Raw genomic sequence first — 72,089 nt, forward strand, 5'->3', positions numbered from 1 at the left:
GAAATGTGTGTCTATCCATTGAGGGAGGCAGGGGAAGGAGACAGGCTGGGCTGAGTGGTCTCTCTGCAGAAGAGGGACCACACCCTAAAACCCTTAGTCCCACCTCGAGCCTGTGGCTGATTGGATGACGTGTTCCTAGTCGTGTGGGTGGGGCGAGCAATAAAAGGGCTGGGGAGAGGGCCACAGCTATCATTCTGAGACAGGTCTCCTGAGAGAAGCATCGCTCTGCAACGTGAGGCTCCACATGGGAGATCCTATGAAAGCTCTTTCTGGAGACATGAGGGCTGTTTTGTCCTACTGCCAAGAAGAGTTTCAGTTCAATGTCTTTCCCAAACTCAAATCTTGCTGGTCAAATAGAGGTGGTGCTGAAGTCCACAGGGGACCCACTCTACCTCAGAAGCCATCACCATCATCGCAGACACTCTGCAACCTGCCTAACGGTTGGGCTCCCATGTCAATAGGTCTGCCCCCCCGCAAAGAAACCTGTGAGTTGGAGGAGACCGTCTGTGGTTGGGGCTGGACTGCAGAACCTGGGGAACACGTGCTATGCGAATGCGGCGCTGCAGTGTCTGACGTACACACCACCCCTCGCCAGCTACATGCTGTCCCAGGAGCACTCCCGAAGCTGTGGGAGGCAGCCATTCTGCGTGCTGTGTGCTCTGCAGGCTCACGTGACCCGGGCCCTCTGCCGCCCTGGGCATGTGATCCGGCCCCGCCAGAACTGCTGGCTGCCTTCCACACACACACACACACACACACACACACACACACACACAAGCAGGAAGATACCCATGGGTTTCTGATATTCACTCTGGATCCAACGCAGCAAGCGCGTTTGCGTGAGGACAAGACTTCAAGACCCCCTCTGTCTGAGGACCTCACCCTCATCTGGCAAATCTTTGGAGGGCACTGGAGGTCTCAAATCCAGTGTCTCCACTGCCCTGGCGTTTCCAGCACTTTGGACCCTGACCTGGATGGCAGGGCAGCTCACAGTGCGAGCCAAGCTTTGCTCCAGTTGGTGAAGCCTGAAAAGCTGGATGGTGAAAATGCCTATCATTGTAGTACTTGCCTAGACAAGGTACCTGCTTCCAAGACGTTAACTTTGTACACTTGCCCCAAGGACCTAATGCTGGTATTGAAATAATTCTCAGATTCCACAGGCAGCAAACTGGCTAAGGAAGTGCAATATCCTGAGCGCCTTGACCTGCGACAGTGCGTGTCTGAGCAGAAGGCGGGATTGATAATTTACCTGCTCCATGCCACGCCGGTGCATCCGGGGAGGAAGTGTCACAGCGGACATCACTTCTGTTACATCAAAGCTGGGAATGGCCAGTGGTACAAAATGGATGACACCAGTGATGTGACTTCTGCCCTGAGCCAACATGCCTATGTCTTCTTTGACACCCAGACGAGTGAATTGGAAAGAGACCAGGGAGTGAACCAGGCAGTGGGGAGACCACATCACTCCAGGCTGACCATGCAGACATGGCTGTGGCCCAAGGGGGGGGTGAGGGGGGGCTCACGTGGACCCCAGCATCAAAGTTCCAGACTTGGAGGACCACGTGGAAGAGACACCAGTGCAACCAATCACGTTAGACCAGTGGAGAGTCTTCCAAGAAAGCCACCATCCCAAGTCTGAATTCAACCTCAGGAAAACAGAATTTGTTCTTCCCGCCCACGCAGTCCTAATTCACCAGTCCAAATACAGAGAGGAGATGGAAAAGGATCATCCTGAACAAAACATCTACCGGCTCAACAACTTAGCCAGGGACATCCCACCTCGGAGGGCAACAAACATCGGCAAAGTCCCTTGTCTCACAGGCAGAGCCAGAGCTACCAAGAGGAAGAACAAGAAGGGACAGAGGTCTTGGGAAGCAGTCCAGGGATCTGAGTGCAGGCTTTAATGCACACACCTGCACACATACACACTCAGCCACAAACATTCACTCACGGCCCCTTGTAGGACATTATGTGTGATCTGGACATGTGGAGGGGCCATCTATCTGGCTGTGTTCATGACATATGGCATTCAACTTGACCTGGAGAATACTGAGCTATAAGGCTGGCTGTCTACGATGATGTTATTGGAGAGTTTTAGGTCTGTTACTGGATACTTGGAGGATTTCTCTCCCCCGTCAGCACCAAGGAGCACTGGGGGGCTATCGGAGCCTGAAAGGGCCAGAGGAAGTGGCCAGTCGGGCATGAAGGGTGGAAACAAGGCTGAGCACCTGGAGTCCCTGTGAAAATGCCTGATACTCACGGTCCTATCATCCCATCCCTTACTCTCTGTTTATTTCTAAAGTACATTTGCCCAAAGATATTCACGTGTGGACGCTAGGTAAAGATGTGTTTGGAAATATCCAAACATGCACCAACAGAAGAAGGAGTTTGAAACAAACTCAGTGCTTCCACACAGAGAAATGGCAAACGACCAAGAAACTGGATGAACTACAGTTCCAACTGAAGGCAGACAGACTTTTCAGCAAGTTTTTGTGTCAAAGGGGAGGAACAGAAGTAAACAGCAATTGGTTAATTGTGCAAAGTTTTTACTTGCATAAATAATATATATTCTGTAAAGTCTACACATGTCAACGTGAACATTGGCTGATTGCTTGGAAATGGTAAACAGCAAATAAATGCTTATTTTTCAGGAGATAAGTGGGTGAAGCCTTATTGGCTCGTGTTGATTAAATTAGGCCCCCTTAACAATCACCCTCCCATGAGCCTGCAGAGAAGATGGTGGAAAGGAACCTTCTCCCACCTGTAATCGCTCAGCCACCAAGCAGCTGTATCTTGTCCCGCAGAGTTTGCTACCATCCCCCATCTGACAATCTCCTACACATGGGAGGAGGCACGGGGATTTCCGGTCGGTTCCATTACAATCTCGGTCCTCAGTTGTACACCTCAGAAAAACAGTCCCAAATGGACACCTAGGCAGCGATGTGGTATTTAAGGTCAGGGTATGGATGGATGTTCTAAGTCATGATTATATTTCTTGGGAGAGAGAATGACTAAATACGTTGTTGAATGGGAAATTAGTGCATGATCCTTAAATTCCTCCTATGTGAGTGGGGCCACATAGGAGCAATCTGGTCATTTGACAAGGGCATTGAAAGGTAAACACTTGCTTTTTTCAGTCCGTGTTAAACATAGAGATGTCACATTATTAGAAACTAATGTCAGCAGTTGAACTTTGTACAGGAAATCATATTTAATTCTAGATTCTCAAATATCATAGCTGACAAAGGTAAAAAGATACCCTTTTTTCTTTTTTATAATATATTTTAAAATTTTAAGTCCAAGTTAGTTAATAATTAGTGTAGTCTTGGTTTCGGGAGTAGAATTTAGTGATTCACTGGTTACATGTAACACCTAGTACTAATCCCCACAAATGCCCTCCAGAAAGCTCATCATCCCCATCCCCATCCCCATCCCCACACCCATTTCCCCTCTAGCAACCCTCAGTTTGTTCTCTATAGTTAAGAGTCTCCAGGGGCGCCTGGGTGGCTCAATCAGTTCAGCGTCTGACTTTGACTCAGGTCATGATCTTGGGGTTCATGAGTTCGAGCCCCGCATAGGGCTCTGTGCTGGCAGCTCAGAGCCTGGAGCCTGCTCAGATTCTGTGTCTCCCCTCCTCTGCTCACGCTCTCTCTCTCTCTCTCTCTCAAAAATAAACATTAAAAATTAAAAAGAAAACACAAAAAGAGTCTCCGATGGCTTGCCTCCCTCTCTGATTTTATCTTACTTTATTTTTCTTTCCTTTCCCCTATATTCTTCTGTTTTGTTTTTTATTTCACATGTGAGTGATGCCACTTCACTCTTTAATTAAAAGAGTTCAACTGGGCTAAATAGATGTTAGAGCCTGAATGACTTTAACCAATGAAATCCATTTTTACTTTTCATTTGATTCTTAATTAGGCAGAATCTTAGGTAAAATGCAAATAGTAGTGTATGTGCACCAGAGCCATAAAGGGAAAAGCCTCAGAAAAATAACCACTCTAGGTCAACCTGTGATTTTGGTATCCAACCTTCTCTTCCTGGATTGACATCTGCATCACACACACACACACACACACACACACACACACACACACACACACACACACTTTGAGCTGGATCTCATGATGGCATCCATAAGCATCCTTTGAGCTCCCAGGACGACTATGGCCAGCTCCTCCTGGCTGACCTTCTGCCATGTGTTCCACCCACACCTGAGGAAGTCCACACACCTGGCTTTGCAATTCACAGGGGAGGTCACAAGACAGAGTGTTGCACGGTGCTCTCTGACCAGAAGGGGGCGTCACTGGCCAGCACAGGCATTACATAGGCTTCCAGGAGGACCTGACATTGGGCAGTTGCTCAGCCTGGCAGGTCTGAGTCTCCATGCCTTGCACTGCAGCCTGGGCATTCTCTGGGGCATAAAGGGTACCACGAACATTTACAGAAGGTCCAGTGGGCCCAGGATTTCCTCCTTGTGACTCTTAATTTTGGCCATGCTGGACCCTGGGCTTTGAGCTAACGTAGAGAACACTGAGCTGCTGAGTGCTCTGGGGAACGGAACCCCAGAGTCTGATTTGTGTGGAGTCATGAAGGAGCAGTGACAGCATCCAGCTCAGTTTCACTGTGGGGACTGAAAGCCTCAAGTATTAGCTTGTTTACTGGAAGTTAAGATCCTTGTGGGTTCAGAGTGGGGCCCTGAAAAGAAAACATTAAGTAAAAAGAGTTCAGACGCTCAGTTGGGAAGCTTCCAATTGAGTAGAGGAGAACCTAGGTTTTTGGAAGTAAATTTGTACTTGAAAATGGCTTCCTCTTGTGTCAAATGGGAAATTCTGATGTTGTTTTTAATTTTCTTTCCCATTTATTTATTTTTGAGAGACAGAGAGAGACAGAGCACGAACAGGGGAGGGGCAGAGAAGAGAGAGACACGCAGAATCCGAAGCAGGCTCCAGGCTCTGAGCTGCCCGCACACAGCCCTACACGGGGCTCAAACTCACAAACCTCGAGATCATGACCTGAGCCGAAGTCGGACGCTTAACTGACTGAGCCACTCAGGCGCCCCAGAAATTCATATTTTTGAGAGACAAGCATACTTCCTTTTCCACATGCAACTCTGTGTGCCACAGAGGGTGTTGCCATAGCATCGATTCTGGTGTCCGTCGGGGTTAGGACTTTGTGTGACTTTGCTTCCGGAGTACATTGTGACAGGCTTCATGGAAGTCTCCCCAATGAGTCGATCAAGACCACCTTACTTGCCTTGCCTGAGGGTGCCCTCCTGGGGTTGGGTCCTCGGGAGAGAGAGTGTGCAGGACAGGCAGGAAGGAGAGGTCACACAGGGTGAGGACTCTGTTTGACCTGGTGGTTATGACTCCCCCTCACGCCTCCTGGGAGAAGAAGGCACATGAAGGAGTCCTGTGTCTGTGTGAATGACTGTCCTTTTTCATCAGACTCAGGAAATCCAGAAATCCGTATCCGAGGGAAGGCTGACGTGAACCTCCAAGGAGGTGGGGCAGATGGCGGGTGGTCACTGTGGACCAATTCTCTGAAAGTTCTTTGTGTGATCCCATTTCTCCATTCATAACTAAATGATGGTGCCACTCAGGAATCTGGTGCTTGGCAAGTGCTTGGATTTCAGCATAAGAAACCTCAGGGAAGGACAACATCTCCTACAACACACATGCTTCTCTTCACCTGCGTCTGGGGATGAGCTCCTCTCCAGTTGATTCTGCTGAGATCCCCTCCCAGGGGGAGAAGACGGGAAAACCCTGAAAACGCTTGTCCAACTCTGACACAGTGCCCAGTGCTTTCCTGCCCCTAGCACTTGTCACTCTCCCTCCAGCCCAAGGGTCTGTGAAAATGCCACACCTTTTGTTTGGGGTTTCCTCAACAGTGAGACCAAGCCCACATTTGTGTTCACCTGATCCGTGATCTGTACAACATCCCAGGTGATGAGGAATAGAACGGGGTGGGGGGTGGGGGAGTCAGAACTGCGGCTAAGGCTCTTGCTTGTGCCACCACAATAAGTCATCATAGGCTTAACTCTTTCATTTTTGACTTGATGCTTTGTCTGCTACTCTGACACCTGGCAACTCAGACGTCTCTCCCCAAGGTCAGCTCAGCTCCTGCCAGGAGAAACACATGAACTGTCCTGGGCCGTGGGGATGAAGAGACGGTGAAATGAGTTCCATGATGGGACTGTGAAAAGGGATGAAGCATCACGTGGGCTGGCAGAGGGTGCAGGCACAGGGAACGCAGACTTTTGAGACTGTCAAGAACTGCTGGCAGAGGGATTAGAAAAACACGATGACAGACATGGGTCACCGGCACAGGGGTTGTAAATACACAGGGGAGGACATGGCGTGGCGATCCTGGAGAACAGATTTGGTCTGCGGGCACATGGGGTGGAGGCCCCGGAGGGCACACACGGCCGGCAGGCACAGGATTTGAGGAGACAAGAGGGAAGACATAGGACTCAACTAAATCAGTGCTTAGGCATCCATTTAGAGACTGACATGGACACGGCTGAATACAGGCAAGACTCAGAACCGTCATGTCGGTTTCCTTCTGAGGAAGTAAGAAAAAAAAAAAATACAAACGCTGGAATAATACAGAAGGAAGAAAATAATAAAGAGGATAAAATAATGACACAGAAAGAGACAATATAAAAATAAACAAGGGGGAAGTTGGTATGGTTAATAATAATATTCATAAACCGGTAGCAAACGTGCTAAGGAACAGAAATGGAGAGTAAACCAGACTACTGATACTAGGTAGTCCAGATATTCTCTACAGAACCTACAGACATGGACAAGACCAGGACACATTCTGCCCATAACCAGCCCACTTCCCTGCAGGATCCCTCTCATGGAGCACCGCTTCTTCCCAGGCCACAAGCCCAGGATCCCCATGTAAATGCGCAGTGAAAGGGCACACCCTGGCCAAGTTCCCCCATATCATGTTAAAATCTATCTACAACATGATTCTTTGATATACATACATATATACTGTGATGGATTCCCACAGTCAAGCTAATTAACACATAGACCACCAGTTGGAAATCCGAGTAGAACTTCTGACTTCCCCAAAACTGAGCTACTAATAGCCTAGTGTTGCCTGGAAGCCTTCCCGATAACATAATCGGTCAGTTATCACGTATTTGTAGGGTATGTGTGTTACACACTGTATTTTTACAACGAAGTAAGCTAGAGAAAAGAAATTGATATTGAGAAAACATAAGGAAAATACATTTATAACGTTTTACTGTATTGAAAAAAAGCCACGGATAAGTGGTCCCATGCAATTCAAACCTGTGTTGTTCAAGGGTCGAATGTGTGTGTGTGTACACACATACGTACACACATACATAGATACATACACGTTTGTGTGTACGTGTGGGGTCTTCTCCCACAGCATCCAAACAGGCCTGTGCTTGTCTACGCAACCAAGAAGACATCTACCCTGGGCCCTATTCTCACAAGTCAGCTGCCGGGAAAGAAACCTGGTATGAGACCCATGCGCCCTACAGGGTCTCCCATCAAAAAACCTGAACTGAGCTTCACCTCACTTCAGGGACAAAAAAATAAGACAGGAAGTGGCTGTCACTGATGCCCTTCTGCCAGCATCCAAGCACTTTGGCCAGGATCCTGCCCTCATCGTCATGCTGACACACAACAGGCCTCAAGTTTGCTCCCGTGACGTTCCCCTGGCTGCCTCTAAACCACATAGCCTGAGCCAGTCCTAACCCAACAGACACAAATCAAGTGTCATAATATGCCCTCAACACTGACCTCACATCCTGCTGCATGTATACGGGGCCAGGACTCTAAGCTCAGCCTCGAGGCATCCGGCAAGAGATTTGACCAGATGCCCGTCCAGACGCGCCTTAAGCCCCCAAATAAACTAAGACACATTCCGTGCCAGATCACCCAGGAGAGCACTCAGAGACCTGATCTGGAGGCTGTCCAGACTCTCCAGTTTCTGTCCACTACAAATGGACTTGGACCAAAAGCAACACCCCACATGACCAGGAAAACACCAGCCCAGGTCCTGACCACTGACCTCTGGGCTCCAGGCAACAAGGCCTCCCCTTGAATGCTGTCTATACCTGTACCGTGCCTCCTCCTCCTTCACCACCCAGCCATGTTCTTGGCCGTCCCTCAGGATGGTCTTCACTGGATAAGACAATGGTTAATGGAGCTCCAGATTCAATGGCGGCTCTCATTCCATCCTCCTCAGAAGCAGGAGCCCTCAGTTTCTTGTTTGCAGACACTGTCCCTCTGTCCCCTCGAGGGTCCTCTGTGAAGACCTCTGGTCTCCTCTCTGAGAAGGACTGGGAGCGAGTGACTGGAGGGGACTGTGAGCGAGTTGACAGGAGGAAGATATACGAACAGCTGTTTCTGGTTGTTCAGTGCTTCCTCAGCTGCGGTATGTGTGCAAATGGCGGAATACTGCAGATAATGCTTGGGGGACACACACACAGACACTGCATATTTAGTCACGTAAACTTAAATTGTATGTATGTAAATGGAACTTATTAAACTGGCATATAAATTATTTTTAAATTAATGAATTTTATTAAAAATGAGTCAAGTTGTGTGTGTAGGTTTTAAACTGTAATGTAAAGAGAATACTATGAAATTCACCTGCATGTGGTCTGCAAATGATTAAATTTTGATACAATCTGGGAAAAGGACCCATCTATATGGTGTGCATCTTTTCAGCAGTGTCCTCTCCAGAGACAAGAGTTTTTGACTCTGCTGAAGTGTTTCAGTGGAAACCATGGTGGGGAATACTCTACTGTCTGGTACATTTTGATTATTAACCACCACTGAAACTGTGTCTTTTAAAAGTTATTTCACTATCAATAAAATTCTTACAAATATGATACACTGTACAAGTATTTTAACTTTGAAGCATTGGAGATCATTTTGTAAATCATTTTCATTCATCAAAGTTTATTTATCTGAGAATAAAAAGGAGCTTGGTAGGACCTGTGTCTTATTAAAAACACTAAACCTTAGGCACAATTCAGCCCCAATGCATCAAGATACGCATATAAACAATATCCCTAAGTGGATCTTACGTATATTAAATTGTGAAAAGCACTGTGTGCAAACCGACTGGCAGTTTTTCTCAAATTGCAAACAGTTGTTGGGTTTTAAAACTTTTTGTTCCGTAGGCACTGCCCTAAAGATACCAATCATTTGTTGTTGGTTTGTTTGTTGGTTTGTTTTGAGGCCTGGGCCTTGAGGTTTGAAGTCTCCACATGATGGTTACGGGCAGCAAAATGTGAGAGCCACTGGAGTTGGTGGTGAAAATACTGCAGCACACGCATGCTGTCTATATTTTCTAACTTTGGAAAATCCCTAACGAGCATCAAGAAAAGTTGTATGGCTCTGGATGACAAGGATTTCCTTCTGAAGAGCAAGTAACTTCTCCTTCCTCCCTGTCTAGCACTTACCTCAAAGGTGCTTTGGTCTTTGGACGGGAATTTTGTCCATCAAGTGCAGGCTGCCTCCTGTAGAGCAAGAAAACGTCCGTGAAAAACACGGGCAAAGGAAAGAAACCCAAGGCTGGACCAGCCCCCAATCCACTGTAACCCATGCAATGGTCCAGTCCCCACGTTGCTTGGGTCACGGGCTGTTTATTTTTCGTGCCAGACCGTGCTCTCGTCGTCTAAATCCTGCCTCATTACTGTTTCGCAGCTTTTCGCAAAAGCAAAGTAGCGTGGCTCTTCATTTCGGGCAATAATGAAAGGGCCTGGAAAAGCACAGGAAATTCCTCTCCCTTCTGGAATCTTTTAACGACCACTGGAGTTAAAGCATTTTAGGGTCTGGTTGGCTCAGTCGGTTAAGCGTCTGACTTCAGCTCAGGTCATGATCTCACGACTCATAGGTTCGAGCCCCGCATCCGGCTCTGTGCTGACAGCTCAGAGCCTGGAGCCTGCTTTGGATTCTGTGTCTCCCTCTCTCTCTCTGCCCCTCCCCCACTCACACTCTGCCTCTCTCTTTCTCAAAAATAAATAAACATTAAAAAAAAAACTTGAAGGGGCGCCTGGGTGGCTCAGTCGGTTAAGCGTCCGGCTTCGGCTCAGGTCATGATCTCATGGTTTGTGACTTCCAGCCGGGTGTCGGACTCTGTGCTGACAGCTCGGAGCCTGGAGCCTGCTTCCGATTCCGCGTCTCCCTCTCTCTCTCTCTGCCCCTCCCCCACTCATGCTCTGTCTCTCTCTGTCTCAGAAATGAATAAACATTGAAAAAAATTTAAAAACAAAAAACAAAAAAACCTTGAAATGTTCATGTAAAAGAATAGACATCCATAACAACTATGCCTGGAACTACTGAAAAGCTAATGTTTCCTTAGTTAACAACAGAGTGACTTATTTCCTGAAAAGTACATACTTTAAATGTCTCCATACGAGACACACAATATTCAGAAATAGAGAAAAGAAATCATAAATATCTCATATATTTCAAATTATAATAATGGGAGCAAAGATATGAAAAGATTAAAATACTTTAGAACGGTTCAAGCAAATTGTGGAATGCCATCATCATTCCTCATTTAGAATTCATAAGTCATCTGGACAAGTTCTTTTTCAATACATTTTTTCTTTTTTTTAAGTGTATTTTTGAGAGCGATAGAGCGAGCTATGTGTGTGCACACACAAGTGGGGCAGGGGGAGAGGGAGAAGGAGAGGAGGATGGGGAGAGAGGGGGGGGAGAGAGAGAGAGAGAGAGAGAGAGAGAGAGAGAGAGAGAGAGAGAGAATCTCAACCAGACTCCGCACTATCAGCACAGAGCTCCATGAGGGTATCCAACCCACAATCTGAGAGATCATGATTATCAGCTGAAATCAAGAGGCTGAAGCTTAACCAACTGAGCCACCCAAGCACCCCATCACCTGTACAAATTCTAAACAGGATAAAGCAAATGCAAAGAAGAAAGTTCCAGGGCATGTAGGAGCCCCGGGCAGTGCCTCTGCCTCCTGCGTGGACATGGAGTCTGGTTCCACAGTCTCTCAGCCTGGGCTGCCGGGAGGGTTGTTGGGGGGGGGGAGGGGCGGGTGTGCTCACAGGCTGGCTTCCCCACCCCCACCCCCGCTCTACCTGCTCCATCCCCTCGCCCACTGGCTGTGGCCACCAATGTCCCCGTTCTACCCCTGGTGCCCCCGTGGCCCAGGCCACAACCGACAGCCCTTTACGCTCTTCCTGCTGGATGCCCCTGTCCACCGGGGTCTGGAGCCACCACAGAACCCCTGCTTCTCCTGCTCCACGTCCCCACCCACCAGGGTCCCCGGCCCCCACAGCCCCCCTTCTCTCATCCGCTGGACGCCCCCACCCACCAGGGTCCCCGGTCCCCACAGCCCCCCCTTCTCTCATCCGCTGGACGCCCCCGCCCTCCAGGGTCCCCGGGCCCCACAGCCCCCCTTCTCTCATCCGCTCGACGCCCCCTCCCACCCGGGTCCCCGGTCCCCACAGTCCCCCTTCTCTCATCCGCTCGACGCCCCCGCCCTCCAGGGTCCCCGGGCCCCACAGCCCCCCTTCTCTCATCCGCTCGACGCCCCCTCCCACCCGGGTCCCCGGTCCCCACAGTCCCCCTTCTCTCATCCGCTCGACGCCCCCTCCCACCCGGGTCCCCGGTCCCCACAGTCCCCCTTCTCTCATCCGCTCGACGCCCCCGCCCTCCAGGGTCCCCGGGCCCCACAGCCCCCCTTCTCTCATCCGCTCGACGCCCCCTCCCACCCGGGTCCCACGCCCCCACAGCCCCCCTTCTCTCATCCGCTCGACGCCCCCGCCCATCAGGGTCCCCGGCTACCAAACCCAGCTGCTCTCAACCCACTCGCAGCAAACACTTAGAAAAAGCAGTTTGTGACATAAGCCCTTTCCAAGCGGTTGAGAAAGAAACATCTCAGCCCTTATCACGTGTCCTCCCAACTGCATGCTTTGACTTGAAAGTAGCTGAAGTACTTAACTTGCAGAACAGAAGCGGCCCGGCACACCTGCGTGGACGCCCTGAGACTCCCCGCGCCGGACGGGACGGACCGGAAACGCCGCGCCCGGAGCGGAAGGAAGTGCCGAGACCGCACACACTGGCCCCGCCCCCTCAGCTCACCAAGCCCCGCGACCCCGCGACCCCGCGACCCCGCGACCCCCGCGACCCCGCGACCCCGCGACCCCGCGACCCCGCGACCCCGCGACCCCGCGACCCCGCGACCCCGCGACCCCGCGACCCCGCGACCCGGAGGCGCTCTCTGGCAAGACCGCACCTGCTCGCGAGTGTGAGCTTGTAGCCTCTGGCTGAGCTCCGCGCTTCGCGGCCCCATCCCGCCTGAGTCCTGGGCTGGGAGAGGCGAGGGTCCCGGATGCCTTGCCGCTGCTTATGCCTGCTAGGGTGTGTTTACGTTCCGGCCGGGAACACTCCCCTCGGGGGACTGTCTTGATCGTGTCCCTATGAACGCGGGGGTGGGAGCGGGACTGAGGGGAACGGGCGGGGGAGGGGGTATAGAGGGGTGACCGTCCCTGTGAGTGTGGTGGCGCGCGCTGGAAAGGGAGGGTGGATGGGGGAGGGGGTGAGGAGGGGTGATGGGCCCCTGTGAACCTGAGGGCGGGGAACCGGGCGGGGGCGGGGGTGATGAGGGGTGACGGGTCCCTGTGAATGTGGGTGTCGGTGGGTGGGGGAGACCCGGTGGGAGAAGGGGTGAAGAGGGGGGACAGGTCCCTGTGCACATAGGTGTGGGCGCGCGCGGGGTCTGGGCCGGGGACGGGGCGAAGAGGTGTGAAGGGTCCCTGTCAACGCGGTGGTGTGCACGGGGAAGGGAGGATGGACGGCGTGGGGGTAATGAGGGGTGACAGGTTGCAGAGCATGCTGGTCCCCTGGTCTTGACAGCACACTTGGATAGCAGAGGACAGGTGAAGTGAGCAAGAAGCAGTGGGTTCAGTGAGAACAGAAGGAAAGGGCATTAGTGTAGTCACGGAGTGGGGAGACTAGGAGAAGGGGAGACGGAAGGAAAGGAAGATAGGTACCAACATCTTTACAGTTTTTTACCTTCCACATTGACTGTGTCATACTCAGGTATGAGGCGTCAACAGTTACCTGCTCTTTATGGTGAAAATATTCTTTGGAACTTAATTTTACACTGTTTCAATGTGCATGTGTTAAGGATAGTGGCTTTTATATTTTTAGCTTTATTTATTTTTGTGTGAGAGAGAGCGCTTTCGTGAACAAGGGACAGGCAGAGAGAGAGAGGGAGAGAGAGAATCTCAAGCAGGTTCCAGGCTCAGTGCAGAGCCCGAATTGAGGCTTCATCCCACGATGGGGAGATTGTGACCTGAGCTGAAATCAAGAGTTGGAAGCATAACTGACGCGGCCAGCCAGGTGCCCCTAGTTTTTATTTTTGTATAAACAGTCAAAATTCTGTTTAACCAGCTCTCGTATAATAAATTTCCTTCACGTGGCCTAAGTAAGTTAAGGGGGGCTCCTGGGTGGCACAGTCATTTAAACATCCAAGTTTGGCTCAGGTCATGATCTTACTGTTCCTGGGTTCCAGCCCTGTTTCATGCTCTGTGCTGAAAGTTCAGAGACTGGAACCTGCTTCAGATCTTGTGTCACTCTCTCTCTTTCTGCCCCACTCCTGCTCGCCTTGTGTCTATTATCTCTCAAAAATAAAAACATTTAAAAATTTGAATTCAAATTTGTTGACATACAATGTAGTCTTGGCTTCAGGACTATAATCCAATGACTAATCTCTTACATATAACACCCACTGCTCATCCCAAGAAGTGCCCTCTTTAATGCCCATCAACCATTTAGGTCATCCCTCCACCCACCTTCACTCCAGCAACCCTCTGTGTTTTAGAGTCTATGATGTTTTGCCTGCCTCTCTTTGTATCTTATTTTTCCTGCCCTTCCCCTATGTTCATCTGTTTTGTTTTTAAAGTCCACATATGAGTGAAATCTTATGATATTTATCTTTTCTGAATGACTTATTTTCCTTAGCATAATACATTCTGCCTCCATCCACATTGTTCCACATGGCAAGATTTTATTCTTTTAGATTGCTGAGCAGTATTCCATTGTGTATATCTACCACGTCTTCTTTATCCATTCTCCAATGCAGGAAAGAGCCTAAATGTCCATAGGAGCCTATAACTGGTGCAGGATTATTCAGCATGGAACATGGAAAGTCGTCATACCATTTCCAAAGGAGGAATGAAGCTGCACAATGGGGATGATGAGGCCAAACATAAGCTTGGCCCACTCCATAGGCTGGCACTTGAACCTAAAGGCTAAGCCTGACCTGCACCCTAACATGCACCCTCAACTCAGCTCTCTGAGACCTCTGAGCTGCTGCAATTTCAGCGCCTGGCACCTCTTGGGACCTAACTGTAACCCTACCCAGGGCTCTGGACTTAAGGCAGCCCACCATTGAGGTCTGAGGAAAGAATGGATTTGGGGCCAAAAACCAGTGTGTTTTTCAGCATGGACGCCCAAATTTCTCCACGACATTTCCATGGCCAGGATGGAGGTGCATGAGGGGAATCTGAGCTGCAACCTAACCCTCTCCCACACAGTCTTCCGGCTCCTGAACCCAAACTCTAAGCCTGAATCGCTGCCTACCATGCGCCCTCCACCCAACCCTCCAGGGAGATCACTGCACTGCCAGTGACTCTGCCCCTGACACCTCTGGCGATCTAACCCTAACCCTAGCTCAGGCTCTTTCTCGAAGGGGGCCCACATCCTATGACAGGGGGAAAATCTTTGGGACCTATGAGCGGTGCACAATTATTCAGCAAGGAACTCAGGAGTCGGCCATGACATTTCCAGGGTAAGAATAGAGCTGCTGAAGGGGATCCAGGACCAAAATCGAAGCCTGGAACATACCAGCCACCCCCTCCCCACACATCCTAAGGGTGTCCTACACCCTAACAGGCGCCCTCAACTCAGGCCTCCAGGGACATCACTGAACTGGTGTTACTTCATGCCCTGGCACCTCCAGGGACCTAACCCTAATCGTAGCCCAGGGCTTTCCTCACATGGCCCACCTGCTAGGTCTGAGGAAAGAACACATCTGGGGCCCATGACTGGCACAGGATTAATCCGCAAGGAACCCAGACACGATAACATTTCCAAGGCAGGGATGGAAGCCTGGCCCACACGATTGGCTGGCCCAATAAGCCAAAGCCCAAGCCTGACCCACACCATAACACACACCCTCAATTCAGTCCTCCAGGACTGTGCTGTTAGTGGTTCAGCCCTTGGTGCCTCTCAGGACCTAACCCGAACCCTAGCCTGGATTCTGGCCCTATGGGGGGCCCACCATTGAGGTCTGGGAAAGAATGGATTTGGGACCAATGACCAACACGGAATATGTCAGCATGGAAGCCAGAATTTCACCATGACATTTCCATGGCCAGGATGGTGCTGCAGGAGGGGATCCTGCGTCCTTGCCTAACCCTGGCCCATACCATCTTTTGGCTCCTGAATCCAAACCCTAAGCCTGACCCACACTTGAACATGTGCCCTTCACTCAGCCCTCCAGGGAGATCACTGCACTGTTGGTGGTTCTGCCCCTGGCACTTACTGGTTGCCAAACCTACCCCTACCCATGGCTCTGGTTCGAAGGGGACCCACCTCCTAGGTCTGAGAAAAGAACAGACCACCAGGGGCCCATGCAGGGTGCCGAAATATTTAGTGAGAAACCCAGAATTGACAATAATATTTAGAGGGTATGAACGGAGCTTCAGAAGTGGATCCAAGCCCCAAACCTCAGCCTGGAACACGCTATCAGCTGTCCACTGCATCCAAACCCTATGCCTGTCCCGCATCCTAACAGTTGCCCTCAATTCAGTCCTCCAGGGAGATCATTGCACTGGTGATCATGGTTCAGCCCCTGAAACCTCCTGGAACCCAACCCTAACCCTAGCCACAGCTTTTTCCCTATGGGGGCCCAATTCCTAGGTCTGAGAACAGAACAGATTTGGAGCCTATAAGTGGTACAGGATTATTCACCATGGAATTTGGAAAATCGCCATGCCATTTGCAAAGCAGGGATGGAGCTGCACAAGGTGGGAATCCTGAGGTCCAACCTAAGCTTAGCCTACACCATAGGCTGGGCCTTGAGCCCAAAGACTTAAGCCTGACCCGCACCCTAACATGCGCCCTACTGCAGCCCTCAGGGGAGATCACTGCATGGCTGGGGGTTCATCCCCGGGTGCCTCCTGGGACCTAACCCGTAACACTAAGCCTAACCCTAAACCCTAACCCTCCTTAGAGGAATTTCCTCATAACCGTGTACCCTCCCCCCATCTCATATGGACCCACTCTCCGAAGAGTGATCTCATACCTGCGTCCCCTTTTGTCATCGCAGGTGTACCCTTCACCCATAGAGTGATGTCCTCATAACTGTGCCCCTTCCCCTCCACTCCCTCAACCCAGTGACTCATACCTGTCACATCCCCTCATCTCAGGTGGACCTCCCTCCATAGAGAGATGTACTCATACCTATCTATGTCCTTTACAGTCCTCTAGGGTGGATCCTTCCTCTGTAGTGTGATGTCCTCAAACCTGCATCCCCTTCCCTCATCTCAGTGGACCCTCCCTCCATAGAGTGATTTCCTCATACCTGCTTCCACACCCCTCATCTCAGTGGCCTGTCTCTAGTGATGTCCTCATACCTGTGTCCCCTCCCCTCCTCTCCCTGCACACAGTGACTCCTCATATTCCCTGCACACAGTGACTCCTCATATAAGTGTCACCTCACCTCATCTCAGGTGGACCTCCCTCCACAGGGTGACTTCCTCATACCTTTTTCTCCTCCCCTCCCCAAAGCTCCCTCCACACAGTGACTCCTGTGTCCCCAGTCTTTATCTCAGGTAGACACCTCCAGAGTGTTGTCCTCATACTTGCATCCACTCCTTTCATCTCAGGTGGCATCCCTCCAAACAGTGACATCCTCATAACTGCTTCCCTTCCCCTCAATTCAGGTGGACCCCTTTTCCATAGACTGATGTCCTCATACCTACATACCCCAACTTCACCTCATATGGACCCACCCTCCATTGAATGATGTCCTCCTGTGTCCCCTCGTCTCAGGTGAACACACCCTCCATAGTGTGATGTCCTCATACCAGCATGCCCTCTGCTAATCTCAGGTGGACCCTCACTTGATAGACTATTCTCATACCTGCGTCCCCTTCTCTCCCCTCTGCTCCCTCCACACAGTGACTTTCCATACCTGTCCCCTCTCCTCATCTCAGGTGGACCCTACCTCCACTGAGGGATATCCTCATACCTTCTTTCCCTCCACTCCATTCAGGTGGATCTGCTCTCCATAGAGTGACTACTCATACCTGTGTCCCCTGACCTTATCTCAGGTGGACCCTTGTTCCATAGAGTGATGTACTCATACATGAGACCCTTCCTCTCCTCTGAAGTGGACCTCCCTCCATAGAGTGATGTCCTCATACTTGCGTCCTCTCCCCTCATCTCAGGTGAACCTTCTCTCAAGAGTGATGTCCTGAGATGCCTGGGTGGCTCAGTTAAGTGTGTGGCTTAGGTCATGATCTCGCAGTTCATGGGTTCAAACCCTACATTGGGCTCTGTGCTAACAACCCAGAGCCTAAAGCCTACTTTGGATTCTGTCTCCCTCTCTCTTTGCCTCTCCCCTGCTTACACTCTGTCTCTCTCAAAAATTAAACTTTTTTTTTTTAATTTTAAAAAATAGAGTGATGTCCTCTACATGGGTCTACTCCCCTAATCTCAGGTGAACCGTTCCACCACACAGTGAGTCCTTATACCTGCATCCCTTCACCACATCTCAGGTGGACCATTGCTCCATTTAGTGACTCCTCATACCTACATCCCTTCCCCTCACCTCAGGTCGACCCTCCCTCCATAGAGTGATGTTCTCCTATCTGCATCTCTTCCTCTAATCTCAGGTGGGCCCTCCCACCTTAGAGTGGAGTCCTCCTACCTGTGTCCCCTCCTCTCAATGCAGGTGGGCCCTTTGTCCATACAGTGGTGTCCTCACACCTGGGTCCCCTCCCTTCACCTCGAGTGCACCCTACATCCATTAAGTGATATCATCATAACTGCATCCCTTCTCCTCATTGCCAGTAGACCCTCCCTCCATCAAGTGATATTTTCACACTGGCCTCCCCTCCCCTTACCTCAGATCATGCTCCCTCCACAGGGTGATGTCCTCATACTTGCATAACTTCCCTTTATCTCAGGTGTACATACACTGATGTCCTTATAACTGCATCTTCTCCCCTCAAGTGGACCCTCCATCCATATAGTGATGTCCTCGTACCTGCCTCCTCTCCCCTCGTCGCAGGTGGACCCTCCCTCCATTGAGTGAATTCCTCATACCTAAGTCCCCTCCACCCAGCTCCATTCATAGTGTGACTCCTCATAACTGCCTCATCTCCCCTACATCTCTATAGAGGTGTACCATCCCCTATAGTGTTCTGTGCTCATACCTGCCTTCGTTCCCCTAATCATTGGTGAATCCTCCCTCCATAGTGTGATGTCCTCATACTTGCATCCTCTCCCCTCATTTCAGTTGACCCTCCCTCCATAGAGTAATGTCCTTATGCCTGGGTCAACACCGCTAATCTCTGTGGACAACCCCTTCATACAGCGATGTCCTCATACCTCTGTGTACCTTCTTCTCAGGTGGACCCCCCCCTCCATAGAGTGATGTCCTCATAACTGCATCCCTTCCCCTCATCTCAGGTGGACCTTTCCTCCAGAGTGATGCCCTCACACTTGCGTCTCCTCACCTCATCACAGGTGGATCTTCCCTCCATAGAGTGATGTCCTCATACCTGTGTCCCCTCCCCTCATCTCAGGTGGACCTTCTACCATAGAGTGATATCCTCATATATTCATCACTTCCCCTCATTTCAGATGTCCATAGATTGATATCCTCTTACCTTCATCCCCTCCCCTCATCTCAGGTGGACATTCCCTCCATAGAGTGATGTTCTCATACCTGCGTCCCTTCTCCTCATCTCCTGGTACCCTCCCTCCCAGTACCCAGTGACGTCTTTATACCACCCTAAATTACCCTCCACCTTATTGTGGACACTCCCTCCCCTGACATTGTAATTCTTCATACCTGCATCCTCTCCCCTCATCAGGTGGACCCTCTCTTCCTTCCCTGCACACAGTGACATCCTGATTCCCCTCTTCTTCTCATGGACACTCCCTCCAACAGTGTCCCTGTGTGTCCTTCCACCCACACCCACCTTTCTTACACCTGGTACCTCCACAGGCCTAGAAGCTCCAGGTAGTACTTGCATCTGCCCTAGAGTTTTGGGATGCTCGATCTCTTACAGCTGTTGGGCTGTGAGCCTACCTATGCAGTTGTCCTGGCTCACACTCACCAGCGCTTTCAGCAGCTTCATGGCCACAAGCAGTACATGGCTGTGACCACAGGGCTGGACACCAGTGCTCACAGGGAATCTCCCTTGGAGTGGTCATTCAAGGCAGGAGACATAAGGTGACTAGTGGCTGAAAATGGGCTAAGGCGCTAGGGCCTACAAGAGCTGACATGTGTCACGTCACTTCCAAGTCACAACTGTGCACAGTGAGATCACCTAATCAATTATCAAACATCTGAGAACACATCTCAGCATCTGGACAGCATTGTGCATGCCCCAGGGCCTTCCCAGCTGTGATATCACTCCAGTAAACCACAGCTGGCACTTATCAATGAGGTGGAAAATGACCTCAGAGGGCACACGGGGCCTGGATGACATGTGATCGCACATCCACACCGGTGTGACCGCAACTCTCCCAGACCTGGGGACACTCATCCATATTCCACGTGGGGAAGTCCAAACCTCCTAGACCTTGCACCTGGGGTCATCCCTCTACACTGACATGGGGGAACCTGAAATCTCCCAGAACTTGAGCCTGGGTGGTCACATGTCCACACTCACCAGGGTGAATACTCCTCTCATAGTGCCTGCACCTGGGGTCATCCAGCCATACTTACTCATAGGACCTGCAATCCTCCTTAAGCTTGAGCTGGGGTGGTCACACATCCAAACTCACCAGAGTGACCCCACCTCTCCCAGATTCTGCACCGGGGGTCACTCATCCATATTGACACAGGGTGACCCCCTAATCTCCCAGGACCTGCAACTGGGTTCACACATCCATACTGACACAAGGGAACCACCAAATCTCACAGACATGGCAACTAGGGTCTCTCTTCATATTGATACAGGGGACCCCCAGATCTTTCAGACACTGAGATGGGGTGGTTACTCATCCACACTCGCCACAGTGACCCCACCTCTCCCAGACACTGGATAGGATCATTCATCCATACTGACACAGTGGGACCTCCAAATCTCACTGACCCTGCACCTAGGGCGAGTAGTCCATACTGACAAAGAGGAACCCCGAGATCTCCCAGACCCTGAGTGGTGGTGGTCACATGTTCACACTCATCAGGCTGACCCCACCCCTCCCAGAACCTGCACCTGGCATCACTCATCTATAATGACAAGGGGGGGGGGGCAAAATCTCCCAGAGTCTAGGAGGTTGTCAAACACCTATACTGACAAAGGGTGACCCCAAAATCTCCCAGTCCCTGAGCTGTGGTCCTCACAGGTCCACACTCACCAGGGTGACCCAACCTCTTCCCAACCCTTGTATGAAGTCACACAACACTACTAACACAGGGAACTCCAAATCTCTGACCACCTGCCTGTGTGGTCACTCATCCATACTGATAGGGAGCCCAAATCCCAAAACTTGCACCTGGAGTCCCTCATCCATATTGACACAGAGGGACCCCCAAATCTCCCATATCCTTAACCTGGGTCACTCATCCATACTGAGAAATGGGGCCACCCAAGTCTCCCAGAATAGAACTGAGGTGGTCACACATCCACACTCACCAGGGTGACCCACCTCTCCCAGAGCCTTCACCTGGAGTCCCTCATCCATACTGACACAACAGGACCCCCAAATCTCCTAGACCTTGAGCAGGGTGGTCACATGTCCACACACACCACATCTCCCAGATTTTCAAGTTGGATCACTCATTCATACTGACACAGAAGGACCCTTAATGTCCCAGACACTGTGCCTGAGATCACTCATCCATACTGACAAAGGAGGACTGACAAATATTCCAGGCCCTGAACTGTGTAGGTCACACATCCACACTCAGCAGGGTGACCCCACATCTCCTAGACCCTACAACTGAGGTCACCTCATTCATACCAGCAGAGGGGTCCTCCAAATCTCCCTGACCCTGAAATGAGGTGGTCATACATCAACACTCGCCAAGGTGACCCCACCTTTCCCAGACCCTGCACCTTGATATCACTCATCCATACTGACAAAAGAGGATCACCAACTATCCCAAAGCTTGACTTGGGATGGTCACACGCCCACACTCACCAGGTTAACCCCACCAATCTGAGAAACTGCACCTAGGGTCACTCATCCATAATGACACAGGAGGACCCTGTAATCTCCAAGCCCTTGCACCTAGGGTCACTCATCCATACTGACAAAGGGAGACTCCTAAATCTCCCAAATCATGAGCTAGGGTCATTACACACCCACACTATCAAGGGTGACCCAGCATCTCTCCAACACTGCCTCTGGAGTCACTAATCCATAAGGACACTGGGGGATCCCCTAATCTCCCAGACCCTCCATCTTGGTACTCATTCAATGACACTCTGGGACTCCTAATCTTCCAGACCATGCCCCTGGGGTCCCTCATCCACACTGACACAGGGGGACCCCCAAATATGCCATATCCTACCCTGGGTCCCTTATCCCTACTGACAAAGGGGGCCCCCATATCTACCAGAACTTGATCTGGGAAGGTCACAGGTCCATACTTATCAAGGTCATCAGGGTGACCCCACCTTTCCCAGACCCTGCACCTGTGGACACTCATTGACTCTGATAAAGGGGGACTTCCAAATCTTCCAGACCCTGGCACCTGGTGTCAATAATCCACACTAACAGAGAATAACTCCCATTTCTCTAAGACCTTGATCTGGGGTGGTCACATGTTCACACTCACCAGAGTGACCCCACCTCTCCCAGACCCTGCACTTGGGGTCACTCAACCATACTGACAAAGGGGGACCACCAAATTTCCAGACCTAGAGCTGCAGTGGTCACATGTCCACACTCACCAGGGTGATTCCATGTCTCCCAGATCCTGAACCTGTGGTAAAAATTCATACTGATATAGGGCTCCCCCAAATCTACCAAACACTGCAAATGGTGTTACCCACCCATGTTGACACAGGAGGACCCCCGAATCTCCCACATACTTATAGGGGGTGGTCATACATCTTCTCTCACCAGGGTGACCCCACATATCACAGACACTCCACCTGGGGTCACTCATCCATAATGACAAAGGGGGACCTCCAAATCTCCCAGACCTATAACTGTAGTCATTCATCCATAATGACATGGGGGAATGCCCAATCTCCCAGACCCTGCACCTGGGGTCACTCATCCATACTGCTACAGAGGGACCCCTCAAATCTCCCAGATCATTAAAGTGAGTTACTCATCCATACTAACAAAGAGGGATGCCCCAAACTCCCAGAACTTGAGCTGGGGTTATCACACACCCACAATCACCAGGGTGACCCACCTCTTCCAGAGTTTTCACCTGGGGTCACTCATCCATACTGATAGGGGGACCCCCAAAATTCTCATACCCTGCACCTGGGGTCACTCATCCATACTGACACAGAAGGAACACCAAATCTCTCAGACACTGCACGTGGGATCACTCATCCATACTAACAGACAAGGACCCACAAATCTCCCAGGCTATGAGCAAGGTGGTCACACATCCACATGCACCAGTGTCACCTCATCTCTCCCCAACCCAGTAGCTGAGGTCACTCATCCATATTGACACAGGGGTACGCCAGAATGTCCCAGACTCTGCACCTGGGGTACTCATACATATTTACATATGAGTACAGCCTAATCTCCAAGACCCTGAGCTGGTGTGGTTCACACATCCACACTCACCAGGGTGAACTCACCTCTCCCAGAGCCTGCACTTGGGATAACTCATTCATACTTACACAGGGGGACCACCAAATTTCCCAGACCCTATACCCTGTACCACTGAACCAAAGTGACACAGGAGACCCCCAAATCTCTGAGACTGTGCCCCTTGGGTCACTTATCCATCGTGACACAAAGGGACCCACAAAATATCCCAGACATGGCATCTGGGGTCACTCATCCAGCCTAGCACAGAAGGACTCCCAAATTTCCCAGACACTGAGATGGGGTAGTCACATGTCTACACACAAGGGTGAACCCACCATTCTGCCACAGGGGTCATTCATCCATACCGACACAGGGAGATCCACAAGTATCACAGACCTTGCACCTGGGGTCACTCACTCTTTCTGACAAAGGGGGACCCCCAAATCTGCCAGACCCTGAGCTGGGGTGGTCACACATCTGCACTCACCAGGGTGACCCAAACTCTCCCATTCCCTGTACCTGGAGTAAATCATTCAACCTTACACATGGGACCCCCAAATCTCCCAGACACTTTAACTGGAGTCACTTATCCATACTGACACAAAAAGACCCCCAAATCTCACAGGCCCTGAGTAGATGTGATCACATGTCCGCACTCACCAGGGTAACCCAATGTCTCCCAGATCCTGCACCTGGTGTAACACATTTGTACTGACTCGGGGGACCCCCCAGTCTCCAAGATCCTGATTTGGGGTGCTCACACATCCACACTCACCACGGTGACTTCATCTTTCCCAGACACTGCAACTGGGGTCACTCATTCATACTGAAAGAGGAGACCCCAAAATATTACAGAACTTGAGTTGGGGTGGTCACACAGTGACACTCACCAGAGTGCCCCACCTCTCACAGACCTTGCACCTGGGATAACTCATTCATACTGACACAGGGGGACCACCAAATCTCCCAACTCTGAGCTGGGGTGGTCACACATCTAAACTCACCAGGGTAACCCCACATCTCCAGGACACTGCAACTGCAACCAATCATTTATACTTACACAGGGGATCCCCAAAACTCCCAAAACCTGTGCTAGAGTGGTAAAACGTCCACACTTAACCAAGGTGACCCCACCTCTCCCAGAATCTGCACCAAGGATCACATCCATACTGAAATGGGGGGACCCCCAAACCTCCCAGACCTACATCTAGGGTCACTCAACCATAATAACAAACAGGGAGTCTTAATCTTCCAGACCCTGATCTGGGATGTCACATGTCCACACTCACCAGGGTGACCCCCATCTTTCCTAGACCCTGTAACTGCTGTCATTCATCCATACTGAAACAGAGGGGCCTGTGTATCTCCCAGACACTCCACTTGGGGTCACTCATTAGTACTTACACAGGGGGACCCCCAAAACTGCCAGGCCCTGAGAATGGGTGGTCACACCTTCACACTCACCAGGGTGATCCCACCTCTCCCAGACTCTGCCTCACTCAAACATGCTGATAAAGTGGGCCTCCCGAATTTGCACACCATGAGCTCAGGTGGACACACGTTCATATTCACCAGGGTGACCCCACCTCTACCAGATGCTGCACCTAGGGTCACTCATCCATACTGACACAGGGAGACCCCCAAATCTTCCAGACCCCTAGGTAGTGTGGTCACAGTTACACACACCATGGTGACCTCTACTCTACCAAGTGCCTCACCTGCGGTCACTAATTCATGCTAGAACAGTGGACCCCCAAATCTCAGTAAACCTGAGCTGGAGTGGTTACACATCCACAGGCACCAGGGTGGCCCCACTTGTCCCAGAATGTGCACCTGGGGTCACTCATCTAAACTGACACAGAGGGACCCCCAATTTCCCAGATGCTGCAATTGGGATCACTCACCCATAATGACAAGGGAGACCCCCCCAAATCTCCCTGATGCTGCACCTGACTTCACTCACCCATACTGACACAGGAGGGCTCCCAAATCTCCCAGATCACGAGCTGAGGCGGTCATAGGTCCACACTTACTAGGGTGACCCAACCTCTCCCAGACACCACAACTGGGGACACTCATCCATAGTGTCACACAGGGACTCACAAATGTCTCAGACACTGCACCTGTGGTCACTAAACCATCCTGACACAGGAGGACCCCCAAATCTCCCTGACCCTGAGCTGGGGAGGTCACACGTCCACACTTACCAGAGTGACCCCATATCTCCCAGACCCTGCACGTAGGATCATTCATCCTTATTGACAGAGGGGGGCCCAAGTTCCCCAGACCCTGAGCTGGGGTGATCACACGTCCACATTCACCCTGCATCTGGGACCATCACCCATACCGACACAGGGAGACCCCCAAATGTCCCAGACACTGCACCTGTGGTCACAAAGTCTGCAAGAGACCCCAAAGGAAGGTGAACCCGATAGGGAGTTCAAAGCTGGAGGTGCTAACCCAGAAGGTGGGTCCAGGGCAGCTTGCAGAACCAGGGTGCCCAGGGGATGTCTGTGGAGCAGGTGCCCACCTGACATTGTGCCCCATGTGCTCTGCTAATACCCCATGCTGTTATCCCCATGTGCAGCCCTCTGTACCCCCGCAAGTTCCCATCTTTGCAGTGCTGCATTTGGGACACCTCTGCCTTGTGCACAGAGACCCCTATGCCCTGCATCCATCCCCCATGCACCAGGCTCCCACACCTCACTGTCCTCCCAGCCCCCACCATGTGCCAAGACCCCCATGCACCTCACACCCTCGCCAGGACCCATGGCCACACTTGGGGTCTTAGCAAGGTTACCCAAACAAGGCAGTCTCAGTTGTGCACCCCAGACCTCAAAGCACTAAAATCTGAACATAGGCCATGGTTGTGCAACTCCCCATACTGAGGTTAAACCATGTGTCTAACCAATTCCAAGGCCTGTTCTCAATCTCCAAACTTTCAGTGCACTTTGTGAGGAAAAACTCTGTACACCTTCACTGTTAAGATGGTTTGGACTTGTGAGATGTTAGGGAATTAACTAGGGATATGAGGGTCACCTAGAGAGTCACCAACCTCCGTGACACGTGCAGCTGTTGTGCTGGAGCCAGCTTCTCAGGGCTCTAGAACAGTCTCTGTTCTAACTCATGTCCACGCAGGATTTAAAGCGCTATAGAAACCCTTTGTGGTCATTTCAACCGTGATCATCAAAACGACGTTTAGAGGCTAATGCACAGAGTACATGGTCAAATGTAAAGGTACCAGGATAGACAACATAGAGAACACAATCAGGACTAAATGCCCAGTGTAAACCGAACACTGGCCTACATGACACATTGTAGACAGAACACACACGTCTAAATGTCCCAGTGTAGACAGCGCTGGGCAGGTCTACATATATTCAGTGTAGACAGAGCATGGCCAGGTCTAAATATACTGAATAGAGAGAACACAATCAGGTCTACAAGTCTTGTGAAGACAGAACATAGTCAGAACTAAATGTCCCAGTGTAGACAGGACACAGTGGGCTCTCCATGTACCATGTCTGCAGAACGTGGTCAGGTAAGCGAGCCTAGCACTGCTCTCTCAAGGAGCACATGGTTCCTCTTAGATGAGCAGGAAGCTCACCGTGAGCTGGGAAGGAGGACATAAACTACACTGAGGTTCAACCCACACACACCCTCACCAGGAAAATACACAGGACCATCCCATTTTTAAACATTTCAAAATGTGATGCAAGTATTACCAATGTCTCTGGCCACCTGATGGTCAGGATCCAGGGGGATGCCAGAAACTTGCAGTAGCACAGACCGGGCTCCTGCACAGAGAGGTGGCTGTGATGTGAAGTGTTCCCACCTGCTGCATGTACTAGGCACTCAGCAGGGACCGGCCCAGGCTGGCCCAGCACGGGGCAGCAGGTGCTGGTGTCCATCCACCCCGGGGGCTGGGGCCTATGATTGCTTGGGGCAGCCAAAAGCATGCACACCCTGCCTCTGTGGCAGGGGCCCACGTCCACCTTCACATCAGTGCCCTTGGGACAGAGCACTGATAGACTACTTCTGTGGCATTTGGCCACTGTGTATACACGGCTGACACTCAGGACACACACTGTGTCGTCTTTGAAGGCAAGGACGTGAAGAGGTCATGACACAGAAGCTGCTCTGAGCAGAGAACCTGGAAATGTTTGAACTTGCCACGCCTCCGCAAGGCTACTGCCATGGCCATGCGTGTCACCTTGCCTGCTGTGGGCCCTGCACTCCAGGACACTTCCAAACAGACATGTCCAGGTTCATGCTCTTTGAAAGTACGGGGTCTCCTATGAGGGAGATGGGCTGGGGGGCTGGCAAAGCCCCCATTGCTGATTCTAAAGTCGGGAGAGGGTGAGCAGGACCCCAACCTGGTGATGAGGACTGTCTGTAGAAAGAGGCCCAGTCCGAGTAGGGTCATGCTGAGTGACCCCAAGGAAGAACTAAGTTCAGGGACATGGAGACCAGAAGCACAGCAGGGGTGTCTTCCATACGACAAGCCTGGGCTCTCCAACCCACCAAGCTTGTGGCTTAAAGTGAACCCATGCACAGGACACCTAAATGTAACATGGTCCTTAGTTGGACTCTGAATGGGACAAAAAGAAAGTGTGAAGGGCATTCCTGAGACAGGCATGGCAATCCACACAGATTCTTCACTGGGATGTTGTCTTCCAGCCATTTCAAGTTCCGGATAGCAATGACTGTAGCACGGTCACACAGGAGCAATCCCAGTGACACATGAGGGCCCACTGCAGTTTGCAGCCACCTTGCAAGTGGTTCCGGTAAACACACATGCACACGCATGCAGAGAATAAAGTGAATGCGGCAAAGCATTGATTGCTGAATGCAGGTGAAGTTTTTGAGTTCTACCTTTTCCTGTTTGATGGTTTTCAAAATAAAAAGTTAAGGGGCACCTGGGTGGCTCAGTCAGTTAAGCATCTGACTTCGGCTCAGGTCATGATCTAATGGTTCGTGGGTTTGAGTCCCACATTGGGCTCTGTGCTGATAGCTCAGAGCCTAGAGCCTGCTTTAGATCCTGTGTCTCCCTCTTTCTAAAAAAAAAAAAAAAAAAAAAATTAAAAAAAAAATTTTTAATCAAAAAATAAAAAGTTAAAGACAAAAGTTAATGGTAAAAGACCTGATTCACAGGACTTTCTGAAGATATTCAAATACTTTAAGATATGAGAAATTAATGTAGATAATACATCTGCCCATCAATAGATGAGTGGATCAGCTAACTGTGGTCCATCCAGACAATGCAAGAATATTCAGTGTTGAGAAGGAAGGATATTCTGACACCTGCTACAACATGGATGAGCCTTGAGGACATGATGCTGAATGAAAGAAGGCAGCCCCCAAACGAACAAATACTGTATGATTCCACTCATAGGAGGTCCCTCGAGTAGACAGGTCCATAGAGATAAGATGGTGGATACCAGTGGCTGGAGATGAGAGGACTATTTAATAGGGACAGAGTTTCAGTTTTACAAAACGGGAAAAAAGTTCTGGAGATGATGGTGGGGACAGTTGCATAAGAATGTGAATGTGTTTCATGCCACTGAATAGTACACTTAAAAATGATAAAAATGACACATGCTTTAAAAAAATTTTTTTAATGTCTATTTATTTGTGAGAGAGAAACAGAGTGCGAGCTGTCAGCACAGAGCCCAACACAGGGCTCGAACTCATGAACCATGAGATCATGACCTGAGCCGAAGTCGGACGCTTAACCAACTGAGCCACTGACGCTCCCCTGAAATGGTACATTCTTTGTTATGTTTATTTTACCACATTAAAAAAAAATAGAACTACCCTATGATCAGGCAATTGCACAATTAGGTATTTTACCCAAAGGATACAAAATTACAGACTCAAAGGGATACATGCACCCTGATGTTTATAGCAGTATTCTTAACAATGACCAAGAGATGGAAAGAGCCCAAATGTCTATTGACTGATGAATGGATGAAGAAGATGTGATATATATATATACAATGGAATGTTACTCGGTGATCAAAAAGAACAAAATCTTGCCATCTGCAACAACATGGATGGAACTAAAGTGTATGATGCTAACTGAAGTAAGTCAATCAGAGAAAGACAAGTACCACATGATTTTACTCATATGTGGAATTTAATAAAACAGATGAACATATGTGGGGGAGAGAACAGAGGGAAACAAACCACAAGAGACTCTTTAACGACAGAGAACAAACTGAAGGTTGATGGAGGAAGATGGGCGAGATGGGTTATGGGCATTAAGGAAGACACTTGTGGGGCACCTGGGTGGCTCAGTTGGTTAGGTGGCTGACTTCAGCTTGGGTCATGATCTCATGTTCGTAAGTTCGAGCCTGGAGTCAGGCTCTGTGCTGACAGCTCAGAACATGGAGCCTGCTTCAGCCTCTGTGACTCCCTCTCTCTCTGCCCCTCCCCCATTCACACCCTGTCTCTCTGTTGTCTCTCAAAGATGAATAAACGTTAAAAAAAATTAAAAAAAAAAAAAAAGGAGGACACTTGTGATGAGCACTGGGTGCCACATGTAAGTGATGAATCACTGAATTCTACTCCTGAAACCAATATTGTTATCTAAAACGCAAATTTAAAAAAGAAAAAAAGAAAACAATTCGGCATTACATAGTAAAGTAAAACATGCACATACTCTGACCTTCAGTTATACACAAACACAAGAACACACACACTAGGACACACAAACACGGACATTCTCAGTACAAAGAGACAAAATCTGGAACCAATCTGAATGCCATCAGAAACACAATGGAGGGGTACCTGGGGGGGCTCAGTCCATTGGGCATCTGACTCTCAATTTCGGCTCAGGTCATGATCCCAGGGTGGTGGCATCAAGCCCCGTGTCAGGCTCCGTGCTGAGTGTGCAGCCTGCTTGGGATTCTCTTTCCCTCTGTCTCTCTCCCAGTTCATGTACACTCACTCTGTAAAAAAAAACAAACCAGAAGCAGAACGAGACATGAATTAAGCACATGCCTGTGATGGAATATTCCACAGCAATAAAATAAATTTTAACTTCACATTAAAATTCATAAAAGTTATTTTATTTTATTTATTTATTTTTGAGACAGAGCATGAACAGGGGAGGGTCAGAGAGAGAGAGGGAGACACAGAATCCGAAAGAGGCTCCAGGATCCGAGCTGTCGGCACAGAGCCCAACGCGGGGCTCAAACTCACAGACCATGAGATCGTGACCTGAGCCGAAGTCGGATGCTCAATCGACTGAGCCACCCAGGTACCCCACAAAAGTTATTTTAAAGATTGTATCTACGTAGAAGAATGTCACAGACACAATACTGAGCCAATGACAAGGATAAATCAGACTGCACTAGTACCTCCCACACACACAGGTGAAACCAGGCAGAGCTGGGTTTCTTATTTATGGGTGCATATGTGGGGCGTGCCACAAGCACCACAATACTGTCACCACCAAGTTCAGGGCAATAGTTATCTCATGGCAGGGAGGAGCTTAAGAGGGCCGTGCACCTCTGGGCACTTACCATCTATGCTCTATTTCTTGATCTGGATGACGGCTCTATAATTACAATTTTATGATTATATTTCCCACATATACAACATAATTTCTAACATATAAGGTTATTCTTTGTTTTTTAAAAAGTGGTCTTCCGGGGCGCCTGGGTGGCGCAGTCGGTTAAGCGTCTGACTTCAGCCAGGTCACGATCTCGCGGTCCGTGAGTTCGAGCCCCGCGTCAGGCTCTGGGCTGATGGCTCGGAGCCTGGAGCCTGTTTCCGATTCTGTGTCTCCCTCTCTCTCTGCCCCTCCCCCGTTCATGCTCTGTCTCTCTCTGTCCCAAAAATAAATAAAAACGTTGGAAAAGAAAAATTAAAAAAAAAAAAAGTGGTCTTCCTAAACAAAGTGCCAGAAGTAGGATGGCTTCTACCAGTGAAATCATAATGCCTTGGCTGCTTCAACCCTCAAGTATGTCAGCAAATGCCCCATACTTGGGGGTACAGGGCAATGATGCTGAGAAGGAAGCTCCTGTGACCTCAGGCCCTGGGCTCCCGGACTCCGTGGAGCCCACCACGCCTGGTCAAACTTCTCGGTTGTTTTGTGCATCACACTTTTGCCTTGGCTGCTCTAAGTTCGGCTGCCACCATCCCTGGGAGGGAAAGAAGAAATGTACCCAAGAAAGAAGGGCTGTTCAAGCCGCCTCACCTTCTCCTGGGGGGCGATGCCTTGTCTGTAAGGGAGGACAGCAAGTCCACAGAATCCAGCCTTGCTGGCTGAGGTCTAAACATGCTGTGGCCCCACGTGTTTCATGTTGCAGGGATTTTGTAAGGACCCTCAGCGGTCCGGGCAGGTTCTGCCACATTCTCAACTCCTGTGACAGATTCTGGACGTGCAGCTGGAATCCCCTAGCTGTTGCTGCCTGACAACAACTTTATTGAGATATAATTCACATACCATACAACCAACTCACTTAAAATATAAACCTCAGGGGCACCTGGGTGGCTCAGTTGGTAGGGCGTGCAACCCTTGATCTCAGGTTGTGAGTTCGAGCCCCATGCTGGGTGTACAGATTACTTAAAAAAAATCTTAAAAAAATAATAAAAAATTAAAAATAAACCGTAAACCTCAGTGTTGTTTTGTAGAGTCACAGAGTGGTACAACCATCGCCACAGTCCAAATCCCCATTATCCTACCCTTAGGTGGCCACCTCTCATTCCCCAGCCCCCAAGGACCACTAGAGTGCTTTCCATCTGTGGACCTGCCTGTCCTGGACGTTTCGTGGCCTTTTAGGTCTGGTTTCTCTCACTGGGCACATGTGTCCACCCTACTCCTATTTATAGCTGAATACTATGCACCCTCTCTGCTTTCAATTTAGTAAGTAAGGAGAACTCCCAGCTCCCATTCCACACGGATGGAAGTGCACTTTCCATCATCCTGGCAGAAACACTTGGCACCATTACTGGGCCTCTGGAGGCCCCTGTGTGGAGGCTGAAAGCCCAGATCCCCTTGGCCCCAAGTCCTGTGCAGACCGGAGCCCTGGGAGGAAGGCTGTGACGGCCGAGCCAAGTGTAGATATGCAGCACCCTAGTTTCCCAGGAAACCAGTTGGCTGGTCAGCAGGCTGTGGGAGCTGCTCCACGGCCGCTGTACATGGACATGGAACTGTCAGGGACCGCAGCGCTGCCCTCCACTGAGGCCCACCCACAACTCCCAGCTGTGAAAGTGCTGAGGCTCCAGAAGAGGGTCCTTCTGGATTCTTCCAGCTTCTGGGGACTCCAGGTATTCTTTGGCTGTGTCCCTTCCATCACTGTCTTTAAATGGCTTTTCCTCTTCCTACAAGGACATAAGTCATGCAGGATTAGGGCCACTCTAATGACTCCTATTACCTACTTACATCTGCAAAGGTCCTACTCCTGAATGAGGTCACATCCTGGGGTCCTAGGGTAGACCTCTGGGGGCAAAATTTACTTCACTCTGAAATAACAGATATCGTTTCTCAGAAAAGAAACATGTTCTCCTGCTCAAACCTGCCCCTAAAAAAGGTCCTTACCTGCCCGGTCTCTTCAAATCCCCCCTGGGCAGGATAGTGAGGCCCAGTAGGCCCACCTGTGAAGGACACCCAGAAGTCTGCTAATTTCCCCTTGGCCTGTTGGGTTTGGTCACTTTGCCTAGACCTGCACATCCCAGGGTCCAGAGAGCTTCCTCTCCCAAATTCTTTCTGATGTGGCAGCTTGAAACTGGCCAGACTCCTCTTGCACTGCACACTTGGCTGGCCCCAGGGCTTCCAGGGGTCTGTGTTTGGTGGGTCCCCCAGACAACCCCAGACAGGCCTGCCTGAGGCCTCTGGGGCCTCAAGTGGCTCTCAAACCACCTGAACACCCTCCAGGGCAGAAGATACCCTCCCCTACAAAATGTTTATGAGCCACGCAGCTGGCTGCCTCCCTGATGGGGCTCTGGGCTTACCAGGAATCCAGGTTCCCAGGCCCAGACAGACCGGCCCTGTCTGGCCAAGGCAGTCCACGCTCCACTGGCTTTACCTTTGGGAGGAAAAGTATGCTCATCTATGGAGCACAAAGCTGGGAATCAGGCAGAGGACTTGGACAGCCAAAGGCCTACCCACAACACCCAATCTCTCCACACACTTGCCTCTGCTGGTCCCTGGCTGCCTGCACCTGCACGTCTCATCACGCACACTAGCCACCCTTTTACCTGTTTTGAGGAAGCCGGATCTCTCTCTGCCTGTGGAGCTCTGCCCACACCCAAAGCACCCACATAGCCTCCTGGGCAGCAGGATCCCACCCCTGAGGTCACAATACTGAGCCAACCCTCAGAAGTTTCCAGAGGTGGCAGTCAGTCCCCATGTAGCCTGTCTGCCTGCCAAATGGAGTCCCCAGCTTCACCAGCAATCAAGGCCCCCAGGGGTCTTCTGTGGAAGCATACCCCAGCCAGCTGGTGTATTGATAAGGCAGTGCAATTGCTTATAGCTCGGCCTCCGGGGAGGAGATACGTACGTCCACGTCAGCTAAGGCTTCCAGTGAGACTGGTATCAGGGGCACCGTGACCTGGCCTCTTCCCTGTCAAGTCAGCCCAGATTCCTCCAGCTCTGCTTCAGGGGTGACACATGCAATTGTCTACAATGTGGCTTGGATTCCGCAGATGCCACGAGCCACTGAGAGCTTGGTCCCAGGCCTAGGCTCTGCTTATGGCTGTTTCTTTAAGGTTCAGGCCATGTGGGTCCTGTGGCAGCCATGTAACGGCCATGTGTGCTCAGCCCCCATCACTGGCCTCCAAGGCCACCCTGCTGGTCAGGGCCATGCTGGGCTGTTGGGATCAGACTGGCCCCCTAGAAGCCTGCTCTGGGGCTGGGTCTGTGGTCTCCCAACTCAGGTCCAGGCTTCCCCTCAGGCCTGAGCGGCCTCTGCATGTGTAGCCAGCCCTCCTCATTTACCTGCCCTACCAACTCTTTCAGCTGAGCCCCTCCGGGAATGTTGGGCTTGCCTGTGTCCCAAACTGCACCATCCGAGGGTGGAGAGGGGTTACTCCTTGAAATTCTTCCAAAGGCAGCAGCTTCGGGCCGGCACAGACAGACCCTTTTGGAACCGGGGGCTTCGTAGGTCCCAAGGCTTCTCACACAACCAGTGCTCCCTGGGGTCGGTCTTGAGGTCAGAGGGGTCAATCCACAGCCTGCTCCAGGGCCCAGACTCTCCCTCCCTCCTATTCGTCTTTTCGGCTCCACACAGTCCCTCAGGCCTGGGCCTCCTATTCACGCCCCGTCAGACATCTCTCATCGTGGGTCCCCGATGATCAGGCTCAGCCTGAGGGTGCACAGTCAAGCCCCTCACTACCACCTTGCTTTTGTCTGCTGGTAATCTCATGGGCTGTTGGGCTCAGTTTGGTGCCCCAAACCTACGTACCACCATGGTCCAGACTGGTTACTCCCTGAAATGCTTTCAAAGGTGGCAGCTTGAAACTGGCCACACACAGAGCCCTTTCGGACTGGATGCCTGATTGGGCCCAAGGATCCTCTAACACCCGCGGCTCCCAGGGGTCTGTTTGTAGGGTCCCCGAGAACATCCCACACCCCCCAACCTGAACAGAGCTGCCTAGATTCCTCCACCTGTGCCCTCAGGGAAAATATGCTCAGTGGTTCTGATGAGTGATTAAAATGAGGCAGCTTTCTCCTCCTAATGGGCCAACTTCAACAGCTGGCTCACATTGCTGGCTTTGCTGGGTTTTGTGCTCGTGGATGCACAGTACAGCCCCTCTTCGACCGCTTGAGGGCAGTGGGGCCAGTTAAGACCCTCCAGGCCACTGGAGCCATGATTCGCTCGGGAACCACCCCAACAGCCACCAGGGCAGAGAGCCCTCCTACCTCAGAGTGCTTCTTCGGAGGCAGTCCGTACTTCAACTCAGTGGCTACTAATGGGGTCACTGGCTTACCAAGAATCAAGTCTCCCAGGTGTCATAGTGAAGAATACCTTGCACGGAAAAGGCAGTCCACACATTTTTAGCAATACATTCTGGAATGAAATGTGTGCATTTTTCTAACACAGAAATATGAATTCGGGAGATTTGGGGGCCGATACTGAAAAACTTCCACAACACTAACAGTCCACGTCTATCTGTCCAATCCCCAGGTAGAGGGAGCCCACACACTGAAAATCTTTCTGAGGCGGCAACCTTCAACTGGCCACAGTCACTCACCCTTTAGACAGGCTACGCGATAGGTTCCCAGGCTTCCCCAACACTCGAGGCTCCCAGGTTCCACCTTTGGCTGGCTCCCTGGTCCTATGGGCAGGCCCAGACCTGGCAGGACAAACCCAAGTCCTCTAAGTCTGCCCTAAGGGAGACCAATATGCCCAAATGTGCAGGTAAGGCTTGGAAAAATGCAGATGCTGACATGAACCCCCCAAAAGTTCCACCAGTCCCCTAGCCTGGCTGGACATCACCCTGTTCTGGGTCCTGGCTCCCCGACCTGCCCCACCCGGCCCTGCACAGTCAGCACCCTGGGAGCTGGCCCCAGGCTGCCGGGGATGTTCCAGGCCTATGAAGGTCTGGCCTAACCTGTTCACCTGCACAACCTGCAGGGTGATGGGCGGGCACTCTGAATGGCTTTCTGAGGCTTCATCTGATACTATCAGTCCTTTTGGGGACTGGCTGCCTCTGTGGGGTCCGGGGCTTCTTCAGCAGTCAAGGTCTCCCAGGTGTCTCTCTTTGCTGGGCTCCTCAAAGTGTCATTTGACCAGAAGGAGCAAATGTCCCTTCTCTTCTGAGCTGAATGATTCAGTCACTCATATTTCTAGCCAGAAAACTTCCTTAAGCCTTATATCATCAATTAGTATAATGACAAAGTAAAACAACCAACCCATCAACTCCAATCCCTCTAGGTTATTCCTACCTAAACCGGCCACCTTCAACAACTGGAATACGAGTCAGGACCCTCAATCTAAATTGAGGAGGTTGGGATATCATGAGAACTCACTTGATAAGCCCATGAGGTGCAGAGAAGTTAGAAGGGCACAAAAGGCCTGGGTTGGAATCAAGCGCCGTACCCTGCTGACTACAAGAAATGTGGATGCAAAGTGAACACACGGATTAGAATCTCTAGAAGAAAGAGTTTTATTCCAGCCCAAGTTAGGACAGCTACCCGGGAAACACACTCTTCACAGGGAAGAAAGGGCTCCAGAGAATGAACAGTTTTTACAGGTTTATACACTTTTTACATCTCATACAAGGTCAACAGATTAAAGATGAACACATAGATAGGAATCACAAGTTTTATTGTAATGAAATGCAGGGAGTAGGAAGTGTTGATCCATATTGCAAGGACAAGAAGGTTTTCCTTTAGGCTTTAGGCCACGTTCGCAAAGCAGATGTACAGGCCATGTGTGGTGGAATCAGGGTTGGGGTTTGAACAAGTTTATGTACAGTTATGCTGACCTAGAAAGAAATCTAAAATGGTTTCCTTTGTATATTAGCCCTTTAGAAAGTTTTCGTCTCATCAGTACGATGATACCTTTCGCATACCAGATTTAATTCCTGCCTCCAGGGAGAAAGAGGAGGGTCTGAGTGTCCTAGCATAGCCTGTCTCCTAAGTAATTCTTATTTAAGGAGCACCTGGGTGGCTCAGTCAGTTGAGCATCCAACTCTTGATTTCAGCTCAGGTCATGATCTCACCATTCATGAGCTTGAGCCCTGCATCAGGCTCTGTGCTGATAGCATGGAGCCAGTTTGGATTTCTCCCTCTCTCCCTCCCTCTCTCTCTCTCTCTCTGCCCCTCCTCTGCTCGCACTCTCTCTCAAAATAAATAAACTTTTTAAAAAAGGGATTTTTACTTAAAATAATCAATATGTCATTGTGGTACATTTTGGAGCAGGCTGCCCCTAGCCCCCACAATATCTGGCCAGATCCCGTATCCTCCACTAACCCACAGCTGATGTATGATCGCCCTGGACGATCTTCAGCAAGAAACCTATTAGTCATTGTTGTCACAATCCCCCTTAACCCTCATATTTCATCTTATTTATTTTCTACCCACTGACGCCCTGCCTTTGCTCCTTAGCTATACCGCCAGGCTGTATTCAGAATTGAGTCCAATTTCCCCCTCTGCACTACAAAATCCCACTTGTGGAGATAGCCCCGCTGCCTGAAAAAAGTATCCGTAACTGTGCTTTAACAAACGTCATTGATTTTTTTCTTAAACAATGACACACTTTGAGATAGCTCTGGGAGTCTCCCCGGGAAAACGTGAAGCTGCAACACCGACGACTTAACGACCCAAAGCGATTCTCGGTGGCACCCACGCTTCTCCCCAAATCCTGGACACTCAGCCTCCCGCTGAGCACCCCCTGCTCTGGGCCACGTCCCGCCTCTCCCGCCGGCTCTCCGCCAACAGCACAGACCCCGCCTGTCCTGCTCGGCCCACTAACTAGCGCCAAGCGCGGCCGCCGGGGTCCCGCGACACCCGTGCCTCCAGCCCGGCGTGTCCAGTCAACCGGGGCTGTGCACAAACCTGTCACCCTAGCGCGGACATACTGGCGCGTACAGTGTAAGAGGCCTCGGGGCTCTAAGTCTCACCTGGAACTGCCCGAAACAGTCACTGCAGGCAGCCGGCTCCTCGGACACCAAACACCCCCAAACTCACCTGAACACGCCGCCCGCGTCCTGTGGGACGTAAGGAGCAGGACCGGAAAGGCGGGAGGGAGGGGGACGCGACCACACCACAACCCGGCCCCGCCCCACCCTCGTCACGTCCAACACCGACCCCGCCCCTCCGGGGACGCACCCTCCCTGTTCACCCTGCCTAGGCCCCGAACCACGCGGCCAGGTCCTGCACCGAACCCGCCCCACCGCTAACGTCTCCTTCTGGTCTTTGCTCATCCTCCCTACACGGGCCCCACCCCTCCGCTTCTGCCCCTTTCGGTCTCAGTTCAACCTCACTAGGCCCCGCCTCAGGCTGGCCGCGTCCGGCACCGGCCCCACCCCCACCCCTCTCCCCCTCCCTAGGCCCCGCCCCACGCTGGTCACGTCCTGCACAGTCCTCGTGACGTTCCGTCCACTCTCCGCTCACCCTCCCTAAGCTCCTCCCCACGCTAGCCACGTCCTACACGGGCCCTGCCCCTCCACTGTTGTGTGGTCCCCGCTCTCCGCTCACCCTCTCCCAGTGCGGCCCCACGCCGGCCCGCCCCTCCGCAGACGTCCGGTCCCCTCTCTTCCTCCCCAGGCCACGCCCTTCGCGTAATTTCTTACTAACCCGGAAGCGGATTTCCGGAAGAGCAGGTATCGCTCGGTAAGTGAATTGTGGTGTTTGAGGTTTACCTCAGCCCCTTCCCGGCCCCATTCTCCATACCCGGGGCCCAAGGATTCCTGCCACTTACTGGTCCCCGCCTCAGGCCCCGTAGCCGCCCGTCAGTCCCGGGGGGAGTTCAGCGTTGCCCTGAGACGCTCAGGACGTCGATCCCTCCGCTCCTCGGTCCTCTGGTCCGTGTCCGTTTCCGGTTGAAGTCGTTCGGAGGCCTCCCACAGACCCCAGTCCTCTTCTGAAACTCTCGCCATCCTCGTCCTCCCGCGGCCGGAAGCACGGTCACCGCGTCAGCGAGGCTCGTGGGCCCCGGCCTGACGGCAGAGACGGATCCCGTGCTAGGAACCCCCGTGTACTTAACGTCCCAATCCTGCTCCCGCTGGCTGTGTCTGACGCTGTGTTTGCCCTGTCCACATCCCACTGGAAAAGGGAGCTCTTCCTGGGCAGAGATCAACTGTGATCCCATCCCTTTGAATGTCCAGTTGTGTCCGCAGGATGAGGATACAAGAGGCACAATATAGAGATGGAGGGAGTAAGGGAGAGTCAAGTGGAGGATGGGAGGTGGGTGGTTACAATGGACTTTCACAGGAACAGTGACAGTGAGAAAGAAAGTGACCTGGGGAGAAGATAGTTCAGTATGTGAAAAGAGACAAAAAGATCAGTACGGAAATAGGGACAGAGTATGTAATCAGACTTTGACCAACAGTAGCATTGGGCGATAGGAGGTTGGATTGCAGTCTCATTAATTTTTTTTTAATTTCTAAATTGCTTTCCCTATTAAATTATTTGTCACATTCAAACTATGAGGCCACAGTGCTTTTCCTGTCCACTATATACTGAAAGTGTTTTGCTGATTAGTAAATAATTTTACAATATTTCTGTGTGCAGTTGTTGGAGATACTGATGATTTTTGTCTTGACATTCAAAACAAAGTTTAAACAGGTATTCTAATATTCAACATCTTCCTTTTTCTCGATATTTTAATTATATGGTCTGAGAGCTAAGGTTTCCAACTAAGTTTATGATTTCTTTGAATTCCCTTTGCCCTTTTTTGTTGTTATTCTTTCACCAAATGTCGTGGGATGGGCTGTATAGTCCTGGAACCTTTGTTCTAACTTGTCTCATCATGATAAATACATTGCTCAAAGGTACTTCCATACCTGCCTGACCTTGTATGTTTCCTCATGCCAATAATTAGGTCTTAATATTCCATTTTTGATGTGTAAATGTGATGTTCTGGTAAAAAGAGAAGTTAAAAGCTTTTAATCAGTATGAGTAAAACCATGAAATAGAGAAGCTGCTCTTGCTCCAGAGAAATACGGGCAGGAATTTTCAGGAGCAGGGGTGAGAAGGGCAAGCCTTACCACTATCAAATGCAGTCCAACTCATGTATACGGCCAGTAATGGTTACCTCCACTGGCCTCCTTTTCACATCTCTGCCTGGCCCAAAATACACACAGCACAGGGAAGCTGGGGAGGGAAAGCCCAAGAATTTTATAAATAATCGCTGAACAAAGGTATCTCTCTAGTGAGGAGGTGAGACTTGGCTCTGTGATGGAAAGGCAAAGCACTTGGGATGTTAATGGATGGAAGGGAGCCTGGGAAGCTCAGAGACTGGAGAAAAGGAAAAGCCTGCACATCCTTCCTTGGTGGTCCTGTGTTCAGCATACGCTACAAGAGTGCAAGGATTGTGACTTGAATGGGACACAAAGACTCACATTCCCACGGCTACCACGTGGCGTGTGGGCTTCACCAGGATTCAGGGTATTGTGAAGCACAAGGTAACATATGTTCCTCTCCATTTACAAGTTTATTATCCCTGTTCCCTGGTGGCTTAGTAGAGAGTAGAGGACCATCTATTCCACGTGCTGATTTTCCTCCCCACTTGAGTAGCCCAGGAATGGGACAAGTTATTCAAAGACCTGATTGGCATATTTTCCAAACTGGAAAAGTTCATTTATCTGATTATTACCCTCTCCTTCCTGAAATGGTGTTCTTAGGACATTCTGATCTCTGACACTCAGGTATCCTGCCTGACACATTTCCTCACTCACCCACAACTTTCCTTCAGAATTTTCCCCACTCCAGACCAGTTCCATCTCTCTGTGAGCCAGTGACATAGAACTTGTGAAGTGGCTCTGTTTAGGGGGTCTTTGTGAGAAGTGCTTCATGCCCAGACATCAAGTAGGGAAAGGACTGGACACCATGGTATCAGTGAGGTTTGCCCATACATACTGTGCACCAAATCTGGATGTACTGTTAGCTCTTTACACACCAGGATTAAAGAAAGTGCACACATTAGTAGTGAATCTCAGGAGTGCCTGAAAAATCCTGGAAAAGAATACCAATAAGGGGAAATTTGTTGCACCCAATTGTGTAATGTATTTGAAGGTTAACAAAGTGAATGTGTGCATTTGAGCTAAAACTATTAACAATTTGCAATAGAAGGCATAGATTACAAACCAATAGCCATGACAAAATACGGTGGCGGCACTTCACACATGATGAGTGCTTTATTCACTAATTGTTATTTAAAATCAACCTAAATGTCTGACATAAAGAGGGTTTTAAATTGTTAACAGCACATCGATCCCAGTGAGATTTAGTGTTCAAGGATCTGTAAAGAATCAACGTCTCTGCAGATGGCTGAGGGTTTCTACACTCTGGGTAAGTAGGAGTTTGCTGGGCCAAGAAGTAGCACCTTTCACGTTGTGATAGATTCTGGCCCAGTGACCCCCCCCCCCAAACTGCAAGGAAATCTTTATCAGTGACCAACTCTTGAGGCATCCCCCCCTGCAAAACCCAGGAATTAATTACATATATACATTACGTGCATACATACATACAGATTTGGATGAAATGACAACCCTTTGTTTTTATTTTCGTTTCACTAGACATATGTATAATTTTTTTTTCGTTTTTGTAGACCTATGTATAATTAATTGTTTTTCCAATTCTTTATTTATTTATTTTGAGAGAGAGAGAGAGAAAGAGCACAAGCAGGGGAGGGGCAGAAAGAGAGGAGAGAGAGAGTCCTAAGCAGGTTCCATGCTGTCAGCACAGCCTGGTGTGGGGCTCACTCTCACAAACGATGAAATCATGACCTGAGCTGAAATCAGGAGTTAGACGCTTCGACTGAGCCACCTAGGCACCCCTCTAATTCATTTTTGATGTGCATTTACATACTATTTTTTATTTTGTGGTTTAACGATATACACACGGGCACTTACACACTTTGGTATTATGTTTTTGTGGTGAAGCCAAAATCCTTTCTTCATGCTTTTTATTTTTCCTGTGGAAGGCATCACCTATTGCACATTTAAAAGTGTTATGTCCCATTCAGTTGTAATATATCATTGAATATTGTTTATTTTAAGTACTTCATTTCAATTGTGTTAAAGTTTCAGATAATGTAGCAATGCCTGGATGGCTCAGTTGGTTAAGCGTCTGACTTTGGTTCAGGTCACGATCTTGCAGCTGGTGAGTTTGAGCCCCACTCTGTGCTGACAGCTCAGAGACTGGAACCTGCTTCAGATTCTGTGTGTCTTTCTCTCTTTGCCCCTCCCCTGTTCATGTTCTGTGTTTCTCTCAAAAATAAATATTAAAGTTTCAGATAATGTATTTTCAGATAGAATTTGACCTACTTTCATGTTTTTTCTGTTCCAAATTGTTTTGGCTATAGCCCCACCCAAAATCAAAATTGACACAAAATTGACTTTTAAGATAATTCTCAGTTTGTATGTGAATACATAAAATTTAAATTTAAATTTAAAAATGTAAATTTTTAAAAATTTAAAACTTTTACATTTCGATTGCACCGAATTTCTGTAGTCACTGAGGTTTTTATGTCATGATGTCCTCTAGGTTAAGAATTGGTTTGGCAGCTTTACTCCTGTCATATTATGTCCTCAAAAAGTTTTAAAGACATTTTTATGTGGGTCTACAAAATTATTTCAAATGGAAGCCATAATATTTTGCTGTTGTAAGTAGACTTTGTGTGTGTGTGTGTGTGTGTTTGCTTAGTTTTTAAATTATATTAACTAAGCAGTATTGATTTCAGTATATTAAGAATAGCTTTGTCTACTTTTTAAAATATTTGTATTAAGTATGATCATTAAAAAGTCTTCTGTTTTTTGGAATTTGAAATCCTGTCTTCAAAGAACAGCTCCTGTTCCGGTTCTTTGGCTCTTCTTTCTCTCTTTTACTTGCCCTGAATCCAGTGTCCTGTGCAGTGGTGAATGGCTGCAGCCCTCACCAGCCCTCCTTTCTCAGCCTTCACTTTAGTGAGACTGCTTCTTTCTCTGCTGCTGAATATGTTTGCTGAGCTTTTCTTGATTAGCAAGAATTATTCCCCCCTATTTGACATGATTTTTAAAGATTTGAAATTATTTTGAAAGGTCATATATTTTCCTAAGGGTCTATTGATGTGATCTAATTATTGGGGTATTTAAAATTATTTAATGAAGGTAATATGTTTTCTAGTATTGAAGCATTCATTATTGCAATAAACTACACTTGACAATGTTGTATAAGTGCTTTGGGAGAAATCACAAATCCATTGTATGGATGGAATCTGATATATATAGTTTATGTATTAAAATTGGCTGATGGCATTGTTCTTCTTTGTGAATGAATATTCATAACGTTTTCTTGGAAATTAACCAATTTCTCCTATATTTACAATAACAATATAATTCCTGTTTTTCTTACATTTAAGTTACTGCTTTTAAACGAATACATGGTCTATTTTATTTGCCAATGTTATTTTTTTCATAAGTCCTTTGTAATTGCTTGATTTCACTGTGCAGACTTTTTATTAATTTCTGTCAAATTTGTTTTCTTCATTTCATTCTTTATTTACTCTTTTTATTCTTCTTTTATAAATACGTGGTTTATTTGTGAACATCTGAAAACTGAAAAGTCTTCTTTCCTTTTTTCTTCTCTTGGTTTATAAGTGTTTTTAAACTCACTGAAGGTTTTGGCTTTAACTCTTCTCCAGAGGCTTAAAATGTACAGCAATTCTTGCTTGCTTTACACTGTGGCCAACCAAATGCAAAGGTTACATCTCTAAGAACATATCTTCAGGTTATATGGTAACATAGTGTTGCAACTTAATATTTATGTCTTTATTGTATTTTAAATGCATTCAAGGAGGAAAATTTTTTTTTAAGTACATACACAGCCTGACTCATGATTAGCACAAAGTCTGACTCATAATTAGCAATCGATAATAACTGACAAACTTAAAAATGTATTATTTTTATACTTCCTTTTCTTTTGTTCTTATATGCTTCCACTGCTTTCACTGTCAACACCCTATGCCAGACAAATACCTAAGTATGAAAATTAATCAAACTCTTCCTAATTGCTTTACTGCATTCTTCAGCAAAGGCTAATTTGCAAACAAATATCTGTTCCTATTTCTTGCTTGCAATTCTCCAGTGGCTTCCCATTAGCTTTAAAAATTGAAAGAAAGATGAGTCCAATTACAATGACCTTTGGGCCCTGAAATCCACCTGCCTGCCACCATCTCAGGTTTATTCCATTGCTCAGCTGCCTGCCAGTATGTTCTCCTTCCCTGGGCGCCCTGGGCACTGCAGTGTGTCTGCAGTGTTAAGCTTGCTCCCTCATGTGGGTGGGGAGGGTGCAGGTACAGGGGTGAGCTTATTTGTATCTCTGCTGAACTTTCTAATGCTTTCCCAAGTAAAATTTTAAGGTATCAGATAAATGATATGTGCATTTTAAGAGTGTTTCCCCACTTCCGCAAATGAAATGTTTTAGTATATGTATATAGAATATCCTTGTCATTATTTCTTTAAAAATCTCTAGTTCTAAACTAGACAACTCCTCAAGAACAGATGATCTCTCTGCTTTATTCGTCCATGTAATTTCATTGTTTGGTATAGTCTTTGACTTGAAACATATTTATTTAAAAAATTTTTAATGTTTAGTTATTTTGAAAGAGAGAGAGACAGCATGAGTGGGGGAGGGGCAGAGAGAGAGGGAGACAAAGAATCTGAGGCAGGCGCCAGGCTCTGAGATGTCAGCACAGAGCTGGACGCAGGGCTCGAACTCACAAACTGTGAGATCATGATCTGAGCGAAAGCTGGATGCTTAATTGACTGAGCCACCCAGGTGCCCCTTGAAACATATATTTATTAATGACAAAAGGAGATCATCACTTTTTTCTCAAAGACTCAGATGTTGCAGTAAATAGGTTGAAAAGACAGAACATATCAAAGATACATGAAAATCAAAACATTCGTCAACTAATGGTTTTGTACTAAAATATACTAAAGGTCTTTTGCTGTCAGAAGATTAAAATGTTTAGAAAACCACAAAGTATTTCTTTTCTTAATTTTTTTTAATGTTTATTTATTTTGGGGAGACAGAGTACAAGCAGGGGAGGGGCAGAGAAAGAGGGAGACACAGAATCTGAAGCAGGCTCCAGGCTTCCAGCTGTCAGCACAAAGTCCAACGTGGGGCTTGAACCCACAAAGTGCAGAATCATGACCTGGGCTGAAGTCGGGCGCTCAACCGACTGAGCCACCCAGGCGCCCCTACAACAAAGTATTTCTTATGGCATCCTACCTGAAAGGAAAATACATTGCATGATTTTTCCTCCAAAATAATATATTCTATTAGGAATGTCTTAATATCTTAAAATTTTTATTCCTTTGCCATCAGTTTAAAATATATACTATTTAGAGACAGTAGAAATTCCATGGTTGTCAGAGGGTGAGGGTGGGGAAGAGGAATGGGAGTGGTTTAATGGGAACAAGGTTTCAGGTTTAGAAGATGGAAAGAGTTGTGGAGATAGATGGTGGTGATGTTACACAACATTATGAATGTATTTAACACCACTGGATCATACACTTGAAAATGATTAGAATGAGGGGCACTTGGACTGGAGCAGAGCTCAGTCAGTGGAACGTGTGACTCTTGATCTCAGGGTTGTAAGTTCAAGCCCCACGTTGGGTGTAAAGATTGTTTAAAAATCTTAAAAAAAAAAACATGATTAGAATGGTAAATGTGGTATGAATTTTACCACAATAAAATAAAATAGAAAAATATCCTACTTATAGTAAAATCAATTCTTACAGTGATTGTTCACTCTGGAAATAAAACATCAAGTTATATAATTCATTTATTTAGTGGAAAAATCTCATTTTTGGAAAGTGGGGGGAGAAATCAAAGAGTTCAAAGGCATGGAGAAGATTTGAAATATTTAAGGAACATGGAAGACTTACTAGTTACCAAACAAGAACAGTGTTGCCAGATATATGTGGATGCCACTGTGAGTTGTGACTTCACATATAGAGAAGGGTCAGTATTCTAATGCTGTGCTGCCAGATACAGTCATGGAACAGGCAGGTATTTGGAGTCCCTTTCTGTTGGGGCCTTGATTAGCAGATATAATGAAAAAGACATAAATGACGTTAGTCTGGGCAAATATCTATCGAAATGGGTGACAGAATTAAACTGGGCAGTAACAATGAGGAGGGCTGGAGGCTAACATTTAGGAATTCTGGCAGTGCCATGGTTCTTACGTGGTAGAAAACATGGACACAGGGACAAATTTTATGAAAAAAAACAAGGAGAGTAAGATAAAAACAGGGTGGCACCTCTGATCGTTAATGTTAGGGATACTATTCCAGGTAAAATCTGGGTGGGATGTGTAACCCTTAAAGAATCTGATATTAGGAGGCAGGAAAGGAAAATTCAAATTCTACCTATACCACTTTCTAACATATGCTTATGTGTATGTATATGCTGGTGTGCGTGTAGTTGTGTCCTATGACTAAAGTTTCCTGGACTGATGATGATGGCATTGATTAATAAATTAATAACAAAACCATAACTAGCAGAATTATTTTGAGAAATAAATGAACAACTGTATGTAAATTTCCAAGCACAAAGTCACATAAACTAAAACTATTGTTATCTTGTCTTGATGTGAGATACAAATGGGTGAGTTGAACGCTCTTATGTTTATGACTTATTATTATCATTTCTCCATGAAATATACTTACTTACTATGGATGTTTTAGGGGGAGGATTTACAATTTATAAATGTTTTCAGAGATATACACATACAGAAAATCAAACCATGAAATTCAGGAAAGTTGTATCTAATGCAGATTTCAGTGAACAATTTTCTAAAACTTTAGTTGGAGTAAATAAATGCCCTCCTAAAATCCTTTCATTGTATAATTTCTGGGAGTACTACCCTGTAAAGATTGTTAGACATGACAATAATGCCATAACCCACATGTTCCGACAGTTTTCTGATGCAGGGGATTTTAAGGGTTAAATATGTGGCATGGGTGTCATTGATCCTCAAAATGAAGTAAGTCACTGAATTGATTAACCTTACCATAAAATGCATTCTTAATTCTGTTGTTTCATAACCAAACCCATTCAGAACAAATCGAAAGGTAAATGTTGAGGGAGTGATATTGCTGGAGACCCTTCTTGGAGGAGACCATGATTGATAGGGAATTCAGAGGGCTGAGGGCAGGGAAGAATAGGAATGGAGTGAGATACCAGAGGGCTGAGGAGCCAAGGAAAGTGCTAGTCAGTACACAAACTAATCCCTCAGCCTGAGAACTTTCACAAGGGTTCCACATATGCCAGAAATCCTATTTTGGAATCAGGAGGAAGTGGGTTTTCACATTCTTCCTAAATTGAGGGTACTTCTATCTTCTCTCCAAGCAACAAGAGTCAGAGCCTTAACTTTTTCCCTGGTAGTGGAGAGCCATCCCCCTGCAACCCCATTTCCTTTGGAGTACAGTGCATGTTTCTGTCGTTTGTGCTGGGGATCACTTCCAGGTAAAGAACTGGGGCTTCATAACAAGTGGGTATGGAAAATGTGGGCAACTGGAGTTTCATGGCTCCTTTCTCCTTCCTCAGCTTTGCCTCCTGTTGCTTGGACTATATGAGTGAAAACCCAGAAGACAGAATGGAATCACAAGTGAGTAGGGAATTATTCTTTCTACTGAAATGTCCATTGCCATCATATGGCTATGTATCTCCTACAAGCATTCATGTTCTAAGTACACTCAAGTTTTTCAAGAATCTGAACTTGAAGTTTTCCAAGAACTATGAAATTAAGGATTCTTCATGTGGTAATTTCCTTCCCAATGTTACACTAAGATATCAGCCTAGTTTAATGCCGGGTATTTACAAGACAGGTATCAGAGATTTTCTTTTTCCATATCCATCCCATGGCCTTCTTAGCACCAAAAATACACTCATTAACCATTTTATTGACTATATTGGGCTTAGGATTGAGGTCAGTGCAGGTGATAAAGATGATTAAGAGCAAAACCTTACAGCCCAATAGTTAGGCAGCTGTTCCCACAGGTGAGCTCCAATGCAGTATTCTATGTGCTTGCTGCAGGGAATGCTAATTAATATTGAGGGAAGATGAATGGTGGTCATGCTGGAGAAGCCAATGAGGAGTCATTCTCTTTTTTTCCCCCAAATTTAAACCTTGTAAAAGTTTTGATAGAATGTATTTGTACTTTTTGAAATTTATGAAAGAGAAAACAAATTCTCATTACTTCTCATGTACCAAATCCTACTTTTCCCCTCTTTGTAATTTCCCTCTGTTCAGATTTGGTAACTGGAAACAATGTATAGGGAGTATGGTTTTCTTAGTTTTGGCTGTAATTCAGTAAAAGGAGCATAGGAGGTAAAATAAAATTTAAGGACCTCTGGAAACTTTTTTTTTTTTTTTAAGTTTTTTTTTTTTTTCCAACGTTTATTTATTTTTAAGACAGAGAGAGACAGAGCATGAACGGGGGAGGGGCAGAGAGAGAGGGAGACACAGAATCAGAAGCAGGCTCCAGGCTCCGAGCCATCAGCCCAGAGCCCGACGCGGGGCTCGAACTCACGGACCGCGAGATCGTGACCTGGCTGAAGTCAGACGCTTAACTGACTGCGCCACCCAGGCGCCCCAGGAAACTTTTGATGAATTGAAGAGACAAGAACAATACTGGCTTTAAGTATGCTTGAACTGAGACACAAGATAAAGAAACAAAAAACAGTGTTAACTGCTATTGGGAGGACTCAGGCCATAGGAAGGGTCAGGAAATACTGTCTTTCATTACACAAGTCTCAGAGCCTCTGGCTTGTGCTCATGAACCATTTAGCTTTATACTTTATAATGAACAGTGTAGTTATGTGAAGATTAAAGGATGTGCCTGCTGATCTCCCATCTTGTATGAATTCTTTTCAGTTTTGCAGAATTATGGACAGTGCTTCAATATCATCTGACATTTATTGAATAATAAAACTAGAAGTTGTGTTTAGTGAAATATTTGCTAGGGGTGCCTGGGTGGCTCAGTCACTTGAGCATCCAACTCTTGATTTCAGCTCAGGTCATGATCTTACAGACCTGAGTTTAGGCTCCACACTTTGGACTCTCTCTCTCTCTTTCTCTCTTTCTCTCTGCCTCTCCCACACTCACTCACGTGCGTGTGTGTGCGTGCACATGCTCTCTCAAAAGCATTTGAAAATTTCTAAAAATTAAAAAAAAGAAATGTTTGTTCATTAGCAGTTTGCTATGTCATTGGATCTTTAAGAACTCGTAAAAGGTCACTACACCATTTCATGGATGATGAAACTGAAGTCATAAAGAGGAATAATCTAATCATAGTACTTAAAAAGTGGCAGGTTGTATATAATGAGTCCATAGATTTTTTGAAATTGGTGGAGAATAGTGTTTTAAGTTTTCAGGAGAAACTTTTATACTCATGATGTGAAGGCCTTTTTTTTTTTTTTTAATAAAGTTTATTTTGAGACAAAGAGAGGCAGCACAAGTGGGGTAGGGGAAGAGAGAGAGGGAGAGATTGAGAATCCCAAGCAGGCTTCACACTGTCAGTGCAGAGCCTGATGCAGGGCTCAAACTCACAAAACTGTGAGGTCATAACCAAGAGTCAGACACTTAACCAACTGAGCCACCTGGGTAACCCGAACTGGAAGTCTTAATTACAAGTTTATTGGGAAATTCTTGGGTTATATTATGCCACATCTCACTTGATATCTCTTTATAATGAAAGTTATGTATTTAGAATGTGTGTGCCTGTGGGTCTATCTGAAAGTCAGATGTCCAGGTGTGCACTGCAAACAATGACCGAACCCAGCATCCTATTTGAATGTTCTGTACCTGCAGCCCCCACTTCCTTAGTGCTGTTACATATACCACCCTCCCCTGAATATTGGCAGAAATGGCCCTGTCTGAAAACAATGTCCATAATGCCGTAGGAATCAGTGACCTTTGAGGATGTAGCTGTAGACTTTACCCAGGAAGAGTGGACCCTACTGGACTGGTCCCAGAGAAAACTCTTCAGAGATGTGATGCTGGAGAACATAAGTCATCTAGTCTCAGTTGGTGAGTCTCTTACTATTTATCATGTATGTATACGTTTATCCACTCACTCATTCATTCAACAGCCATGTAGAAGAGCTTCCTCATTTCTCACCGCAGATTCTGTCTTGATTCTTTCTTAACTCTCACAACTACCTTACAGCAGTCTTCTTCACGTTTTACTTTGTCATCCGACTAGAATGTAATCTTCCTCACACAATTTCATGCCATTCTTGCTACTTAATCTCCAGAACACTCAAACAGTGGTGAGAACTCATTATTTTTGAATTGATAACTAAATGTATTGACTTTTTAAAAAAGAATTTTTTTCCTGTGGGGGCTGTGGTTAGATCAGACCACAGTATTAAAAAAAACAAAACAAAAAACTTTTCCACATAGAATCTAGATGTTTCTGGTGGAGTTATTATTTATTGGATTTGTTTGGGATACAGTATTTAAACACTGTGAGACCTTGTATCTTCTTACTGTATTAAAATATCGAAGATTGCATGGTTTGTCTTTGAACTTGGTTGGGTGTCAGTAATAGGTCCTTAATGTCTTTGGGAACAAGTGAAGAGTTAAGCTTTTGTTGGTGAAGGACTATCCATGTTGTTTCCAACATATTCTTCCCTGGGATGACTTTTAGAGGTTACCTTATTCTTTCTCATCAGTTGTCCCTATATTGATGATCATGTACTGTTTGGGGCACAAAACCCAAAATTTGATTATCTTTTTTCTACTAACAGGCAAACAACTCTACAAATTAGATACAATTTTCCACTTGGAACAAGGAGAGCAACTTTCCACAGAAGGGATAGGTTTGCTGCAATGCCAGAGTCTAGGTGAGCTACATGAAGAGCCTAGTCAGTGAGTGAGTAGGCCCTAAGAATCATGAAATGAAATTTAGTGACTTTTTTTTTAAGATAGACAATGTGATGGGGGAAATTTCTTCAGATGTTGACATTATACTTTATAGGCATCAATTTCTATTCTGTCTTTGGCTTGGGGAGGGTAATAGTTATGTACTTACTGGTTATAATTCACAAAAATGTCCCTGTTTCTTTCTTCTATGAAGATTTTCCCTCTCTTTTCATTCCCAAATTGTCATCTCCATCTTATGTTTCTCATATTTCAGTCCTGAAAATGTCAACTGCTGATGTCCTATAATTGTTTCTTCTTAAAGTATTCCTTAATTTGGCATTTTTCCTTCCCATCTCTGTTAGTATTTGAAACCTATTCAAATGAGCATTTAGTGTCTTCAGCATTTTAATTCCCTCAGTGTCACTGTGGCAATTTTTTCCCCAATCTTTTCAGATAGGGAAGATGATCTTAAAAAACAAGAAATAATATTCATGCAACATATCTACAAGAAGGACACGACATTAATCAGTGCAATGGTAAGCTTTAAGGGTGTGGACCTGTTCTTACAAATGATGTGGGTATTGAATAAGTAAGGAATTGGGCATAGTTACGCAACCATAATTGAGATTGGAATCAAGGGCTTTCACAGTAGGAAGTTTTGGTTAGTTTGATTTTAGGGAAGAAATTAATCTGAGGTCAAAACCATACTTGAGTTCTTGTAAAGAGATAGCTGCATAATCATGACTTATACCTAACAGTTGAAACGTAATAATGATATCTGTGCATTTGGGATGCTACAGAAATCTCTTTGCTTGCTGGAATGTAATACCCTGTGTTTACGTAACTAATATAAAAAGTTTTGTAGGACTGTCACTGAATGATGACTGTAGAATTTATACGTAGATGAAATGAAGGAAGGAATAAATATGAGCAAATTTTTAACAGTCTCTCATTTCCTTTCAAAAACCAGAAATCTCACACCCAAGAAGATCCTTTTGAATGCAATGATTTGGGAGAAAATTTTACTGAAATATTAACGTGGACTCAATATGTGGTACCTAAAATGGGAAAGAATCCCTATATCGGCAACAAATGTGGACAAGACAGCAGTTATTTGACATCCATTAATATACATAAGCAGAGTCATGCTACAAGTAAACCATATGAATGTCATCAAGGTGGGAATGCCTTTATTCAAAGCTCTGCCCTTAGACAACCCAATAATACTCAAAATGGAGAGAAAACATTTGAATGTCATGAATGTGGGAAAGCTTTTGGAAAAAGTTCTAACCTTAGGCGACATGAGCTGATTCACACTGGAGTGAAACCGCATGGATGTCATCTATGTGGGAAGGCCTTCACTCATTGTTCTGACCTTAGAAAACATGAGAGAATTCACACTGGAGAGAAATCATATGGATGTCATCTGTGTGGGAAAGCCTTCAGTAAGAGTTATAACCTTAGGCGACATGAGATGATTCACACTAGAAAAAAACCTCATGAATGTCATCTATGTGGGAAAGCCTTCACTCATTGTTCTGACCTTAACAAACATGAAAGAACTCACTTTGGAGAGAAACCATATGGATGCCATCTATGTGGGAAGACATTCAGTAAAACATCTTACCTTAGACAACATGAGCGAACTCATAATGGACAGAAACCGTATGAATGTCACCTCTGTGGGAAGGCATTCACTCATTGTTCTCACCTTAGAAAACATGAGAGAACTCACACTGGAGAGAAACCATATGAATGTCATCTATGTGGGAAAGCCTTCACTGAATCTTCTGTCCTTAGACGACATGAGAGAACCCACACTGGAGAGAAACCGTATGAATGTCATCTGTGTTGGAAAGCCTTCACTGACTCATCTGTCCTTAAACGACACGAGAGAACTCACACTGGGGAGAAACCATATGAATGTCACCTATGTGGGAAAGCTTTCAATCACTCTTCTGTCCTTAGACGACATGAGAGAACTCACACTGGTGAGAAACCATACGAATGCAATGTATGTGGGAAAGCCTTCAATAGAAGCTATAACTTTAGACTGCATAAGAGAATCCACACTGGAGAAAAACCATATAAATGTTATGTATGTGGGAAAGCCTTCAGTAAATATTTTAACCTTAGACAACATGAGAAAACACATGTAAAGGTAATAAATGCAGAAGATTCACCACCTATAGCTTCAAACTATAAACACACTTGAGGGCCCAAACACCTAAGAAACACTTTGTATTTCTTACGTATGGGAAAGTACGTTTGTATTTCTTACGTATGTACGTATGGGAGAGCCTTTATTCATCCTTATGACTTCACTCAACTGAAGTTAATCCAAAATGGGAGAGAATCCATATATGGGCCATCTGTATGACAAAGCCTTTAGATAATGGACTGACCTGGGAGTCAATATATGACCTGGGAGAATGTAAATGAAGTGAGTGTGGAAGAATTTTCATCCACAGTTCTGTTAAAGTGGAGAAGTCACATGTCAGAGATAAATCTGTGTCAGTAATCAATGTAGACATACTTTTCATTTATCCTTTAAATAAATTGCACAGGAAAGATTCTAGATCAGTAATCACTTTGTACTCATTCAATTGAGCAACACACTTGCATGCAGAAGAAAACTCAGTGATGTGTATCTGCTAAACCAAGAAATAAGTGGGAAAGAATCATTACTGGGAAGACGAGAATTTTGTTGCCAAAGGGTTTTGTTCAGTGAGAACTAGGACATGAAAGTGGCTGAAGACATTTTGGAGTATCCTATTTCCTGAGTGCCTCATATACTTACAATAATCTCTGTAGTGACAAAAAACACTGGCAAAGCTGAAAGCAGAAGCAAAGACAATCTGACCTTGCCTATATCCTCATCACAACAGCTACAAATTCACAAATCACCAAGAATGAGACCTGGGAGTCCCAGCACCTCCCACATGCAAATGCAGAAAGCTAGGAAAGTAGTTGGTGCTTCTCTACTGCCAGGATAACAAGAGAAGGCCAAGTCATTAGTACTCATTTGAACATGATTAGTAATCCTGCTTCACAAGTAGCAATAAAGAGAATGTAGATGCTTATTATTAATTTATAATATTATTATGAGGGAGTATGCAATGCCCTTTTCAATCCCCCACTTTATTTCTGTTCTTTGGTTTGAATATTATATATTATTGTTGTGTCCTCAAACTGACTTTTGTTTTCAGTGTGTAAAGTCTATTAAACTCCATTAATGTCGGAGGACATACTTTCTGAAACCTAGAACTACTAAATTTCTCCATCTTTTCATGTTTCTTATAACCTCTTTTTAGTGTAATATAAAATTTTCCTAACTCCAGTCTCAAGATACATGTGGATTTGTTCATTTTGTCTTTTTTATTTTTCCATTACCTTTCCTGTTTTGCAATGGTCTGTTTTTTTGTTGTCTTTTTGTTTGTTTGATTGATTTCACACGTGGTCTTAAAAAAAGGAAGGGGCTGAAGTTGATATTGTTTTACCTAGAGAAGTTTATTATTCTCTTACATCATTTCTTCCATTCAGGAATTGAAATAGTCATAAAAACGGGGCACCTGGGTGGCTCAGCTGGTTAAGCATGCAACTCAGTTTCAGCTCAGGTCATAATCTCAGTTTGTGAGTTTGAGCCCCACATCGGGCTTTGTGCTGACTGCATGGAACCTGGTTGGATTCTCTCTCTTCTGCTTCTCCCCTATTCATGCTCGCTCACTCGCTCTCTCTCAAAATAAACTTAAAAATTACACTCAGGTTAGGTTACAGCTTTGATTTTATTCAAACATCCATGCCTTTCAGGTCATTCTTCTAAACTTATTGAAGACACCTTCTTAAGTACTATAAACTGAGAAGCTAAAATGCTTTCTTTTCCTCTGTATCCCCACCTAAAAAATCTATGGGGAAAAGGATCCCAGTATTGGACATTCTCTATATTTCAATCAGCCTATGCCAGCCCACATGTTTACATATCGATCTACTTGTTATTCCCTGGTAGTGAACTTCTGCCTATGAGTTTCACTGTGTGTACTAAGCAAATTCACCCAGGTGTGGAAATCAGATGACCTCTTCTCTTCCTGGAATTGTGGTTCTTACAGCCCTGATTCCACAAATCTCTGAATTTGGAACAATATAACTTTTATTTGAATCTTTAAATTCCTCTTGTGTGTCTTGTCTCTCTACTCACACATCTTACCTGGAAGCAGAAGCCTCAATATTTTGCTTAAACAAAGTGAAACTAGCATTGTGGCATCAGGCTTGTGAAACTTACTGGGGCCGTGGTGAAGGGAGGGCCAGATCCTGACCAGTGAAAAACTAGAATCCAGGATCTGAATGGTTCAGAGCTGGGGAAACCTGTGTGCACTTGTGATGGGGGCTGTGAGTGGGAGGGTTGTTGAGTTTGGACACAACGTTGGGGACTGAGTTACGAAGATATGTGGTGGAAACCCTATAGGTTGGGGGATCAAAGATCCTAAACTCTCCACCAGGGGAAAGGACCAAGGCCACTTTGAGGCAACAATCCCAAGGTGAAAATGTGAGGTGATATGTGTTAGAGGAAGGAGGGGGAGGTACAGAAACACCCGAGAGAAGGCAGATGAGGCATGGACTGCTGACACTGGCCATTTGTTTCTCAGGGCCCAGCACCACCTGACCCAAGTCTCACAGTCCCTGCCCCTTCCTGGGTGAGGAGGGATCTTTGGCCACACCCCTCTTTGACCAACACCACCTGCCCTACAGTTTCCTGCTGAGCTAGAAGCAGATTTCCTGGAGCAAAGGTGCCACTCTAGTGGGGTGGACCAGGTGCTCCTGTCTTTGAGATTCAAATCCTGCATCCATTGGCCCCCTCCCCACCCATTCTCCACATCTGGTTGCAGGGGTCCCTGCAGACATCACAGTCCATGTACCTGTCCATACCATCATCAGAGAGGCCCACATCATCCTGAGAGGCTCAGGATACTGGTCATTCTGCTGCCAGGTATGACTCATTTTGTTTCTGGTTAAGAAGTAATGGGAAGCTATCCCTGTCTGCACTTTCTGCCTTTCGGCTTTTCATGGACTCCTGTCCCAATCAATGTCAGGTCACAATTAAGGGAAGTGGATTATTGCCCTTCACCACCCATCAAACCTGTTGGCACTTAAGACCACCCCCCAGATGCCATGCCAACCCCAGCCTTAGGACTCTGCAGACCCCAGTCCTCTCCTGAGACCCCTTTTTTTGTCTTGGGAGCTGCACCCGGCTGCTTCTTAGGCCCTCCCTTCAGTCTACCTTAAAGGAGGTCCCTGAGCCTTGGACAGGGGAGGTCACCAACCTCTCCTGACATCCCATGTCCTGTCCCAAACTTCACCTTCCTTGCTGTGCCTGGCATGGTGTGTTTACATCCCCAGTGTTTCACTGGAAAGTGAACTCTTCCCAGGAGGTGGGCATCTTTAGTACATCCATACAGATGTCTGGGTTGCATGTGAGGATAAGGAAGAAAGAACATATCAAAGAGGGAAAACAAGTGAGACAGAATAAGTCAGAGAAAGTGAGGTGGAATGAAAGAGAGTAAAATAAAGGTTGGGTGGTGGGGGAGAGTGGGTCCAAAGAACTCATGAAGATATAATGGGAGCAAAATAAGTGATCTGGACGGGGCACCTGGGTGGCTCAGTCAGTTGGGTGTTCGACTTTGGCTCAGGTCATGATCTCGCAGTTCGTGGGTTCAAGCCCCACATCAGGCTCTGTGCTGACAGCACAGCAACCTGGAGCCTGCTTTGGATTCTGTCTCCCTCTCTCTGTCTTTCCCTCCCCCGCTCGTGCTCTGCCTCTCTCAAAAATAAACATTAAAAAAAAAAAAGTGATATGGACAAGAATCAGTGGGATAAATGAAAATAGATAAAAATGGGAAGAACAGAGATAGAAGAGGACAGAATAGAAGCAGGCCTTAAACAGCAGCACAGGGGACAAAGGGGGCGGATGCCATAATCATTACATTTTAAAAATTGTTCTAAATTACTTCTCCCTCAAAATTTATTGTGTCACATATGAAAAGCACTCAGTGTTTTTCAGTATAATATACTGGAAATATTCTTCAGTCCTTGTTAAACAATTTTGCATCATTTCAATATACAGGGTGTAAGGATATTAGATTTTTTATATAAATCAGTAAAACCTTGTTTAACCAGTTACTCTAATATTCAGCACCATCCTTCCTCTCCTTATGGGATCTTCGGACTTAATAAACAGTAAGCTCAACATTCAACATGATTAATAGATTGCATAAAGTCATTTCTGTAGCAGACTTTTCAGGGTTTCCTGGATCTTTTACTTACAATTTTATGAAACATAAAAACTTTCCTTTGTACCCTCTTTTTTTGCCTTCCTGTGAAAGGACTCCCTATTTTGTTGTTATGAAATATTACTTTCTGAGAAAACAGACTTCATCAATATGCCAGAATAATTTTCTATTGTCTTCCTCTTAAAGAACACTGATTGGACAATCATCCATGGATGAGAGGGCCTGTGTGGAAATCCAGGAGTCCAGCGGAGAAGCTCCAGCACACTGTTGGAGCAAGAAAAAAGAAGACTGGATGCATTAAAAAGGACAAGAGCCCAAAGTTTCACTTTATCACCCTTCCCCAGGATGGCACATCTCAGTGGCCAAGAGGCCATCCTAGCCCATGTCTTCTCCCATGGGGGAAAGGGACAGCATGTGAGTGACATGCTGCCAAAGAAACCCAGTTCTTTCTACAGTACTGGGATGTGCTGCATGACTTGGAACTGGGAAGCACCTATGAGAAGAGCACATGGAGCTCTTTGAGGACCTCAAAGAGGTGTGGACCCTACTAACTCCATAGCAGACTCTATCAGGAAGCATGTCCATAAGCTGCCAGGGACACTGCACTTCTAGACACCCCAGTTGATATAAGAGTTCCCCCCAGTGCTCAGTACACATCTCCAAACCATGTGGTTAACTACCTTGAGTGCACTCCCAACTGTGTCCAGAGTGAGCACTTGCAGATGACTAGTGAGCAAGCAGACAAGACTGGCCCAACTCTATGGGGTTGTGAGTCAACACAAAACTGAAGCATTTAGCACCATACTAGGGAAAGCAACAGGGAGGCTCTCTGCACGTGACCTGGCTTTGCAGTATCAAGAGAAGGCATACAATCAGGAATTCCACCCCCACTCCCACAACAGGGGACAAGAAATGCAGTGCAGGACTATACACAGAAAAGGTATGAGAAAGGATATAACAAATACAAGATGTAAAAGAACATAAAAAATGAAGGAAACATGAAACTCCCAAAGTCACACAATAGTTTTCCAGCAATGACCACAAAGAAATGGAAATGTGCAAGTTTCCCACTAGAAGACTTCAAAACAGTTGTTTGAAGGAATCTCAGTGAGCTACAAGAAAACACAGAACAATTCAACAGAATGAAGAAATCAGTACATGAACAAATTGGGAAGTTAAAGTGATAGAAATTTTAAGAACTAAACAAACGTTGGAGAAGAATACAATAAACGAAATAAAAAATGCAATGGGGTACAGCAATAACAGACTGGATCAAGCAAAAGAAAGAATCTGTGAGTAGAAGAGAGGTCATTTGAAATCACCCAATGAGAGGAGACCAAACAAAAATAATGAAAAAGAGTAAAGAAAGAATATATTAACACAGGGTACCATTAAGACTTTATGTAAGTCCCACAGTAAGAGTTGGAGAAAGTGGCACACAGCTTATTTAAGAAAATAATGACAGAGAATTTCCCAAATCTAGGGAGAGAATAGGACATCCAAGTTCATGAAGCTCATAAATCCCTAAAAAAAAAAAAATTCTAACCAAAGAAATTTCTAAGACCTCCTATAGTAAGACACCAAACATCAAAGGCAAAGAGAGAATATTGAAGGCAGCAAGAAAAGAAGTTTATCACTGAATGGGGCAGCCCCTGCCCCAGCAAGACTGTGAGAGTTTCTCAGCAGAAACCTTGTAGGCCAGGAGGGGGTAGACAAACATACTCAAAGTACTGAGGGGAAAAAAACCTGCCAAACTTAACATTTCACCTAGCAAAGGTCTCTTTCTAAATGAAGGAGAGAGAAAGACATTCCCAGATATACAAAGGCTGAGGCAATGCATCACCCATGAACTTCCCTACAAGAAACGCTGAAGGGAGTTGAAACAGAAAGGACACTAGTAACAAAAAACAAGCAAAAAAGCACATAATGTAGTTAAATGCAGAATTCTACAATACAGAGTTCTAACTGTATACAGTTATACAGTGACTCACTAACCACTTACTTCCAGCATACAGGTTAAAGGACAAAAGTTCTGAAAATAACAATAGCTACCATAACTTTTTAAGGACACACAATATGAAAAGAAATTATGATACTGAAAACAAAACATGAGGGGGAAAGTTAAGTTGCTTATCAACTTACATTAGACTTGCATCTAAATGATGTTTTATGTAAGTCTTACAGTAACCACACAACAACAAAAAATACACAAGATAAAAAGGCAGGAATCAAAGCATACCACTACAGAAAATCATCAGTACACAAAGACAGGAAGAAAGGAACAAGAGAACTGCAGAACATCCAGAAAAGATCTAATAAGATGGCATTAGTAAACCTTGCCTATAATAATTATTTAAAATGTGAGTGGATTAAATTCTACAATAAAAAGGCATATACTGGCTGACTGGATTAAAAACAATTCCCAGGGGCGCCTGGGTGGCCCAGTCGGTTAACCGTCTGACTTTTGGTTTGGGCTCAGGTCACGAGTTCATCGGATGGAGCCCCACATTGGGCTATGTGCTGACAGCATGGAGCCTGTTGGGATTCTTTCTCCCTCTCTCTCTGCCCCTCCTCCACTCGTGCTCACACACACTCTTTCAAAATAAACATTAAAAAAATATCCAAATATATGCTACCTACAAAAGATTCACTTCAGTTTTAAAGACACACACAGACTCAAAGTGGTGAAACAGAAAAACATAGTCCATGTCAATGGAAATCCTGAGAGAGCAGAGGTAGCTATACTTTTATCAGATAAAATGGACTTTAACTCAAAAGCTGTAACAAGAAACAAGACTATTATGTGTCGACACAGAGATGAGTTCATCAAGAAAATATAACGTGTAAGTATATTAAATGATGTAATACTCAGACTAAAATCAACAGAATATTTTTATAATAACAGAACAGGGGAAGATAAAGGTGATAACATGAAGATTTATATTTCAATGTATAAAAATTATAACTAAAATAGATCAAAGTGCACATGTGTGTGTAAATGACTGTGTGCGTGATAAAACTACAGAATATGAAATATGTAAAATTACATGAACAATGAGCCAAGGAGGAAAACCAATTGACAGGGACATGTCTATGAAACACAACTGTATTAGCAACATTTATTTAGTAATCAGTGAGATATAAATAAGACCCATATTTTTCCTTATATACATAAAAATAAAGAATGTAATATTGAGTCGTTTACAGTTGAGTAAAAAGCCCACATTGTGGTTGTTAAGAACATCACTGCAACTCTAAGCAGGGGCGATCTTGCTAAATCTATCAAAACATGAATGCACCGTACTTCAAACCAGCTTGCCCAAAGCATAGAAGCATGCACACATCTTCAGAGAAGTCATCATGCTCAGAGGCAACAACTAGAAGATCCTTTACAAATCCACGAATGTCTCTTTGGAATGCAGGTGTTGTGAGCTATTTTTTAAAAACACCTACTCTAAGACATTTAAGTTGTTTCCATTTTTAAAAAGACATTGTGGAATAAAACCCATCCCATCATGTGGATTAAATGCAACCTTGACTTTCATAGTCAGTTTCTACATTCTCCCAATTCATTCCAAATAATTACTATTTTGAGGCTACACCCACACTGACTCACTTTGCTAACGTCGGAATGCATTATAAAGTAAAGGAGCTCAGGTTTTCCATTATCAATCTTATTTTTTTAGGATTCTCCAGCAATTCCTGCACATTAATAAACAACTTATCTGTGCAGTTTCTTTAATCCTTATTCATAGATATATCCTAAAGCCCTTCCACTGATTCACCCTCAAATGGAGATACTTTCCAAAGTTTGATGTCAATGGTTCATAGTGAGATGGAATCTATCTGGAGACGGAAGAGGGCTCAGAAAACACCATGAATGATTGAAAGCAAATGTTGTTAGTAGGATACCTGAGAATTGAAGATTAGTAGGTCCTAAAAAAGCATTTCAGGAGGGAGAGAACATATCAACAGAGAATATATTTTTTTCCTAAGAAAGAGGCATTCTTTTTTTTTATTTATTTTTTATTTTTATTTTTTTAACATTTATTTACTTTTAAGACAGAGAGAGACAGAGCATGAACGGGGGAGGGTCAGAGAGAGGGAGACACAGAATCTGAAACAGGCTCCAGGCTCTGAGCTGTCAGCACAGAGCCTGACGCGGGGCTCGAACTCACGGACCGTGAGATCATGACCTGAGCCGATGTCGGCCGCTTAACCGACTGAGCCACCCAGGTGCCCCAGAAAGAGGCATTCTTGACTCCTGCTCATCTTCCTTCTTGTCTGAGCTTCCTTCTCAGGCAAGATCACTCTTAAGTCATTACTGAGTGTTGAGACTATGCCTTTAAGGTCTTGGAATCAATATGCCCCTTCTTGTGCCTCAAGCACACACATACGGAGGAATTCACCATCGGATATGCAGTCCTCTGCTTTCCACTGAAACACTGGGACATCCTCCACAGGAACTCCTATGTGGACAATAATCTTCAACATGGAGAACTAAAGTTTGTTGTTTCTGTTCATTTGTTCAGAAAGGCTTCCTACCCTAGTTAAATCCACATGTCACTTGGCAACAGTAGGTACATAATAGGAACTGACTTTCACATGAAATCAGACACTAAAGACACTTCTAATACATGCTGAGCTTAGGATCTCCAGGTGAGGATGGGCAGAGATTTTAATTTCTCCATTTCAGGGCTTCCAAGTGTCCCACCCATTCCAGGCTCTTCAATCCCTTTCAGCACTCTTCTTTTCCTTGCCCAAGCCCAGTTCACATTGCCAGATGCCCCTCTCCTTGGGACAGACACTTGCATTCTGTGCTTAAACAGTCTTGGTCCTCTCCTACCCAACTGCCTTGGAACATTGTTCGCAGGTGTTGGGACATGCAAGGAGGTCAGTAGAAGCCAGCAGAATGCAACCAGCACTACCCTAACAGGAATAATGTGACCTGAATGCCACGGGGACAGGCTCTCTCTTCTCACCCCTACTTCCAAAGATTACTCCTTACTCTTACTCCTCAGCAAAAGCAACTTCTCTTTCATGGTTTTAATCATAATGATGTCAAGTATTTCTTTTTTCTAAAACAACATATTAAAGCATCAGAACATATGAAGTTAAAAACTAATTCTTAGCATTGGAAATCATAAAGGATAGCCACCAAAGTAAATAGATCTACAAGAGGTATTCTTCAACAGATGGGCTTTGATAGAACAAAACATAGGTATAATTGAGACCATCCTTTACATCTGCTGAGAAAGGATAAAGAGAGCATATACTTAGTTGAAAACTTTAATTCACAGCCCACAAATTTAAGAGATCACATAAAGGGGGGAAGGAGTTAAGCTGGTGGAGAAGTGGGGAGACCTTGGGTTTTCCTCATCCCTCAAACACAGTTCTGTTGAGGTCTGATCACTTGGACCACCCAGTAAATACATTTGCAGTCTGGCTTATCTCCATAGTTGAGGGAGATGGCATGGCACGTGTGAAGTGCATAGATGGGAATCGGGGGAGAGAAAACCTGCGGTGTCACAGAGGGAGGGAACACTCTGTAAGGAGAGACCAAAGGGACAGAAAGAGAGAGGGGCTAAAAAGTGCAGTATCAAGTTAGCACAAGAAGGAAACCTCTCTGGACCACGGAATGGGGAGCAAAAAGTGCTGAGCATCCCAGGTTTTTGGTTTTTTTTTCCAAACTGTGCTTGGAGCTCAAACTCGAAGGTTTTGGAAGTGAGCAACATTCTCCAGAGCATAGCTGTGCTGTGCACTCCTGCAGAGAAGGGAGCTGGCCCCAGAGCATATAGCATGGTGTAGAGATATCCAGGTGTACACTAGGAGAAAATGGTCCCCTTCCTGGAGTATTTTGGGAAGAGGGTTTTTTGCCTCCGTAAGGAAAAAAGACCCTGCAGGTGCCAGCCAAAGGCCTTTCATCAAGCATCATGGAGAGGCTCTAATGTGGAGGAGGGGAGTGGATCCACGCAAGTGCCAGGTACTTTAAGACTGGGTTTTGAAACCCAGCCATACACCAAAGAAAAAGATGGAGCACAGTTGTGGCGCAAGAACAAACAATCCTAAAATTTGTATGCAACCAGGAAAGACCCCAAATAGCCAAAGTAATGTGGAAAAAGAAAACCAAAGCTGGAGGTACCACAATTCTGCACTTCAAGCTATGTTACAAAGCTGTAGTCATCAAGACTGAATGAAACTGGTGCAAAAACAGACACATGGATCAATGGAACAGAATAGAGAACCCACAAATGGACCTACAGCTATATGGTCAACTATCATCAATAAAGCAGGAAAGAATAAAAAAAGACAATTTCTTCAGCAAATGGTGTTGGGAAGATTGGACAGCAACATGCAGAAGAATGAAACTGGACCACTTTCTTACACCATACACAAAAACAAATTCAAAATGGATGACAGACCTAACTGTGAGACAGGAAAACATCAAAATTCTAGAGGAGAAAACAGGCAGCAACCTCTTTGACCTCAGCCCCAGCAATTTCTTTCCTAGACATGTCTCTGGAGACAAGGGAAACAAAAGCAAAAATGAACTATAGGGACCTCAACAAGATCAAAATCTTCTGCACAGCAAAGGAAACAATCAGCAAAACTAGAAGGCAACCAACGGAACAGGAGAAGATATTTGCAAATGAGTTAGTATCCAAATCTATAAAGAACATATCGGGGCGCCTGGGTGGCTCAGTCGGTTAAGCGTCCGACTTCGGCTCAGGTCGTGATCTCGCGGTCCGTGAGTTCGAGCCCCGCGCCGGGCTCTGTGCTGACAGCTCAGAGCCTGGAGCCTGTTTCAGATTCTGTGTCTCCCTCTCTCTGACCCTCCCCCGTTCATGCTCTTTCTCTCTCTGTCTCAAAAATAAATAAAAACTTAAAAAAAAATTAGAACATATCAAACACAACACCTCCAAAACAAATAATCCAGTTAAAAATGGGCAGAAGACATGAATAGACATTTCTCCAAAGAAGACATACAGCTGGCCAACAGACACATGAAAAGATGCTCAATATCACTCATTATCAGGAAAATACGAATCAAAACCACAGTGATACCACCTCACACGTATCAGAATGGCTACATTAACAGTTCAAGAAACCACAAAAGTTGGTTAGAATGTGGAGAAAGGGGAACACTTTTGCACCTTTGGTAGGAATGCAAACTGGTGCAGCCACTCTGGAGAACGATATGGAGGTTCCGCACAAATTAAAATAGAACTACCTTATGACCCACCAATTGCACTACTCAGTACTTATCCAAAGGATACAAAAATGCTGATTTGAAGGGGCACATGCACCCCAAAGTTTATAGCAGTCCTAACAGCAATAGCCAAAGTATGGAAAGAGGCATAATGTCCATCAACTGACAAATGGATAAAGAAGATGTGGTAGATACATACAATGGAATACTGCTCAGCCATCAAAAAGAATCTTGCCATTTGCAACAATGTGGATGGAGCTAGAATGTATTATGCAAAGGGAAATAAGTCAAAGAAAGACAAATATTATATGACTCCACTCACATGTGGAATTTAGGAAACAAAACAGGTGAACATAGAAGAAGAAAGGAAAAATAAGATAAAAACAGAGAGGGAGGCAACCATAAGAAACTCCTAAATTAAGAGAACAAACTGAAGTCTGCTGGAGGGGAGGTGGGAGGAGGGATGGGATACATGGATGGGCATTAAGGAGGACAATTGTTGGGATGAGCACTGGGTGTTATATGTAAGAGAGTAATCAATGGATTCTACTCCTGAAGCCAAGGCTACAATGTATGTTAATGAACTTGAATTTAAATCAATATATATATTTTTAAAAAGGTCACATGAAGGAAAATTATTATACAAGCTGGTTAAGCAGAATTTTGACTGTTTATACAAAAATAAAACTAGGGGCACCTGGCTGGCCGCATCAGTTATGCCTTTAGCCTTTAGGTTCAAGTGCCAGCCTATGGAGTGGGCCAAGCTTATGTTTGGCCTCATCATCCCCATTGTGCAGCTTCATTCCTCCTTTGGAAATGGTATGACGACTTTCCATGTTCCATGCTGAATAATCCTGCACCAGTTATAGGCTCCTATGGACATTTAGGCTCTTTCCTGCATTGGAGAATGGATAAAGAAGACGTGGTAGATATACACAATGGAATACTGCTCAGCAATCTAAAAGAATAAAATCTTGCCATGTGGAACAATGTGGATGGAGGCAGAATGTATTATGCTAAGGAAAATAAGTCATTCAGAAAAGATAAATATCATAAGATTTCACTCATATGTGGACTTTAAAAACAAAACAGATGAACATAGGGGAAGGGCAGGAAAAATAAGATACAAAGAGAGGCAGGCAAAACATCATAGACTCTAAAACACAGAGGGTTGCTGGAGTGAAGGTGGGTGGAGGGATGACCTAAATGGTTGATGGGCATTAAAGAGGGCACTTCTTGGGATGAGCAGTGGGTGTTATATGTAAGAGATTAGTCATTGGATTATAGTCCTGAAGCCAAGACTACATTGTATGTCAACAAATTTGAATTCAAATTTTTAAATGTTTTTATTTTTGAGAGATAATAGACACAAGGCGAGCAGGAGTGGGGCAGAAAGAGAGAGAGTGACACAAGATCTGAAGCAGGTTCCAGTCTCTGAACTTTCAGCACAGAGCATGAAACAGGGCTGGAACCCAGGAACAGTAAGATCATGACCTGAGCCAAACTTGGATGTTTAAATGACTGTGCCACCCAGGAGCCCCCCTTAACTTACTTAGGCCACGTGAAGGAAATTTATTATACGAGAGCTGGTTAAACAGAATTTTGACTGTTTATACAAAAATAAAAACTAGGGGCACCTGGCTGGCCGCGTCAGTTATGCTTCCAACTCTTGATTTCAGCTCAGGTCACAATCTCCCCATCGTGGGATGAAGCCTCAATTCGGGCTCTGCACTGAGCCTGGAACCTGCTTGAGATTCTCTCTCTCCCTCTCTCTCTCTGCCTGTCCCTTGTTCACGAAAGCGCTCTCTCTCACACAAAAATAAATAAAGCTAAAAATATAAAAGCCACTATCCTTAACACATGCACATTGAAACAGTGTAAAATTAAGTTCCAAAGAATATTTTCACCATAAAGAGCAGGTAACTGTTGACGCCTCATACCTGAGTATGACACAGTCAATGTGGAAGGTAAAAAACTGTAAAGATGTTGGTACCTATCTTCCTTTCCTTCCGTCTCCCCTTCTCCTAGTCTCCCCACTCCGTGACTACACTAATGCCCTTTCCTTCTGTTCTCACTGAACCCACTGCTTCTTGCTCACTTCACCTGTCCTCTGCTATCCAAGTGTGCTGTCAAGACCAGGGGACCAGCATGCTCTGCAACCTGTCACCCCTCATTACCCCCACGCCGTCCATCCTCCCTTCCCCGTGCACACCACCGCGTTGACAGGGACCCTTCACACCTCTTCGCCCCGTCCCCGGCCCAGACCCCGCGCGCGCCCACACCTATGTGCACAGGGACCTGTCCCCCCTCTTCACCCCTTCTCCCACCGGGTCTCCCCCACCCACCGACACCCACATTCACAGGGACCCGTCACCCCTCATCACCCCCGCCCCCGCCCGGTTCCCCGCCCTCAGGTTCACAGGGGCCCATCACCCCTCCTCACCCCCTCCCCCATCCACCCTCCCTTTCCAGCGCGCGCCACCACACTCACAGGGACGGTCACCCCTCTATACCCCCTCCCCCGCCCGTTCCCCTCAGTCCCGCTCCCACCCCCGCGTTCATAGGGACACGATCAAGACAGTCCCCCGAGGGGAGTGTTCCCGGCCGGAACGTAAACACACCCTAGCAGGCATAAGCAGCGGCAAGGCATCCGGGACCCTCGCCTCTCCCAGCCCAGGACTCAGGCGGGATGGGGCCGCGAAGCGCGGAGCTCAGCCAGAGGCTACAAGCTCACACTCGCGAGCAGGTGCGGTCTTGCCAGAGAGCGCCTCCGGGTCGCGGGGTCGCGGGGTCGCGGGGTCGCGGGGTCGCGGGGTCGCGGGGTCGCGGGGTCGCGGGGTCGCGGGGTCGCGGGGTCGCGGGGTCGCGGGGTCGCGGGGTCGCGGGGTCGCGGGGCTTGGTGAGCTGAGGGGGCGGGGCCAGTGTGTGCGGTCTCGGCACTTCCTTCCGCTCCGGGCGCGGCGTTTCCGGTCCGTCCCGTCCGGCGCGGGGAGTCTCAGGGCGTCCACGCAGGTGTGCCGGGCCGCTTCTGTTCTGCAAGTTAAGTACTTCAGCTACTTTCAAGTCAAAGCATGCAGTTGGGAGGACACGTGATAAGGGCTGAGATGTTTCTTTCTCAACCGCTTGGAAAGGGCTTATGTCACAAACTGCTTTTTCTAAGTGTTTGCTGCGAGTGGGTTGAGAGCAGCTGGGTTTGGTAGCCGGGGACCCTGATGGGCGGGGGCGTCGAGCGGATGAGAGAAGGGGGGCTGTGGGGGCGTGGGACCCGGGTGGGAGGGGGCGTCGAGCGGATGAGAGAAGGGGGGCTGTGGGGCCCGGGGACCCTGGAGGGCGGGGGCGTCGAGCGGATGAGAGAAGGGGGACTGTGGGGACCGGGGACCCGGGTGGGAGGGGGCGTCGAGCGGATGAGAGAAGGGGGACTGTGGGGACCGGGGACCCGGGTGGGAGGGGGCGTCGAGCGGATGAGAGAAGGGGGGCTGTGGGGCCCGGGGACCCTGGAGGGCGGGGGCGTCGAGCGGATGAGAGAAGGGGGACTGTGGGGACCGGGGACCCTGGTGGGTGGGGGCGTCCAGCGGATGAGAGAAGGGGGGCTGTGGGGGCCGGGGACCCTGGTGGGTGGGGACGTGGAGCAGGAGAAGCAGGGGTTCTGTGGTGGCTCCAGACCCCGGTGGACAGGGGCATCCAGCAGGAAGAGCGTAAAGGGCTGTCGGTTGTGGCCTGGGCCACGGGGGCACCAGGGGTAGAACGGGGACATTGGTGGCCACAGCCAGTGGGCGAGGGGATGGAGCAGGTAGAGCGGGGGTGGGGGTGGGGAAGCCAGCCTGTGAGCACACCCGCCCCTCCCCCCCCCCAACAACCCTCCCGGCAGCCCAGGCTGAGAGACTGTGGAACCAGACTCCATGTCCACGCAGGAGGCAGAGGCACTGCCCGGGGCTCCTACATGCCCTGGAACTTTCTTCTTTGCATTTGCTTTATCCTGTTTAGAATTTGTACAGGTGATGGGGTGCTTGGGTGGCTCAGTTGGTTAAGCTTCAGCCTCTTGATTTCAGCTGATAATCATGATCTCTCAGATTGTGGGTTGGATACCCTCATGGAGCTCTGTGCTGATAGTGCGGAGTCTGGTTGAGATTCTCTCTCTCTCTCTCTCTCTCTCTCTCTCTCTCTCTCTCTCTCTCCCCCCCCTCTCTCCCCATCCTCCTCTCCTTCTCCCTCTCCCCCTGCCCCACTTGTGTGTGCACACACATAGCTCGCTCTATCGCTCTCAAAAATACACTTAAAAAAAAGAAAAAATGTATTGAAAAAGAACTTGTCCAGATGACTTATGAATTCTAAATGAGGAATGATGATGGCATTCCACAATTTGCTTGAACCGTTCTAAAGTATTTTAATCTTTTCATATCTTTGCTCCCATTATTATAATTTGAAATATATGAGATATTTATGATTTCTTTTCTCTATTTCTGAATATTGTGTGTCTCGTATGGAGACATTTAAAGTATGTACTTTTCAGGAAATAAGTCACTCTGTTGTTAACTAAGGAAACATTAGCTTTTCAGTAGTTCCAGGCATAGTTGTTATGGATGTCTATTCTTTTACATGAACATTTCAAGGTTTTTTTGTTTTTTGTTTTTAAATTTTTTTCAATGTTTATTCATTTCTGAGACAGAGAGAGACAGAGCATGAGTGGGGGAGGGGCAGAGAGAGAGAGAGGGAGACGCGGAATCGGAAGCAGGCTCCAGGCTCCGAGCTGTCAGCACAGAGTCCGACACCCGGCTGGAAGTCACAAACCATGAGATCATGACCTGAGCCGAAGCCGGACGCTTAACCGACTGAGCCACCCAGGCGCCCCTTCAAGTTTTTTTTTTAATGTTTATTTATTTTTGAGAAAGAGAGAGGCAGAGTGTGAGTGGGGGAGGGGCAGAGAGAGAGAGGGAGACACAGAATCCAAAGCAGGCTCCAGGCTCTGAGCTGTCAGCACAGAGCCGGATGCGGGGCTCGAACCTATGAGTCGTGAGATCATGACCTGAGCTGAAGTCAGACGCTTAACCGACTGAGCCAACCAGACCCTAAAATGCTTTAACTCCAGTGGTCGTTAAAAGATTCCAGAAGGGAGAGGAATTTCCTGTGCTTTTCCAGGCCCTTTCATTATTGCCCGAAATGAAGAGCCACGCTACTTTGCTTTTGCGAAAAGCTGCGAAACAGTAATGAGGCAGGATTTAGACGACGAGAGCACGGTCTGGCACGAAAAATAAACAGCCCGTGACCCAAGCAACGTGGGGACTGGACCATTGCATGGGTTACAGTGGATTGGGGGCTGGTCCAGCCTTGGGTTTCTTTCCTTTGCCCGTGTTTTTCACGGACGTTTTCTTGCTCTACAGGAGGCAGCCTGCACTTGATGGACAAAATTCCCGTCCAAAGACCAAAGCACCTTTGAGGTAAGTGCTAGACAGGGAGGAAGGAGAAGTTACTTGCTCTTCAGAAGGAAATCCTTGTCATCCAGAGCCATACAACTTTTCTTGATGCTCGTTAGGGATTTTCCAAAGTTAGAAAATATAGACAGCATGCGTGTGCTGCAGTATTTTCACCACCAACTCCAGTGGCTCTCACATTTTGCTGCCCGTAACCATCATGTGGAGACTTCAAACCTCAAGGCCCAGGCCTCAAAACAAACCAACAAACAAACCAACAACAAATGATTGGTATCTTTAGGGCAGTGCCTACGGAACAAAAAGTTTTAAAACCCAACAACTGTTTGCAATTTGAGAAAAACTGCCAGTCGGTTTGCACACAGTGCTTTTCACAATTTAATATACGTAAGATCCACTTAGGGATATTGTTTATATGCGTATCTTGATGCATTGGGGCTGAATTGTGCCTAAGGTTTAGTGTTTTTAATAAGACACAGGTCCTACCAAGCTCCTTTTTATTCTCAGATAAATAAACTTTGATGAATGAAAATGATTTACAAAATGATCTCCAATGCTTCAAAGTTAAAATACTTGTACAGTGTATCATATTTGTAAGAATTTTATTGATAGTGAAATAACTTTTAAAAGACACAGTTTCAGTGGTGGTTAATAATCAAAATGTACCAGACAGTAGAGTATTCCCCACCATGGTTTCCACTGAAACACTTCAGCAGAGTCAAAAACTCTTGTCTCTGGAGAGGACACTGCTGAAAAGATGCACACCATATAGATGGGTCCTTTTCCCAGATTGTATCAAAATTTAATCATTTGCAGACCACATGCAGGTGAATTTCATAGTATTCTCTTTACATTACAGTTTAAAACCTACACACACAACTTGACTCATTTTTAATAAAATTCATTAATTTAAAAATAATTTATATGCCAGTTTAATAAGTTCCATTTACATACATACAATTTAAGTTTACGTGACTAAATATGCAGTGTCTGTGTGTGTGTCCCCCAAGCATTATCTGCAGTATTCCGCCATTTGCACACATACCGCAGCTGAGGAAGCACTGAACAACCAGAAACAGCTGTTCGTATATCTTCCTCCTGTCAACTCGCTCACAGTCCCCTCCAGTCACTCGCTCCCAGTCCTTCTCAGAGAGGAGACCAGAGGTCTTCACAGAGGACCCTCGAGGGGACAGAGGGACAGTGTCTGCAAACAAGAAACTGAGGGCTCCTGCTTCTGAGGAGGATGGAATGAGAGCCGCCATTGAATCTGGAGCTCCATTAACCATTGTCTTATCCAGTGAAGACCATCCTGAGGGACGGCCAAGAACATGGCTGGGTGGTGAAGGAGGAGGAGGCACGGTACAGGTATAGACAGCATTCAAGGGGAGGCCTTGTTGCCTGGAGCCCAGAGGTCAGTGGTCAGGACCTGGGCTGGTGTTTTCCTGGTCATGTGGGGTGTTGCTTTTGGTCCAAGTCCATTTGTAGTGGACAGAAACTGGAGAGTCTGGACAGCCTCCAGATCAGGTCTCTGAGTGCTCTCCTGGGTGATCTGGCACGGAATGTGTCTTAGTTTATTTGGGGGCTTAAGGCGCGTCTGGACGGGCATCTGGTCAAATCTCTTGCCGGATGCCTCGAGGCTGAGCTTAGAGTCCTGGCCCCGTATACATGCAGCAGGATGTGAGGTCAGTGTTGAGGGCATATTATGACACTTGATTTGTGTCTGTTGGGTTAGGACTGGCTCAGGCTATGTGGTTTAGAGGCAGCCAGGGGAACGTCACGGGAGCAAACTTGAGGCCTGTTGTGTGTCAGCATGACGATGAGGGCAGGATCCTGGCCAAAGTGCTTGGATGCTGGCAGAAGGGCATCAGTGACAGCCACTTCCTGTCTTATTTTTTTGTCCCTGAAGTGAGGTGAAGCTCAGTTCAGGTTTTTTGATGGGAGACCCTGTAGGGCGCATGGGTCTCATACCAGGTTTCTTTCCCGGCAGCTGACTTGTGAGAATAGGGCCCAGGGTAGATGTCTTCTTGGTTGCGTAGACAAGCACAGGCCTGTTTGGATGCTGTGGGAGAAGACCCCACACGTACACACAAACGTGTATGTATCTATGTATGTGTGTACGTATGTGTGTACACACACACACATTCGACCCTTGAACAACACAGGTTTGAATTGCATGGGACCACTTATCCGTGGCTTTTTTTCAATACAGTAAAACGTTATAAATGTATTTTCCTTATGTTTTCTCAATATCAATTTCTTTTCTCTAGCTTACTTCGTTGTAAAAATACAGTGTGTAACACACATACCCTACAAATACGTGATAACTGACCGATTATGTTATCGGGAAGGCTTCCAGGCAACACTAGGCTATTAGTAGCTCAGTTTTGGGGAAGTCAGAAGTTCTACTCGGATTTCCAACTGGTGGTCTATGTGTTAATTAGCTTGACTGTGGGAATCCATCACAGTATATATGTATGTATATCAAAGAATCATGTTGTAGATAGATTTTAACATGATATGGGGGAACTTGGCCAGGGTGTGCCCTTTCACTGCGCATTTACATGGGGATCCTGGGCTTGTGGCCTGGGAAGAAGCGGTGCTCCATGAGAGGGATCCTGCAGGGAAGT

At 46.9% G+C, this 72,089-nt stretch overlaps 2 protein-coding genes and 1 long non-coding RNA gene across 6 annotated transcripts; 2 read left to right on the top strand and 1 right to left on the bottom strand.

Annotated features, from left to right (window-relative positions):
* The first annotated feature begins 210 nt into the window (after nucleotides 1–210).
* LOC115511706 (ubiquitin carboxyl-terminal hydrolase 17-like protein 6) lies at nucleotides 211–2,609 on the top strand. The gene is given in 5 exon segments (XM_030312009.1): nucleotides 211–466; nucleotides 468–708; nucleotides 711–1,424; nucleotides 1,427–1,512; nucleotides 1,515–2,609. Coding segments are annotated over 5 exon segments (1,653 nt in total). The 5' UTR covers nucleotides 211–244; the 3' UTR covers nucleotides 1,905–2,609.
* A 4,075-nt stretch (nucleotides 2,610–6,684) lies between these two features.
* On the bottom strand, nucleotides 6,685–29,837 carry LOC115511709. Of its 2 annotated transcripts, none has more exons than XR_003968136.1 (2): nucleotides 29,799–29,837; nucleotides 6,685–9,514 (listed from the first exon to the last, which is right to left on the bottom strand). It is a non-coding gene; the product is annotated as an uncharacterized LOC115511709 (long non-coding RNA). The 2 variants fall into 2 exon arrangements; XR_003968137.1 differs by lacking the exon at nucleotides 29,799–29,837 and adding an exon at nucleotides 12,265–12,539.
* An 8,251-nt stretch (nucleotides 29,838–38,088) lies between these two features.
* On the top strand, nucleotides 38,089–58,721 carry ZNF596 (zinc finger protein 596). Of its 3 annotated transcripts, none has more exons than XM_030312012.1 (6): nucleotides 38,089–38,295; nucleotides 47,221–47,281; nucleotides 49,579–49,705; nucleotides 50,428–50,523; nucleotides 50,996–51,078; nucleotides 51,513–54,157. In XM_030312012.1, exons 2-6 carry the CDS (start codon nucleotides 47,246–47,248, stop codon nucleotides 52,755–52,757), a joined length of 1,587 nt encoding a protein of 528 aa, XP_030167872.1. In that variant the 5' UTR covers nucleotides 38,089–38,295; nucleotides 47,221–47,245; the 3' UTR covers nucleotides 52,758–54,157. The 3 variants fall into 3 exon arrangements, with proteins under 3 accessions (XP_030167872.1, XP_030167874.1, XP_030167870.1); XM_030312014.1 differs by lacking the exons at nucleotides 38,089–38,295; nucleotides 50,996–51,078; nucleotides 51,513–54,157 and adding exons at nucleotides 38,309–40,088; nucleotides 55,426–55,526; nucleotides 57,013–58,721; XM_030312010.1 differs by lacking the exon at nucleotides 38,089–38,295 and adding an exon at nucleotides 38,309–40,088.
* Nucleotides 58,722–72,089: the final 13,368 nt, after the last annotated feature.

Source organism: Lynx canadensis, chromosome B1, assembly GCF_007474595.2.
Source record: "Lynx canadensis isolate LIC74 chromosome B1, mLynCan4.pri.v2, whole genome shotgun sequence".
NCBI classification, from domain to species: Eukaryota; Metazoa; Chordata; class Mammalia; order Carnivora; family Felidae; genus Lynx; species Lynx canadensis.

Coding starts and splice junctions, on each gene's coding strand:
- ZNF596 (XM_030312012.1), top strand. CDS start 47,246: ATGAGTGAAAACCCAGAAGACAGAATGGAATCACAA. Junction 50,524..50,995: donor GCTGCAATGCCAGAGTCTAG/GTGAGCTACATG, acceptor CAATCTTTTCAG/ATAGGGAAGATGATCTTAAA. Junction 51,079..51,512: donor CGACATTAATCAGTGCAATG/GTAAGCTTTAAG, acceptor TTCAAAAACCAG/AAATCTCACACCCAAGAAGA.